At 44.9% G+C, this 72,089-nt stretch overlaps 1 protein-coding gene across 1 annotated transcript; it reads left to right on the top strand.

Annotated features, from left to right (window-relative positions):
• The first annotated feature begins 31,963 nt into the window (after positions 1 to 31,963).
• Positions 31,964 to 36,502, top strand: LOC123097621 (probable inactive receptor kinase At5g10020). The gene is made up of 4 exons (XM_044519411.1): positions 31,964 to 32,154; positions 32,257 to 33,623; positions 33,931 to 35,550; positions 35,639 to 36,502. Exons 2-4 carry the CDS (start codon positions 32,705 to 32,707, stop codon positions 36,229 to 36,231), a joined length of 3,132 nt encoding a protein of 1,043 aa, XP_044375346.1. The 5' UTR covers positions 31,964 to 32,154; positions 32,257 to 32,704; the 3' UTR covers positions 36,232 to 36,502.
• Positions 36,503 to 72,089: the final 35,587 nt, after the last annotated feature.

The following is a 72,089-nucleotide window of genomic DNA, read 5'->3' as shown; positions in this document are numbered from 1 at the left end:
ATGTGATCCGATGCCTGTTACCTTTGAAGACTGTCATTCTTCCAGATGGTTAGGCGTCATGTTCTGAGCACCCAAGAGTCATTGTGGTGTGCTTGTGAACAAGTCTGTGAATGTTTTGGAAGTCTACCTTGAAGACTTACCACGAGTGATTGGGCGAGGTCTAACTGACCTTAGCTCAAGAGGAATACGGTGAGGACTAAGTGTCCTCTGAGTTCATCTTAGCCGCCTCAACCAGATGTACAATTGGTACAGCAACTAGAACTGGTCTACCAAATCGTTGCGTCTTCACCGAGCCTACCTGGTTTCAAATTCCTCACCCTTACCTTTACGTTATCCCGCTGATGAAGAATTTTTTATGTACCTTCTGACGAATTTGAACTGAAGACTTTCATCATGCTGTTTTTAATTTCTTTAGTTCATCTTCCTCACACTTGTCTGATTGCATGTCCTTCACCCGTATGTATCTTGTATGCATGCTTTCTGCTACTGTGTTGAATTAGTTGCCTCACGTTTCTATTTCTTCACTCCGATCTTTGTCAAATTCATCAGAGTTTGATGAATTTCTCAAAATCTCCCATTCACCCCCCTGTGGGAGTTAACCTACGATTTCAAATCTCCTTTCCTTTGTTCCTTCTAATCTACACAATGTTACTTCGATTCAAGATAAGGTTTACACGAAAAAGAAGCACATTGATGTTGTGGTTCCATTCAGGCGATCGGTTCGTGGTTTCGTTCATTGGAAATGCTCAATTTTTTGTTCATGTTTAGAGCTATTTTGGACGAATATTCTTAAAGTCGTCGCGCACGGTCGACCGTTTGAAATTTACGTCGACCGGTAGGTTCATCTCGTAACTTCACACAACTTTCGTGTTGCACTTTTTCTGTTTCAACCATCGTAGACGAGTAGATCTACATCTTTTTCATGGATTGTACATATGCATATGTGTCGTCTATTTCAATAACACTCCTTAATCACTTTCGGCTAGTCCTTTCTCTTTCCTCTCGGCATCCTCGCCCACGTCCTACTACACTGTCGTCGTTGTTCCTTTCGCCCTCCTCTCCCGCGTCCTACTGCACCGACGCCGCCATGACGTGCGTGATACGTCTCCAACATATTTATAATTTATGAAGTATTCATGCTATTATATTATCCATCTTGGATGTTTAATGGGCTTTACTATGCACTTTTATATTATTTTTGGGACTAACCTATTAACCCAGAGCCCAGTGCCAGTTTCTGTTTTTCCCTTGTTTCAGTGTTTCGCAGAAAAGGAATATCAAACAGAGTCCAAACAGAATGAAACCTTCGGGAGAGTTATTTTTGGAACGGAAGCAATCCAGGGGACTTGGAGTGCATGTAAGGGAAGCAACGAGGAAGGCACGAGGTAGGGGGCGCGCCCTCCACCCTCGTGGGGCCCTCGTGGCTCCCCTTACCAACTTCTTTCGCCTATATATCTCCATATACCCTAAAACCATCGGGGAACAGAATAGATCGGGAGTTCCGCCGACGCAAGCCTCTGTAGAAACTTGATGTATGTTTTGGTGATCAACTTGCGGGTTCCGCCCATGAACCTATGCATAGGGGTTGGCACATGTTTTCGTCTTGACTCTCCGGTAGAAAACTTTGGGGCACTGTTTGAAGTTATTTGTGTTGGTTGAATAGATGAATCTGAGATTGTGTGATGCATATCGTATAATCATACCCACGGATACTTGAGGTGACATTGGAGTATCTAGGTGACATTAGGGTTTTGGTTGATTTGTGTCTTAAGGTGTTATTCTAGTACGAACTCTTGGATAGATCGATCAGAAAGAATAACTTTGAGGTGGTTTTGTACCCTACCATAATCTCTTCGTTTGTTCTCCGCTACTAGTGACTTTGGAGTGACTCTTTGTTGCATGTTGAGGGATATTTATATGATCCAATTATGTTATTATTGTTGGGAGAACTTGCACTAGTGAAAGTATGAACCCTAGGCCTTGTTTCAACGCATTGCAATACCGTTTGTGCTCACTTTTATTACTTGTTACCTTGCTGTTTTTTTATTTTCAGATTACAGAAACCTATATCTACCATCCATATTGCACTTGTATCACCATCTCTTCGCCGAACTAGTGCACCTATACAATTTACTATTGTATTGGGTGTGTTGGGGACACAAGAGACTCTTTGCTATTTGGCTGCAGGGTTGTTTGAGAGAGACCATCTTTATCCTACACCTCCCACGAATTGATAAACCTTAGGTCATCCACTTGAGGAAACTTTGCTACAGTCCTACAAACCTCTGCACTTGGAGCCCCAACAACGTCTACAAGGAGAAGGTTGCGTAGTAGACATCAAGCTCTTTTCTGGCGCCGTTGCCGGGGAGGCTAGGTAAGCGGCACTCACATCCCGTCAACTAAGCTCTTTTCTGGCGCCGTTGCCGGGGAGGTGAGTGCTTGAAGGTATATCTTTAGATCTTGCAATCGAATCTTTTTGCTTCTTGTTTTATCACTAGTTTGGTTTATAAAAAAACTACAAAAAATGGAATTAAGGGTGCCTCATATGCTTCATCTTTTTAATGCCTTTCGTGAAAATGATGGGAAGGAAAATTGTGCTCAAGTACTAGAAGAAGAATTACATAGAATGCTTGGCATAAAATATGTGAATGATGAGTATGATTGCAATGTTGTTAGTATGAATTCTTTGAATATTCATGATACTAATGATATGCAAAGCCACAATCATGGGGATGCTATATTTGATGAAGATGATATGTTTAGTCCCCCAAGTTTTGTTGAGGAAATTTATTATGATGAAAGCATGCCTCCTATCTATGATGATTATTGTGATGACATGTATGCAATAAAGAAAAATGATATCCATGAAACTTGTCATCATTATTTGAATGCTCAAATTGATTATGTGAATGAAGTATCATATGATAGTTATTTTGTTGAATTTGCTCCTCCCACTACTATTCATGAGAAGAAATTTGCTTATGTGGAGAGTAACAAAAATTCTATGCTTGTAGATCATGAAAAGAATGCTTTATGTGATGGTTATATTGTTGAATTCATTCATGATGCTACTGAAAATTATTACGAGGGAGGAACATATGCTTGTAGGAATTGCAATAATATCAAGTTTCCTCTCTATGTGGTTAAAGTTTTGAAGTTATGCTTGTTTTACCTTCCTATGCTAGTTGATTATTGTTCCCATAAGTTGTTTGCTCACAAAATCCCTATGCATAGGAAGTGGGTTAGACTTAAATGTGTTAGTCATATTCTTCATGATGCTCTCTTTATGTTTCAATTCTTATCTTTTATGCGAGCATCATTGAAATCATCATGCCTAGCTAGGGGTGTTAAACGTTAGCGCTTGTTGGGAGGCAACCCAACTTTATTTTAGTTTCTTGCTTTTTGGTTATGTTTAGGAATAAATAAATCATCTAGCCTCTGGTTAGATGTGGTTTTATGTTTTAATTAGTGTTTGTGCCAAGTAAGACCTATAGGATCTTCTTGGATGATAATTATTTGATCTTGCTGAAAAAGACAGAAACTTTCTGCTCACGAAAACAATTGTTAAAAATCACCATAAAGTGATAAAATACTGATTCTAATTGCAGTAGATCAATAAACAAATTATCTAGGTCGTCCTATTTTGGTAGATTTTTCTGAGTTCCAGAAGTTTGCGTTTGATGCAGATTACTACAGACTGTTCTGTTTTTGACAGATTCTGTTTTCTATGTGTTGTTTGCTTATTTTGATGAATCTATGGCTAGTAAAATAGTTTATAAACCATAGAGAAGTTGGAATATAGTAGATTTAACACAAATATAAATAAATAATGAGTTCATTACAGTACCTTTAAGTGGTGTTTTGTTTTCTTTCGCTAACGGAGCTTACGAGTTTTCTGTTGAGTTTTGTGTTGTGAAGTTTTCAAGTTTTGGGTGAAGATTCGATGGTCTATGGAATAAGGAGTGGCAAGAGCCTAAGCTTGGGGATGCCCAAGGCACCCCAAGGTAATATTCAAGGACAACCAAAAGCCTAAGCTTGGGGATGCCCCGGATGGCATCCCCTCTTTTGTATTCGTTCATCGGTAACTTTACTTGGAGCTATATTTTTATTCACCACATGATATGTGTTTTGCTTGGAGCGTCATTTTATTTTCTTTGGCTTTACTTGCTGTTTGAATAAAATACCAAGATCTGAAATTCTTAAATGAGAGAGAGTCTTCACATAGCTACGTAATTATTTAATTACTCATTGATCTTCATTTATATCTTTTTGGAGTAGTTTGTCATTTACTCGTGTGCTTCACTTATATCCTATGAGTAAATGGTTGAATGATTTGAATGTCATAAATCTGAAATTATATATGTTTCATATGCCTTTCCCATGGGGAGTAATGACTTCACATATAAGAAGTAGAGGTGGTAAATTTATTGAAGGTTAGCAAACATTGTATTGGTTACTTGAACAATTCATGAAAGAATATTGAAGGAAGAGAGATTTCACATATAATACTATCTTGGACAGCTTCTATGATTGTGAGCCCCATTAATTATTTTCAAACCTGAGCAAATTAGTTGAAGTTGGACAAGGAAGACAACATAATGAGTTATGTTTGGGTATATTTGTATAGGTTATATTGTTATGGATCCTCTAACATGTGGTGCTTGCTATTTAGAATCCTTTGCTAGCCAAAATATCTGTACTAAGCGGGAATACTGCTTGTGCATCCAAATTCCTTGAACCAAGTTTCTTCCATGAGTGTCCACCATATCTACCTATATCCTGTATTTACCTGCCGTTCCAAGTAAATTTGCATGTGCCAAACTCTAAACTTTCAAATAATAATCCGTTTTGTATGCCCGAATCACTCATGTAGTGACTAGGGGCTGTCAGTATCTTCCATGCTAGGTGGGTTATTCTCACGATGACTGGACTCCGCTCATCATTCACGAAAATGGCTGGTAACTGGGATGCCCAGTCCTATGATCAAAATATCAAAAACAAAATCGCAAATAATTTAAACAAAACTCTCCCAGGAATGTTGATAGTTTGACGGCACCCGTTGTTTCGGACAAGCCGTGGAGTGTGAATGTTGGTGGAGGGGGAGTAAAAACTTTACCTTTCTGCGTGGGAACCGCCTATAATGTATGTAGTATGGAAGATATTGGGAACTCTTGGTCGTTATGTTGACAATGAAAGCATACCTCTCAAAATTATTTTCATCTTTGTTTTTGCTTCGAGCTCTGGCACCTCTGCAAATCCCTGCTTCCCTCTGCGAAGGGCCTATCTTTTACTTTTATGCAAGAGTCAGTAGTATTCCTTCTCATTCCAACCTACTCTTTAGTTGGCAAGCATCATGTGATGGAAAGATCTAAGCATATATGGCCATTCAAATATATTTGAGCATGAAATATTATTGTTGACATTACCCTTGAGGTAAAAGGTTGGGAGGCGAAACATTAAGCCCCTATCTTTCTTTGTGTTCGATGACTACTATTTGTTCTAAAAATATGCTTTGAGTGGTAGCAATCATGGAAGACTAAATGATAGTTGAGTATGTGAAGTTTGCTGAATCAAAGCTCTGACATAGACTCTTCCTGAAAATAAGATGAATTGTAATTGTTTGATGACTAATAACACGGTTTGTTAGTTTTCAAGAAAGTTTATGATCTATACTTTAACATGTGAATAGTTTGTTACTTGATCATGCAAAGTTCTATTGGTTGAGCTACTGTTATGACATATAATGATGCTAGAAAAGGTGATTGAAATTATCATTGATCGAACTTATGCACCTGCTAACATTCACACTTCATAAATTCTTTCTTTTATCATTTACCTACTCGAGGACGAGCAGGAATTAAGCTTGGGGATGCTGATACGTCTCCAACGATCTATAATTTATGAAGTATTCATGCTATTATATTATCCATCTTGGATGTTTAATGGGCTTTACTATGCACTTTTATATTATTTTTGGGACTAACCTATTAACCCAGAGCCCAGTGCCAGTTTATGTTTTTCCCATGTTTCAGTGTTTCGCAGAAAAGGAATATGAAATGGAGTCCAAATGGAATGAAACCTTCGGGAGAGTTATTTTTGGAACGGAAGCAATCTAGGGGACTTGGAGTGCACGTAAGGGAAGCAACGAGGAAGGCACGAGGCAGGGGGGCGCGCCCACCCCCCTGGGCGCGCCCTCCACCCTCGTGGGGCCCTCGTGGCTCCCCTTACCGACTTCTTTCGCCTATATATCTCCATACACCCTAAAACCATCCGGGAACAGAATAGATCGGGTGTTCCGCCGCCGCAAGCCTCTGTAGCCACCAAAAACCAATTGGGACCCTGTTCCGGCACCTTGCCGGAGGGGGGATCCCTCACCGGTGGCCATCTTCATCATCCCAGCGCTCTCCATGACGAGGAGGGAGTAGTTCACCCTCAGGGCTGAGGGTATGTACCAGTAGCTATGTGTTTGATCTCTCTCTCATGTTCTTGAGGTGATACGATCTTGATGTATCGCGAGCTTTGCTACTATATTTGGATCTTATGATGTTTCTCCCCCTCTACTCTCTTGTAATGGATTGAGTTGTCCCTTTGAAGTTATCTTATCGGATTGAGTCTTTAAGGATTTGAGAACACTTGATGTATGTCTTGCGTGGGATACCCGTGGTGACAATGGGGTATTCTATTGATTCACTTGATGTATGTTTTGGTGATCAACTTGCGGGTTCCGCCCATGAACCTATGCATAGGGGTTGGCACACGTTTTCGTCTTGACTCTCTGGTAGAAACTTTGGGGCACTCTTTGAAGTTCTTTGTGTTGGTTGAATAGATGAATCTGAGATTGTGTGATGCATATCGTATAATCATACCCACGGATACTTGAGGTGACATTGGAGTATCTAGGTGACATTAGGGTTTTGGTTAATTTGTGTCTTAAGGTGTTATTCTAGTACGAACTCTTGTATAGATCGATCAGAAAGAATAACTTTGAGGTGGTTTCGTACCCTACCATAATCTCTTCGTTTGTTCTCCGCTACTAGTGACTTTGGAGTGACTCTTTGTTGCATGGTTAGGGATATTTATATGATCCAATTATGTTATTATTGTTGAGATAACTTGCACTAGTGAAAGTATGAACCCTAGGCCTTGTTTCAACGCATTGCAATACCGTTTGTGCTCACTTTTATTACTTGTTACCTTGCTGTTTTTTATTTTCAGATTACAGAAACCTATATCTACCATCCATATTGCACTTGTATCACCATCTCTTCGCCGAACTAGTGCACCTATACAATTTACTATTGTATTGGGTGTGTTGGGGACACAAGAGACTCTTTGTTATTTGGTTGTAGGGTTGTTTGAGAGAGACCATCTTCATCCTACACCTCCCACGGATTGATAAACCTTAGGTCATCCACTTGAGGGAAATTTGCTACTGTCCTACAAACCTCTGCACTTGGAGGCCCAACAACGTCTACGAGGAGAAGGTTGCATAGTAGACATCAGCGTGCACTGTATTTCTCCTCCCAGTCTTCTGCCTAAGCACCCTCCTATTCGTGCGTTCCACTAATATCTCTGCGATGTCGACACAAGCAACTGGTTTGCCGCGTCACCGATGGGATCACTCGCCCGTGGCCCCGTGCTCGTCGTGTCGGACGCAAAGCCGTGGCCACCGTCCACCACAGTCACCGAGGCACTCTAGTGTAACGTTGTGTCATGTGTAGTTGTTAACTCTTAATCATGCCCGGTGTATGCAACCAAACACCGTGTACTTGCATCAGCCTAGCCAATGCACACAACCAAACGACAGGCTAAAATTGCTACCACATTGCAGTCAGCCTATGTGCAGGCAACCAAACGATGTGCAGATGATGTTTTTTTGCTATATTTGCTCAGCCATACCCAACTGAGACAAGTATGCAAGGAGGCAAAAAATGATGCAGGTAACCAAACGCGTCCCTAGTGTTATCTATTGAGTGTGACAAAAACTTTAAGGCCAACAGATGAAGCAGAGGTCGCTTCACCTTCAAACCTAACCCATTCCCCCTCGAAACCATGATTCATCCTCAGAGATTGGCCGATTTCTAAGTAGTTTGCATGAGAGATTTTGCAAAAACCTTCTCAAATTTTTAATTGAGGTAGGCCTTGTTCGGTACTTCTCCAGCAACCAACTCTTCCAACTCCATGGACAGAGCCAGGTTGAATGGACTAACTCCACGAGGCGAAAATGAGAAGACGGCGGTGTGCATAGTGTAAAATTACCGTTTCGAGCAACTGTCAACCACAGAATTGTCCCTTAAACGAGCAAAACCTGAAGGTTAGCGAGCCGAACTATCACCAGCTTTGGTCTTTTATCGAGAAGCTAGCTAGTGGTTTTCATTTGAGTAGTTGGAGATTTTGTAACCAAGGAGTGCAATCGAATATGCCCGTCATATGTTCCATGTAGAAAAATTATGTAGCATTCTGGAAAAATATTTTGGCATTTCGAAAAACATAAAGATTTGTAAAACTAATAAAAAATAATCCCTCTGTCCCAAAATAAGTGACTCAATTTTGTACTAACTTTGTACTAAAGCTAATACAAAGTAGAGCACTTATTTTGGGATGGAGGGAGTATATAGTAACCAAACAAAAACCTACTTAAACATAGACCTACTCCTTTATCTCTCTCTCTCTCTCCCTCTCTCTCTCTCCCTCTCTCCTAATCTCCTCTCAACCTCAGTTGCCACCATCCCCTCTTCCCCTCCCGCTATCTTGCTTCTTCCTCTGATCCCCCTCCCGTGCTCTCGGGCATACCCCAGCTCCATGCCCACTCCTCATGTTCTCTCACGTCGCTCCCCGTCTATGGTTGCATGGCAGTGCGGAAGCACCAACAAGCACACAATGATCTTCGGCAAGGACCGGGGCTCCTTATGGGATCCGATCGGTTTAAGTATTTTGGGATCTACTAGATGTGTCTTTGTCCCTCTTATGGGTCTTCTGGTATCCGATCAATTAAACTCTTCGATGGATTTGTCTGGATTCAACTAACTTTCATGGTCTTCGTGGTATATGAAGTTTGTACATGCCCTTATCGTTGGGTTTTTTGCTCCCAGGCGGCAATTTGCTTCGCAGATCATGCTTGTCGGAGTCTCCTGGTCTGCATCGATGACTTTTCGGCTGCTGCTTATATCAGTTGTTGAGTTTTAAGAAGTTTACTCCGTTGAGACGGAGGTGCGGAGGTGACATAAAGCTATGCTCATAGCGCGTCGGATATAAGACAAAGAAGACTTCAGCACCCTCAAGATCTTGAATGTAGTTCTATTTTTCTATAAGGGTGTGTTCATAAGGACCTATGACACTTACTATATAGCAGATGTTAAAAATTTGACATGACATTTTGAGCGTTTGCTAGCAAACGTCCCAATTCGCCATGCGAAAATAGAAAATTTGTCATGTTGTTGTGTACGATTTGGCATGTTCTAAAGTGAAAATTGCCATGTAGTGTAAAATATTATAAAACAATTGCCATGTTGTAGTGACTAATTGCCACGTGTTTGATCAGATTCCGATGTACCTAAGGGTGTCAGATTTTTATCCCTAAAAATCCAACTTCAGATGTATACTCGGGTTCTAATATATGGGAGCTCATATTCCCCGACAAGTGCGGTGGGCAAATGCATATCCTTCCCGCCCCTCACGCACTATGGGTCCGCCCAATTCGGGGCATCCCTTCTTTTCTTCATTTTTTCTGTTTCTCTTGTCCCTTCTTTATTTTTCATGAAATTTAAAGAAATATTCACAAATATGAAAGCATATTCACGAATACAAAAAAATCATGAATTTGAAAAAATGTTTGTGATTTTATAACATGTTCATAATTTTGAAAAGTGTTCATGCATACAAAAAAGTTAGCAGATTTGGAAAATGTTCATGAATTCAAAAAAATGTTTTTGATTTTAAAACATGTTCATGATTTTGAAAAGTGTTTGTGAATTTGAAATAATGTTCCCAAATACAAAAATTGTTAGTAACATTTAAAAATGTCCACAAATTCAAAAAAGTGTCCATGAATTCAAAAATGTTGCAATTTTGAAAAAACAAATGTTCATGATTTTGAAAAATGCCATGAATTTTTTTCCAATTAGAAAAAACTCCGTGAATTCAAAAAATGTCCATGAATTCAGAATATGTCAACGATTTTAAATAATAATCATGATTTTCAAAAACAACTGCGGATTTGAAAAAATGTTTGCGAGTTCAAAAAATATTTGAAAATCTAAAAAATGACCACGACTTTGAAAAATATGTTTGATAATTTAAAATTTTGTTCATAAATTCAAAAAATGGTCTAAATTCAGAAACGTTCCTCAATTTGAAAAAATATTATCAAATTTTAGAAATGTTTACGAATTAAGAAAATGTTCACAAATTCAAAAGGTGCTCATGAATTTGAAAACTTGTTCTCGCATTTTAAAACTTCTCGTATTCAAAAACATTTCAAGAATTTTGAAATCTTTTAAATTTAATAAAATGTTCACATATACAAAAAATCTTGAATATAAAAATATGTTAGCAAATGATTAAAAAAAGATGAAAAAGTATAACGAACGAAGAGAAAAATATAAAAAAAACATAAAAAACAACCGAAAAGAAACACAGAAAATGGACAGGAAAACACTGTTCAAAACGTGAACCTCCTCCGTGCAGAAACCAATAGCACGTAGACGCACAGAGGACCCGAACCGGGTCGGCTCATGAAAGCGCGGTGTAAAAATTGACAGAAAGGACCGAGACGATGGCAGGAATCGAACACGCGACGTTCGGCTCCTGAACCAATGCCACTAGCCGCTGGAGCCCACGGCTAATGGTACATAAGGGAAATGTGTATTCTAAGTTCTCACCTAAGCCCACATTATTAAAATCTTTACACATTTTCAAATGTTTCTTGAAAATTTTAGAAATAAAATTCAAGTGCCGAATATCATTTCAAAAATGAAAGTGATATTTGGAATTCCAAATTTTATTCTTCATGTTTCGGAATTTGAATAAATTTTGAAATCCCGAACATTTTTTAAATTTGTGAATTTTTTCAAAACCAAAACAGGTTTCAAAATTCAAAACGAATTTGAAAACATGAACATTTTTTTTAAATCCTTGAATATTTCTTTATACACAAACATATTTTGAATCTATGATTTTCATAGAAGATATTTTTTTTTGAAAGACGAACAATCTTTGAAAAATTGGAACACATTTTGAAGTTCAAATTTGTTTTGAAAATGAGAACAAAAATTAACATGTCAAACTATTTTTTTAAACATGATTTTTTTTTGAAAACACGAGCAATTGGAACACATTTCGAAATTATATTTAAAAAAATGAGAACAAAAATTAACATTCCAAACAAAATTTTAGAACAAAAAAAGACATTCTGAACAATTTCTGGAAACACGAATGAAATTTGAATATTATAACATTTTTTAAAATTTATGAACAATGTTTGAATTTATGAACAAATTTTAGAAACGCGGACAATTTTTGAAATGCTACAAACAAAATTTGAAAACAATCATATTTTAAATTTCAGAACACTTTTTAAAATGGAAAATAAACTTGAAAAAAAGGAAAAGAACAAAGTGGAAACAGGAAAAAGAAAAGTAATAATAATAAAAGAAAAGGAATAAACAACAGAAAGCCGAAAGAACCAGAAAAGAACCGACACAGGAGAAAAAAGGGTTGAGGGGACCTTTTGGAAGGTAGGTTTCCAAAACCGGTTGTTCGCACTATGTATACCTGGAAGTGGGCCGGCCCATGTTGGTCGCTCGCATCGCTACTCTGTGCGATTGCTCGACAGTTCTCCGCGTTGAGCGGCAAGTAGGGTTTCCCCGTTTCCTTGCTATTATCGGCGATACGCAGGAAATAGGAACGGCCCTAATATATGGCCTTAGGCCTTTTCGCCCAGAAAAAAATAGTAGCACGTCTTCAAAGCATTTTCGTACTAGGAGAGATGCACTTTCAGTCCTTCATCTTAGCTCGAGCTGTCTCTCGCTCCCTACAAACTATACATCCCAACGTAACGTACGGTAGTAGCAGTAGTATGCTAGTATTCTGTTGAAATTTACTAAGCTGATTAGCCATGAGCCGCTACCAATTGAAAGATTAAAAAAAACACAGCTGCGCCCATGCTGGCTCGGCTTAGGCACTGTCTGAACTCTGAACAGTTCTCATGCCGGTAACCCAATAACTCGACCGACTCTTCCGTCGACAACACCGACTAGTACTCCGAGGGAGTAACTAGTAGCGGTAGTGGCACCGGTGCGGCGGTGCCGGAGGTTGCCCATGTTCGTTTTTCTGTTCCATCCCATCGCTGAGAAAGAAAGAAGCGGTGGGGCTACCTGACCTGACCTACTGCTACGGAGTCCTTACCCGTCTGGGTCTGGGGCTCTGGGCCCGTATCGCCGCAGGCATCCATGTGCGATGAAATGAAATGAAACGCCATCGCCCACGCGCGCCGCACATGTACTTCCTCCGGTCCTTTTTTTTTCGCATAACTTTTTTCCATTTTTCCCCATATGGTCTGCGCATTCCTCTCTTCTGGCGATCTTTACCAAATCTGCCCCTAATAACTCGCTTCGCATGCAGTGCATGCAGTTAATTCATCTCCCTAATTTACTCGTCTCCCACGTCTGTATTGGTCTACTTCCCTTCCATGCGCAGAGAGAAAGTTGTTGCATGCAGAAAAACTAGGAAGGTGTGCGCGCATGCAGGGAGGGACATGAGGAGAGCCAATCAGCTGCATGCACGGTTATAACAACCCAGCTTTTAATCCATGCATGTAGCATCTACGCAAGGGCAGTTTTGTCCAGAAAAAAACGAGGGCAGCTATCCTTGGTATGCGCGATTGAAGCGCAGAGAATAGAGGACCGGAGGGAGTATCTTTGTACCGGAATGTACACGTCGTACGGATACGATGTAAAAATGCCACGATCCATCGGCAGTGTGAGTGTGTACCAGCGAACATGCACCGTTTACCTATTCCTTGTTCGTAGTATTACTGCTAGACGTGTGAAAGTGGGCTGTGTTTTCCTTTCGAGACCATGATGAAATCTCACAGTTGGTTCGTTCTACTGAGCTGACACGGCCGGAGATTGACATGACCTTTCCCATGTGCCATAGTATTACTGCTGCATTGTGTACTGACGTGACCTCCTGCGTTGTAATGCGAGTAATGCTGCGTCCATATGAGCTGAATTACGGAGACCGAGAACACGGTAGTAGTAGTACGAGGCTGGTCATAGTGGGGAGTAACTTAGACTAATAGTAACATGCATAGTACTTCCTCTATTCCTAAATATAAGTCTTTTTAAAGATTTCAATGTGGGCTACATACGGAGCAAATGAGTGAATCTACACTCTAAAATATGTCTATATGCATCCGTATGTAGTCCTTATTGAAATCTTTAAAAAGACTTATATTTAGAAACGGAGGGAGTATTATAGATTAGTATTATAGGTGGTCTCATTTATTGTCATGCATGACACATAGTAGCATAACATTAATTATGTTACGGTATCTATCTATGTTACTATAACCATCTCTCTTCTTTAATTGTCTGCCACATAAACATGTTTGCGAGTCCCAAATGCATGATACTACTTATCTTACCCCACTATAGCCAGCCTGAATGTACTCTTATGATGGTACGAGGACACAATGAGCAGAGAGCACAGTGAACACACCTTGCGTGATCTATGGTTCAGATCATGAGCAATCGGCAATTCGGCATCCTCAATCTCTCTCATATCCCTAGGCCCTGGCTGAGGCATAGTAGTAGCAGTAGTAGTGTGCAATGAGTGGCGACTTGATCGCCAAATCCAGAAGGGAAGGGACGGGGGCCGTCTCTACGGGTGCCTTTTATCCTATCCTAGACCGTGGCGCGCGGGCCAAGAAAAGGTAGGTGGCGCTGGAGTGGCGCCATGATTGAGCGTGTGCACGGGCCGATTCCCAGATCCGCGCGCACCAAAATATACCGCGCGCAGCCCAGCCGGCACGGTGGAGCTCCACTCCAGCATCGCATGGCATGGCACCAAGAAAACGGCAAGCGAGCTTGCCAGCGGCCCAGGCGAGATGCCCCCACGAGTGGAGCAATCAGTACTAGTACTCCAGAGCGAGCGGCGGACCGGACTGACCAGACGGTGCTGGCATTACGCGCCGCCCGAGTAATTAAGCCATCATTACTGCCCGCGTGGGCGTCCCAGGGCCGTCTTGTTTAATGCCGTAAAAATGCCGCACCGTGCTGGAACAAGAGTGGCGCGGTAGGTTATGTATTCATGACTACTACAGGCCAAGGTTACTTAATTAACTATCTACGGAAGCCTGCAGCAGCGGCAGTAGCGCTCGAGTCGAGCTCTGCCCGTGCGCGCGACGCGTTGGCGTGCTATGTGACGTGTCCTGCTTGAACATTCTTTTTTCTTTCAAACGGAAAATTGAACACGTTAGAGCAACTCCAACGGGCGACCCAAACGGACGGCGTTTTTATCCGCTTTTTGTCCGTTTGGGACGGCCGCCCATCCGCCGTCCGCGCTTTTTTAGTTTTGGGTCGGCAGTGCGCTCAACGGGCCGACCCATTTCATGACCGCGTGCGTTTAAGATCATGTCGTCGCCCTGGTTTTAGCGCTCCAGCGCGCGGGAAAGGTTCGTGCGGGGAAAACGGCCTAGCGCGCTGGTTTTGGCGCTCCAGCGCGCGCGCCGCGGCCGGCGCTCGCTATAAAGAAGGCGCTCCCTCCGCACTCTGTCCGCCGCCCACTCCCACCGCATCTGCGCCACCATGTCGATCCGCCGCCTGGGCGCTTCGAATTTTCGTGGAGTCCGCGAGCGCCGCTCCGGCGCCTTCTCCGCCGAGATCTGGTTTCGCGAGAAACGTCTCGTCCTCGGCACCTTCGACACCGCAGAGGAGGCGGCCCGCGCGCACGACGCGGCGGCATGGCGCCTCCTAAGGCCTCGTCGGGATATGAATTTTCCCAACGTGTCGAGCCAACAGGCGCAGGAACTGGCGCCTCTCCCGCGGCTTTTCACCGACGAGGATCGTCGTGTCCACCGGAGGCGGCAGCGTCGCGTCGCCATCACAAAGAAGGACATGGAAGCCTTGGTGGTGTGGCGCGGAGGCTTCTCACAGGACATCGTCGACGAGCGCCAGTTCTACAAGCAATTGAGATCGGAGAGGGACGCGAGGAGGAGGGAGCGAGCCGCCTATCGGGAGGACAAGCGTTCGCGGAAGCAGGCAGCTCAATTGAAACTGAAGTTAGGAGAAACGTCGGGTTGGGACTTTGAAGACGAGCAGCTTGCTGACGCCTACCTTGAGACGTCGAAGGAGGACATTACCGAGTCGGAGTCAGAAAGCGACGACTAGTGGTCTTTTTCTTTTATCTGTACGCTAGAACTATGTACGTATCCATTTTAATCTGAAAAAATGGCCGGCGGCGTCGGCGACGTAGCAGGCGGGCGAGCGTGTGAATTCACTGTGCCACCGATCAGCGGGCCCGGTGAGGAAAGATGGCGAGCGCGCGCACGTCCGTCTTGTGTCCGCGCAGACGCAAATCAGACTCAAAAATGGGTCGGGAATGGGTTCGGCAGGCGAACGAAAGCGGACGCGCGTCCGTTTGGGTCGGCGCGTTGGGCCAGCTTTTTTGTCCGCGCCGACCCAAACGGACGCCCGCGGACGAAATGGGTCGCCTCATTGGAGTTGCTCTTATAGCATAAGTATTTGTGGTCGTCATGATGTACTATTATTGCAAAAGGAGAAAAAACAGTTGGTTGTTCTTGCAAGGAGTCGTACCGTACGATTTGTTCATTCCCCATTTTCACTCGGTAACGTTGGATGGCAACCAAGCAGAAGTAGTGAATAATTTTTGTTTGTGCTTTATTGGCAGGCTTGAAACGGTGCACGTCCAAGGGAATCCATCTCCATGGCAGAGGCGGTACGCATCGGGTTCTCTTCCCCGGGGAATCAGAGCGTCCTCCCTGACTTGCCTCGGATCCAAACGCGGCTACAGCCTGCGGCGTCGCGGGGCCTCTGTTCCTGCAGTGTACGGCTCGGAACAGCGCAAGGAAACAAAAGCGCAGCGCACAAGGGAAGAGAAGAGACGATCGCTAACACACAGACACACGCCCCGGATGCCGCCAAACAGACAGAGGCGAAGGAGAGCGCTTTCGACCCTGTCGTTAGTGTAGCCTTCCGATTGAGCAGAGAATCCACATAAACAACAAGGGTAACTCCGGCCAACTCCAACGCACGACCGATTCGTTCCTTTTGGTCTGTTTGGGAGACAAAAACAGACACGGCCGTTCGCTTGCGGTCGTGCTGCCATCGATGCGTTCAACTGGCATGCCTCGTTCCAAACCATCTGGGGTTGTGGACTTTGATTCCTCCCTCCCCCAAAATAATACGAACACATTTTTTTTTCTATAACCTCTAATCTAATAATAAAGCAAATTGGGTTTCTGGTCGTCCGTCATGGCATTTTTCAGAAAAGTCCCTCTATTTCAGAGAATTCAACCCGCAGTCCTGTTTTAAGTTAAAACGAATCGTTTTTTCGTATTTTACATAAAAGTCCCTGTGTTTTCTTAAAATCAACCCGCAGTTTGGATTTAAGTCACACCGAACTGTTATTTTACATTTTTTTGAATTCCCCCTGACGATTTAGGTAATTCATCCGCGGATTATATTTAAGTCAAACAAATTATTATTTTTAAATCATCCATATCTTTTAAACCGTAACTCCAATTTGAACATGTATATATGAAATTTGGTTAAAAAATATGTAGAATATGAATATGAGATTATTTTTACTTGTTAAGTATTTTTAAATGTTATTTTGGAATATATTTAAACCGTAACTTCGATTTCAACATATTATATATGAAATTTTGTTAGAAAAATGTGTGGAATCTAAATATGATGTTAACTTTACCTGTTAAATATTTTTAAAATATTATTTTGGAAGCAAACTTATAATTTATAGCGTAAGATCCGTTTTTCTTTCGTACCGGCGGCAATCTAGATTGCAAATAAACACCCCACTATAACCATATAGGGAAAACAAAAGATCGATAACTACACATGCATACCTCTGAAAAATGTCGCATTGGAAAACAACAGATTTCTCATCGCGAGAGTGAAAGAAAGCGAGAGAGAGAGAAAGGGGGGAGAGGGAGAGAGAGACGCCTTAGGATTAACCATATTCAAACATGTTTTTGTTTTATGTGAACACCGAGGCCATCGCCGGCGAGGGTGAGAAGGAGGATAAGCAGCAACACAAATATGATGCCTCGCAAAAATAAAGGAGATGGACCTATTGTGGTCTTGAGTGATGGTTGTTGGGTTAAGAGCGTGTGTTATATTTTCTCTCCCGTTGCAACGCACGGGGTCTTTTGCTAGTAAATATAAACATCCATACATCCAAAGTACCAAAGTTCAACTCATTTCTTAATTAAACTAAAACTTAATAAAAGACATAAAAAAACTAGATAAAGGCCCGTCGCCGGTGGCCGTCGTCGTCTTCGGGAGTCACCGTCCTACTTGTCGTCGTCGCTGGTGAGGTCAATGTAGGTAGATGGCTGCCAAAAGTGTGTTGGCGGCCCCCGCCAGACCATAGGCGTCGCTGGCGCCTGCACCACCTCCACCCATGGCTCCTGCTCCCGCTCTGGTGACCGCGGCGGCGTGGCTAACCATGGGCCAACACCCACCGAGTCGGCCATCTCCGGCGCCGTGCATGACCAGCTCCACCGCTGGCCCATAAGACGAGGGTTCTACACAGCAACGGGCGGCTCCTCCACGACCTCCTCCTCCCGCACCTCCTCCTTGACGTCGAGATCCAGCTCCAGGATGGCCAAGTCGCCGGCCGCGGAGAGGGCCAGCGCGGTCTCCAGGCCATCCCATTGCCGCTCGTCATGGGTGGCTATGGAGTCCTCCATGACCCGCCTCATGAGGCGGGCCCCCTCCTCCTCGGTCATTGGTGGCGCCGATGGCGGGGACGGGGACAGAGAAGGCGTCAGCGTGATGTCACGTATACGTTAACGGCCCCGCGTTTGGGGAGGGCTGTCAGCAGGAGGAGGACGCGGGCGGCGCAGGCTATGAGGACGATCGGCAAAAAGATTACCGCCGCAGGTCGTGCTCGTCGCGGAGTCACGTATCCCACGACGGCGAATCTTGTTGGAGATCATAGCAGAAATCAAAAAATTTCTATGGATCACCAAGATCCATCTATGGAGTTTACTAGCAACGAGAAGGAAGGAGTGCATCTACATACCCTTGTAGATCGCGAGCGGAAGCGTTCAAGTGAACGGGGTTGATGGAGTCGTACTCGTCGTGATCCAAATCATCGATGACCGAGCGCCGAACGGACGGCACCTCCGCGTTCAACACACGTACGGAGCAGCGACGTCTCTTCCTTATTGATCCAGCAAGGGGGAAGGGGAGGTTGATGGAGATCCAGCAGCACGACGACGTGGTGGTGGAAGTAGCGGGGATCCCGGCAGGGCTTCTCCAAGCGCAAGCGGGAGGGAGAGGTGCCACGGGAGGGAGAGGGAGGCGCCAGGGGCTAGGGTACTGCTGCCCTCCCTCCCCCCAACTATATATAGGGGTCCTGGGGGGCACCGGCCCCCTGGAGATCCCATCTGAGGGGGGGCGGCCAAGGGGGTGGCTTGCCCCCCAAGCCAAGTGGGGCGCCCCCCCCCCCCACCCCCAGGGTTTCCAACCCTAGGCACAGGGGAGGCCCAAGGGGGGCGCACCAGCCCACCAGTGGCTGGTTCCCCTCCCCACTTCAGCCCATGGGGCCCTCCGGGACAGGTGGCCCCACCCGGTGGACCCCCGGGACCCTTCTGGTGGTCTCGGTACAATACCGATAACCCCCGAAACTTTCCCGGTGGCCGAAACTGGACTTCCTACATATAATTCTTCACCTCCGGACCATTCCGGAACTCCTCGTGACGTCCGGGATCTCATCCGGGACTCCGAACAACTTTCGGGTTTCCGCATACTAGTATCTCTACAACCCTAGCGTCACCGAACCTTAAGTGTGTAGACCCTACAGGTTCGGGAGACATGCAGACATGACCGAGACGCCTCTCCGGTCAATAACCAACAGCGGGATCTGGATACCCATGTTGGCTCCCACATGTTCCACGATGATCTCATCGGATGAACCACGATGTCGAAGATTAAATCAATCCCGTATACAATTCCCTTTGTCAATCGGTACGTTACTTGCCCGAGATTCGATCGTCGGTATCCCAATACCTCGTTCAATCTCGTTACCGGCAAGTCACTTTACTCGTACCGTAATGCATGATCCCGTGACCAGACACTTGGTCACATTGAGCTCATTATGATGATGCATTACCGAGTGGGCCCAGAGATACCTCTCCGTCATACGGAGTGACAAATCCCAGTCTCGATCCGTGCCAACTCAACAGACACTTTCGGAGATACCCGTAGTGCACCTTTATAGTCACCTAGTTACGTTGTGACGTTTGGTACACCCAAAGCACTCCTACGGTATCTGGGAGTTGCACGATCTCATGGTCTAAGGAAATGATACTTGACATTGGAAAAGCTCTAGCAAACGAACTACACGATCTTTTGTGCTATGCTTAGGATTGGGTCTTGTCCATCACATCATTCTCCTAATGATGTGATCCCGTTATCAATGACATCCAATGTCCATAGTCAGGAAACCATGACTATCTGTTGATCAACAAGCTAGTCAACTAGAGGCTCACTAGGGACATGTTGTGGTTTATGTGTTCACACATGTATTATGATTTCCGAATAACACAATTATAGCATGAACAATAGACAATTATCATGAACAAAGAAATATAATAATAACCATTTTATTATTGCCTCTAGGGCATATTTCCAACAAATCTATGGCGTACCTCGAGTCCTCCAGCAGATCCGGTGGCAGGCGGGCGCGGCGACGGTTGATCTCCGCGCGGCGGCCGCGGCTGCTCACGGGCACTGGAAGGATCGACACGCGGTCGGCAGAGAGATGCCAGTTGTTAGTTAGGTGGACATCTCCCCATGGCAATGGCGTCACTGTCTCCCAGTAACGCCAGCACACATCGACGTGGACGTACGGCCGGTCGCGATGCCTGGCCGGCGGCGCGATCTCGAAAGCTAGCGGAGCAGGTGGTGCGGGCGGCGCGAACTTGTTGGAGCGGTGTCGGCCAGAGGAGGAGTCGGCCTCGTGGTCGTGCTTCCCTTGCCGATCCAATGCCAGCCCATGGCACCGGCGGGGAGGTGGGCGAGTGGGGTGCGACGGCGGTGGCTAGAGTTTGCTCATGTCGGGGCTCGAGGAGGCAGGACGGCCAGGAAGTGGAAGCTGTGGGCTGGCCGGTCCACGGCTTCCACATTAAGAAGGACGACGTGTTGGGGAACGTAGCATGCAATTTCAAAAAAATTCCTACGATCACGCAAGATCTATCTAGGAGATGCATAACAACGAGAGGGGGAGAGTGTATCCACGTACCTACGTAGACCGGAAGCGGAAGCGTTAGTTTAACGCGGTTGATGTAGTCGAACGTCTTCGCGATCCAACCGATCAAGTATCGAACGTACGGCACCTCCGAGTTCAGCACATGTTCAGCTCGATGACGTCCCTCGAACTCTTGATCTAGCAAAGTGTCGAGGGAGAGTTTCGTCGACGGCGTGGTGACGGTGATGGTGATATGATGCGCGCAGGGCTTCGCCTAAGCACTACGTGAATATGACCGAAGGAGTAAACCGTGGAGGGAGACACCACACACGGCTTGGAACAATTGGTGTGTCTCCAAGGGGTGCCCTGCCCACGTATATAAAGGAGGGAGAGGGAGGAGGCCGGCCATAGGGGGCGCGCCAAGGGGGGGAAGTCCTACTAGGACTCCCAGTCCTAGTAGGATTCGCCCCCCCTCTTATTCCTTCTCATGGAGGGGGAAAGGGAGAAGGAGAGGGAAGAGGAGAAGGAAAGGGGGGCCTGCCCCCTTCCCTAGTCCAACTCGGACTCCCCATGGGAAGGGGGCGCGGCCACCCCTTGTGGGCTACCTCCCATCTCCCCTATGGCCCATGAAGGCCCGTTATTTCCCCGGGGGGTCCCGGTAACCCCTCGGTACTCCGATAAATACCCGAACCTCTCCGAAACCATTCCAGTGTCCGAATACCATCTTCCAATATATCAATCTTTACCTCTCGACCATTTCGAGACTCCTCGTCATGTCCGTGATCTCAGTCGGGACTTCGAACAATCTTCGATCACCAAAAACACATAACTCATAATACAAATCATCATCGAACGTTAAGCGTGCGGACCCTACGGGTTCGAGAACTATGTAGACATGACCGAGATACATCTCCGCTCAATAACCAACAGCGAAACCTGGATGCTCATATTGGTTCCTACATATTCTACGAAGATCTTTATCGGTCAAACCGCAATGACAACATACGTCATTCCCTTTGTCATTGATATGTTACTTGCCCGAGATTCGATCGTCGGTATCCTCATACCTAGTTTAATCTCGCTACCGGCAAGTCTCTTTACTCGTTCCATAATGCATCATCCCGTAACTAACTCATTAGTCACATTGCTTGCAAGGCTTATAGTGATGTGCATTACCGAGAGGGCCTAGAGATACCTCTTCGATACTCGCAGTGACAAATTCTAATCTCGATCTATGCCAACCCAACAAACACCTTCAGAGACACCTGTAGAGCATCTTTATAATCACCCAATTATGTTGTGACGTTTGATGGCACACAAGGTGTTCCTCGAGTATTCGTGAGTTGCATAATCTCATAGTCAAAAGAATATGTATAAGTCATGAAGAAAGCAATAGCAATAAAACTTAACGATCATTATGCTAAGCTAACGGATGGGTCTTGTCCATCACATCATTCTCCTAATGATGTGATCCCGTTCATCAAATGACAACACATGTCTATGGTTAGGAAACTTAATCATCTTTGATTAACGAGCTAGTTTAGTACTCCCTCCGTTTTTATTTACTCCGCATATTAGTTTTGGTCAAAATCAAGCTTTACAAACTTTGACAAAGTTTATAGACAAAAATATTAATATATACAATAACAAATCAATACCATTGGATTCGTTGTTGAATGTACTTCCACATCATATAGATTTGTTATGCTAAATATTTATATTCATTTCTATAAATTTGTACTTCCACATCATATAGATTTGTTATGCTAAATATTTATATTCATTTCTATAAATTTGGTCAAACTTTGCAAAGTTTGACTTTAGTCAACTCTAATATGCGGAGTAAATAAAAACGGAGGAAGTAGAGGCTTACTAGGTACATAGTGTTTTGTCTATGTATCCACACATGTATCAAATTTCTGTTAATACAATTCTAGCATTAATAATAAACATTTATCGTGATATAAAAAATATAAACCAAAAACTTTATTATTGCCTTTAGGGCATATTTCCTTCACGACGACCCTCTGCCCCTGTGAAGGACAGCCGGGTCCCGCCGCGCGTGCACATTAATTTTGGGCGATGGAGATAAGTGGACGGCCGCCAAGCGTCCCCGAGATGAGCGAGGAGCAACCGCGTGCCTGTCCACTCGGCGTCCGTGTGGACGCAAATCGGGCACATGTTTGCGCCGAATTGGGGCGGGCCGGACACCAAACGGACATAAAATGTGGATGCTGCCGCGTGTTGGGCTGAGCCATCCATCTGTTCTGGCCCAAACGAACAAACATAGATAGGATAAGGTCGTGTGTTGGAGTTGCCCTCACAACCAGAGAAGATGGACCTCCTTGAGAATGCTTCTCTTGGTCTATGCTGGCTGGTAATTACTACGTGGTCAAAGCTTTGTTGAGCTCATTCGGAAAAGAAAAGCTTTGTTGAGCTGTAGGAGGCTGTAGATAATTAAGTAGCGCCCCAAAGTCGGTTGATTTGCTACGGCGGCAATAGTCCCGTGTGTTTCCCGCTGGTACTCCCCGTATTTATTCACGAAGACTGACTACAGTGGAAATTAAGTATACTCTATTGCTCATTGCTACCCTTTTACTCCTAGTGCTACACGAGAATTTATCGCAGAGTAGTTCAATATTCCTCTATTCTAAATCAGCACCCTACCTCAGTCATATTTATAATTTCCGTGCTTGATTGTGAGTAGGATGACGACGCGGTCATGTCATGTCCCGACATCTATCAGGTTAGAGCATCTCTAGCAGACCCTGAAGCTCGTCAACCCTTCAAATTCCGGTTAATTTATAAGATTCATGAAAAATTCGGCTAGAGCAGATTATGTAAAAAAAGGCCCGGCCCGTAAAAAAAATATCGGCGACTGTAAAACTCCGGCGTCTCCGCTATATTTACCGGATCCCGGCCGATTTAGGATTCCTATCCGATAAATCCCGAACACTCCTCCGCCGCAATCTCTCTATCTCCAGCGTCAAATCCCTCTTTCTTCGGTCAGTGTTTTTCGCGTGCACAACCACTCTTCGACCCCCTCGATGTCGAGCGGGGGACGCAAGCGTGGTAACTGAGGGGGCCGGGGACAAATGAGTCAGCCACGACAACGAGGCCGGGAGCTCCGCCATCCGCCCTCCAGTGGAGGAATGGCGTCGCGTACAGGCGACGGAGCGCGGTGCCCTCTCCTGCAGCGGCGGCCAAAGAGCGTGGATGGATTTTGACCGCCTCCACGACATCCTTTGGCCGACCACCAAGCACTTCCGCGAGGCGGAGCATGAGTTCGTCGAGGCGAAGGAGGTAGTCACCGCCGAGGAAGAAGGCGCCGCCGCGTGGCTCAAGGCGGCCAAGGAGGAGTACGACCTCGCCTTCGTCCTCTCCAGCTCCGCGATGGAGTGTCATCTCCATGTCAAGATGGATGAGTAGTTAAGATTAGGTTTGTGCGATGAACCATCTTTAAATTCCGGCGAAGTATGGTGACAAGAACTATGTTCATCTAGTAGTATGTTTAAATTATGCAGCATGCTTTGAAGGTTCTGCTCCGCATCGTTTTACAATATCCTAAAAACGAAATTTGCGGTATGGCAGTTTACATGGTCTGCTAGAGATGCTCTTAGCTATGCTTTGCGCTTCTGGCAATAAAAAAAGAAAAGAAAAGATGTGCTTTGCGCTGGATCCTGAAAAGGGAGAAACAAAAGTCACACCAGCTGAGCTGTAGGGTGCGGCAGGAGAGGAAATGGCAGGAGGAGACCGCGACCGCTGGCTGGACGTTTCCTTTTGTGCACCGGTTACAAGGGTGGGTGTCCCCTCTTCCTCTTCTATCCAAGCACCCGAAGCCGAGGCGAGCATATCTGGCGCTGCACGTTGCACTGCAGGGAGATTAGCACTCGTCATTCATCATGGTTTCGTCTTAGCGCTAATGATGCTCAAATAATGCTGCAGCTTTCTCAGATTTTTCTCTGAGAGTGTCCCAGATTATATGCTCATCCTAGTATCCGATCTCGGATGACTCAATTATTATTGCTTTTTTTTGGAACATAAACGCTAACAGCGTCCGGCTTTAACTTAATAAAGCCACCAGGCAGAATCTTCACGTACAGTCTTACAAACCAGAAATAACAAGTCCAGCGAGCCCATGGCTCAAGATAAAACTAAGTAGCATACAACCACAAGCTCGAAACACAAAAGCGGAGTATCAAGGCCATAGCTAGCAGCACGAGTAGGATCATGGGGCAGCCCTCGTCCCGTGCCGCGCCTTCATCATGGATGACTTGATCAGCTCCATGGCCTCGTTCATGCGCTCGATGTCACGCTTCTTCCCCAGTGGAGCCCAGACCTGAAGGAAAATGTGGCATTTGAAGATAATATCAGCGGGGTGGGTCTTACATTCTATTTAGGATTAGGAATAGGTGTAATCAGACCTGCGGGAATTTGTGTTCAATCGTAATTTTGTTACGAACCGTCCAAAGGGACCGAAGAAGCGCCCCAACGCATCTCCAAACTATCCTAGCATTGGCCCCTCTTGCGTCGTTAAGATAGACAGCAGTTCGTGGCCAGACTGAGGGTTCCAATTTTGATTGAATGCGTCTCTCACTGCACTCCACGCAAATCTAGCAAGCACACAACCAAAGAAGACGTGGTTCGCGTTTTCCCCTAAACCGCAGGTGGTGCAAGTGTCGTCCGCCGGCCCATTTCGTTTGGCAACGTTGTCCGACGTAGGTAAGCGGTTGCGAAACATTTGCCAAAAGAAGATCTTGATCTTGAGAGGAATGGCAGCTTTCCATAGCCCCCTAGCTATATCTAAAGTAGGTCCCGGAGATAGCTTGTCATATAAGGACTTGACCGAAAATCGCTTAGAAGCGGTCAACTTCCACGATATCGTGTCCGCCCCAGTGCTACGGTTCAGACCACCCAAGTCAACCGTCAAAGCGTCCCAGCTTGCAGCCTCCCTGGGCTCTAGATTCCTGATGAACGAAATGGCTGGAGGGTGGACGCGTAAAGCATCGGCCACGAAAATGTTAGTGTCCGTTGCCAGTTGGTACAGTTCCGGATGGGATTGCCATAACGGCTCCTGACCCCACCAATGGTCGAGCCAGAACCGTGTGGACTTGCCGTTGTTTACCCGGAACTGTGCACCAACTGAAAAAGCCGGTCGTACCGCTTGGATCCCGTTCCAAAAGGTCGAACCGTTGGTTTTAGCCTTAAACAGATTCCCCTCCGGGAAATATTTGGCTCGAAGGATGTCTGCCCAGAGCCCTGACTCGTTTTGGGCTAGACGCCACCACCACTTAGTTAGCAACGCCACGTTCATGAGTTTAGAATTCGTGATACCTAGGCCGCCAAATTTTTTTGGCCTACACGTTGCTGCCCATTTCACTAAGTGATACTTGCGCTTGGTCCCGGCTCCTTCCCAAAAGAACCGGGAGCGAGGGGTATCGAGTCTTGTGTGAACCCCGTCCGCTAGTAGGAACATCCCCATAGTGAAAATAGGGAGGGAAGATAAACTCGAGTTGGTTAGGATTAGCCTCGCCGCCGAGGACATAAACCTACCCCTCCAAGGGCTCACTCGGTAAGCGACCTTCCCATAAAGCGGTTCCCATTCCGCTATGGTAGGTTTCTTGGTCGAAATCGGGAGGCCCAAGTATTTAATTGGAAAGCTCCCTAGCTTGCAATTAAGGAGATTCGCAACCCGCGAGCTAGCTAGATCATCCATCCCAATGGTGATCACTTCGCTTTTCAGAAAGTTGATCTTAAGCCCTGATAAGATCTCGAACGCAAACAAGAGTAGCTTGGTAGTTGCTAAGCTGTGGTCGTCGGGTTCGAGTAAGAGCATCGTATCGTCAGCGTATTGCAAATGCGTGACCCCACCCGGAATCAGATGCGCAACGAGCCCTTTAATGTGACCCGCTGCCCTTGCTTTATTAATCATGGCCGCCAAGGCATCCGCAACAAAGTTGAAGATAAGCGGGGAACTTGGGTCTCCCTGACGGAGACCACGCTTGTTGCGAAAGAACTTGCCCATTGTGCCGTTGATATTGACCGCCGTGTGCCCACCACACACAAGGTGCATGATACGATGTACGAATCCTGCCTCAAACCCCTTTTTGAGGAGGACTTCTCGCACGAACTCCCAGTTCACGCGATCGTACGCTTTCTCAAAATCTAATTTGAGGAGCACTCCCTGTGCCTTGGTCCTTTTCAACTCGTGAACGATCTCTTGTAACGCAATTGGTCCCTCGAGAATGTTACGGTGTTTGAGGAAACCCGTTTGACTAGAACTAATCACTCGTTGAGCGACCGGAGCCAAGCGCGATGCATACACTTTCGCACAAAGTTTGAACGGGACGTTGATCAAGGTAATGGGTCTAAAAAGTTTGATATTATCCGCCCCCTTGACCTTAGGAATAAGGCAAATGGCACCATAGTTCAGCCGGGAGAGATCCACCTTGCCTAAGGCGAAGCCATTGACAATATCGTAAAACAAGTGCTTAAGGTAGGGCCAAAAAGTCTTAAAGAACTCCACCGGCCAACCGTCCGGCCCAGGCGCCGTGCTCGATTTCATGCCGTGTAAGGCCTGGTCTATTTCCTCAGGAAGGAATGAAAGGGCTAACCTATCGTTCTCTTCCTGCGAGACCCGTTCCGCGGTATCCCACAAATCACCGCGAAGGCGTAATGGTTTTTCAGCGACCGTCCCCAAAAGGTCTATAAAAAACTCGTAGATATGGGCCACGATTTGGTCATGCGCCAACAGAACACCCTGTTCTGTTTGGAGACGCAAGATGGTGCATTTCCTTTTCCGCCCGTTCGCGTAGGCGTGGAAATATCCAGTGTTTGCGTCTCGTTTCGTGACCCATTTGACTCCGCCCCTGCGTCGCCAATATTCCTCTTCCGCGCGTAAAATCGCTATCACTTGATCCTCTAAAGCGTACCTATGCGCCCACTCAGCCTCCGAGAAAGGTCGGCGATCAGCCTCCAAATCTAACAGCGAGATCGCCTCAACGATGCGCGCACGCTCTTTCTTGGACTCGCTACCATGATTAGCCCCCCACCCACGCAGGTAGGCGCACAGCTTGCTAGCAGCCGCGACCCAGCCCTCTGCTGGGCCGCGTTGAGGTCCCAGATGAGCACAAATCACGCCCCAACGCTCGACCACCATCTGGGCAAATCCCTCTGCTTCAAACCACGCCGTTTCGAAGTAGAACCGAGGACTACGACGAATGAGCTCCTCCCCTGAGGAGAAAATTAGCGGGACGTGGTCTGATCCGATGCGCGTCTCCGCCACGAGGGAGCACATGGGAAACAAGACCTCCCATTCGGGAGTAAAAAAAACCCTATCTAGCACGCTACGGACCGGCTGCATTTGCTTGTTAGTCCAGGTATATCTGGCACCAGTCCGTGCGGCCTCCCGCAATGCCGCTGCCGCAATGGCATTATTGAATAAGGACACCCTTGTCCAGTCAATACGGCCATTATTCTTATCCGCCCCCGAGCGAATTAAGTTAAAGTCTCCCCCTACCACCACAGGGAGGTTGATATCCCTTTTGGCCCCGACCAGGGTGGTAAGTTCTAGTAGGAACGCTGGCGATCTGGAGTGGTCAGCCGGCCCGTAGACACACACAACCACCCACGACAAGCCAGAAACACGGTGCTTAATAGTAGCAGATAAAAGGAACACACCCACATCCCACTGCAGAACATCGCAAACATCTTTATTACAACCCAAAAGAATGCCACCAGAGTGACCGACAGAGGGAACCCACTGCCACTCAAAACGTTGAAGAGGATCAAAAGCAAGCAAATCCCTGAAGGTAAAATCAGTTTTAATCGTCTCTTGTAACGCAACCACGTCTATATGTTCTTTGATCATGAATTCTCTGAGCTGCGTGCGTCGACCATCGTGGCCACAACCACGGATATTCCAGAACATGTAATGCATCTAAATCACCCTGTTACATAGGCGCACACCTCTAGAGGTCACCGCCTTCGCCACTCTCTTCCTAGCCGTCGCTCGGCCATTAGAAGGAAGGGCACCAGCTTCCCTAGCTAGTGACACCTCGTCGGGCACTCTCTCAGCAACAGCCTCTACTGGCACAATGGCTAACTCGCAGTTGTTAGCGCAGCGCACAGCAGCGGCCGCCAGCGCCGCCTGCGCCTCTTCCCTAGCGCGCACAAGAGAAACGATCTCGGGCTGTGCCCCACGAGTTTCCACCCCGCAGTCATCTAGAATGCTCACTAGCTGCTCATCCGAGAAGGCATTAAGAATGCGAAAAGAGGGCAAGGGTTACCTGCGGCGTCCATGTTCTTGTCAGCAGTGCGAAGTTTGGCGCTTTCCAAGGAGGAGAGGTCGCCGAGCTTGGCCTTGGCCCGAACGCTCGGGGCGCGCTGCGCCACCGGGATCGCCTTGGTGCGCCTGGCCTTGTTGATAGTTCCCGTCGTCCCCAGCGCTGCGCCCAACTCACCACCAAGGTCAGAGCTCTCCGCCTCCGCCACCACCAACGCCTGCTTGTTCGCCGGTTTCCTCCCCGCCGTCTTCTTCGGTTGCCTGCCCCCACTGTTGGAGCCCCGGCGCGGAGCAGGCGTATTGTCAGCTGGCTCGCTAACCACGCCACCGAAGTCCGCCCCCACAGCCACTCGTGAGGAGGTTGGCAGAGAAGGAGGGACATCAGAGGAAACCCCACCCGCGCCAGTCAAAGTCGCCGCCACCTGGGATGGGCCAAGGTTGGACCCGTACTCGTTGAAGGTAAGTTCCAGCGACCTGGCTAGCGGGGGCCCGCTGACCGCGGTGTCCTGTGTCGCCACCCCCATGGCACCAATCTCGGCCGACAACGCACCCAGCTTGTCCCAAGTTTCCGTGTCAATGGATGTGTCCTGAATGCTGTCGTCTTGGTCCTTTCCCTTGTCTGTCATCTTGGTATCCTGGTACTCCGCACCACGAGGGCCGTCCTCGCACCCTTGCGCCTCCTTGCCTGGTTCGGCCCTGCCGTGCTTTTCGGTGCCCAGCGCCCTAGCGCCCGGATTCACGACCTTGTCAGGGCGGTTGGCAGGGCCCGCTCCCAGCACGGCCCGCGCACCACCCCTTTTGGGCAGGGTCTCGCGCTCCACCTTGATTTGGTATCCCTCATGGTTGAACCAAACCTCGACAACTCCATTGAGCTTCTCCGGGGCTTTGCACGCAAGCTTCATCCGAACAGGCCCCAACCTGATCAGAGAAAGTTCATCGACCACAATTGGCCTGCCCAGCATCCGAAACCCTTCCCTGATGCGATCTTCACGCCTATGTTTCTTTGGGATGCCATGGAGACGCACCCAAGTCTCCGGCATCACCATGGGTTGGACCTCCTCGTGTAACATGTCGTGCACCCGCGCAGTGATGTCATTGATGGACAGAAACAATTTACCACTAGACTTCGCCATGTGTAACAGGTCTGCAGAAGGAAAGACCACCACGAAATCATCATCCCCCACTTGAGATACCTGCCAGTCCCAGTCGCCTGTCACCATGTGCTTCAATTCTTGCTTGAGAATCCTTAGGTTCAGTTTCCCCGGCTCCGCAGATAAGATGGCCGCGTTCTTGATGCGAGCATCTATGGGTGCTTCGGCCTCGTCCGCGTCCTCGAACTCTAGGCAGAAAAAGCCTTCCCCAGAAATGGCGCTACCCATGATTTGGAGGTGAAGTTGCCGGCCCCTTGTTGGGCAGTGAGCAGACGCATGCCCTTCTTCCTTGCAGAGAACACAGAGGGGCAAGAACTTGCACTGGGACTGGAAGTGGCCGGGGCGCCCGCACTTGAAGCACTCCACGTCCGCCGCCACTTCCACTGGGATGGGTTCCTCCGCCGTACCCTTGGGCGCAGAGGGCAGTGCCACCGCCATTGAAGCTGCCCTCGGCTTCATGGCCTTTGGGTCCCCGTGGCCCCCACCACCGCTGGGGAACGGCTCGGGCTTCCTCTCAAGCTCTCGACGCCGCTGCTGAACCTTCTTTTTCTTCTTGTGCTCCTGCTGCTGGATCCACCACGGGGGAGGAGGACCCCAATCCCCCTCGAGCCCGCCCTGGTCGCGGGATCCGCCTCGCTCTTCTCTGGCCTCGCGTCCACCCGAGCGCTCGCGCATCACACGCTTCGCCTTGTCACGAAGTTCCCGCTCCCTACGCCGCTCCGCCTCCGGATCTGAGACCTCCATCGGCCGCTTGTCCGCACGCCTGTCTCCCATCACCACCGCCGCGAAGGACTGGAGAAGGGGGGGGAGGAGGGGGGCAGATCTGGATCGAGCGAGCGGAGTGGGCAAAGCGCCGCACCTCGCGAGTGGTGGCTGGAAACCCTAAACGGGGATCCAGGCAGCCCCGCCTCACCCATATATATCCAGAGATCGGGCCAGAGTCGGGCCGCGGCGCGTTGGGCCGTTGTGAAGCATGAGACTGCGGTGCCGCGGCCGACTCCAGACCTAGTCCACTCGGCCCAGGCCCAGAAGCCGCTGCCAGCTCCACGCACGTCGCCGACCCCGCAGGGGCCCCCACCAACGGCCCACCCGGCCCAACCCTAGGGCCTGGTGCCGAGCGCATCGGCTCGGGGCCGCACGACGCCCCCGCCGCCGCCACCGCCGTCGCCAACGGGGGCGCCGGCAGGCGCGGCCAGTCCTCCCTGGACAGCTCCATCTGCGACTCCGTCAGGCTCGCCGCCGCCTTGGCTCGGATGCTCGCCGCCGCCCCCAACGAACCGCCAGCACCTGAGCCCGAGACGAGCTCCCGCGGCGGCTGCCATATGCGAGAAGCAATGGATCTGGAGCCACGGCCGCCCGGCGCGAAGCGACTCCCGCGCCCCGAGCGCGAGGCCACCCCGCCGTGCTTCGCAGCCACGGCCACGAAGTCACCGAGCGACGGCCCTGCCGGCGCCGCGCACAGCCCTCGCGCCGGATCCAGCTCCCCGCCTTCGTCTTCCTCTTCCGAGTCCTCCGCCGCCAACGCCCAGAAGCGGTTGTGGCAACCTGCGGCCCCCACTGCCGGTGAGCCGGCACGGCCCTCCCCGCCGCTCACCTGAAGCAAGCTCGTGGTGCGCCGGACCCCGGTCCAGCCCGTCTTCCCCACCACGGCTGGCTGCCACACCGCGGTCGCGTCGCCCAAGCTGTCGCCCACGCTGTCGCCCATCGCGCCACTACACTTCTCTCTCAATTATTATTGCTAGTAGCATCTTCTTTTGAATGTAGTAAGAACTACTCCTAGTAGTGTAACACTGATAAGATTTCTGGGATAATCCCGGCGGATAAGAATTGGCTTTTCTTCCCTCCTCCTCTGCTGCTGCTGGTGCTCCTGGTAACTTTGTGATTTGTCAGGGAAAGCCTCGCCTTGTTTTGCTTCCGCTTTACAGATCACTTTTCCTTAAAAGTAAATCCAGACCCTTTTCTTTTTTTTTTGGCACGGACACACTTTAGAGTTGACAATCTCACTGTGAAATGTGCCCCCAGTCCTGCAGTGTCACCGGACCCTTTTAATTCTCTTTTCACCTGCTCCCCTCTCTCTCTCTTTCTCTCTCTCGGCAGTAGTACCAGCAGTGTGCACGCCGAGAACGGGCAAGGCCATGAGCTCTCCGTTTGCCCGGTCTCCCCTTGCTGCCCCAAAAGGTGGACGCTGCATTCTGTAGCCATCAGACCAAATTCCTTCAAGATTCCAATCAGAGAGAGGAGCAACGACCCGGGCGAGTCTAGGTGTGCAGCTTACCCTCCCTCCCTCCTTGAGCTCGCTCCACTTTGTTTGTGTCTACTAATCTGGCATCTTGAGCTGAGTGTTTGGTTCGGTTCGGATTGCAGGGTTCGACTTACTCGGCTTGGACAGCAGCCATTGCTCCAATCTCTCCTGCCCAGCTCACGCTTGGATGGATTTTGTTTCTTGACGCAGCGTCGCCGCGTGTCTCTGTGTTTGCCCTTGTTCTTGGCCACACTGCCGAGTTCTTGCTCTCAGTTTGGCGCCTGGATGTGTTTGCCTGGCAGCTGGAGCCCCAGCACCAAATTGCCCAGTTCACATCAGCGGTGATTTTGGTTTGGAATTTCCCCGCACCGCAGCTTCTTGTGCTCATTCATTTGCCGCAATTTCCCCTTCTTCTTGGCCCCATCCCTGCCCCGAGTTCGGTGCCGAGAAAAATCCCCCAAAATTTTCATCCTTAATCTTTCATCTCAAGTCCAAGTGCCTTAAACCCTACCCACCTACCAACCGCCACCCACATTATCGCTTCGTCTGGCTTCAAGGTTGGATCTTGCAATGCGGCTCGTCATCCTGTGTTTCTGGATTTGGGCTGCGTCCGCCGCCGCCGCCGCAGTGGCTGGCTCGGACATGGAGGCGCTGCTGGAGTTCGGCAGAGGCATCCGGCAAGACCCGTCCCGCCGCCAGGCCGCTCCCTGGAACCCGACCAGCTCGTCGGATTCCGACGGCTGCCCCGTCGATTGGCATGGCGTGCAGTGCAACGGCGGCCAGATTCTTTCCATAGCGTTCGATGGCATTGGGCTTGTGGGCAACGCCAGTTTGTCGGCGCTCGCAAGGATGACGATGCTTCAGAACCTGTCCCTGTCAGGCAACAAATTGGAAGGGGTCTTGCCCCGTGCGCTGGGGTCTCTTGCTTCCTTGCAGCACCTGGATCTGTCCAACAACAGGTTCGCCGGCTCCATTCCGGCCGAATTGACCAAACTGAGTAACCTGGGACATCTCAATCTCTCCTCCAATGGCTTCGGTGGTGCATTGCCGGTGGGCTTCAGAAGCCTGAGGAAACTGAAGTACTTAGATCTCCGCGGCAACGGCTTCGTCGGCAAATTGGATGATATATTTGCACAGCTGCAGAGCCCGGTCCATGTTGATTTCAGCTGCAACCAGTTCTCGGGGTCCCTGGCATCAATCTCTGATAACTCATCTGTGGCTAGCACTCTGCAGTACCTGAATGTTAGCCATAATGTGCTGTCAGGGCCAGTCTTTGCGAGCGATCCGACGCCTTTGTTCGACAGCCTCGAGGTGTTCGATGCAAGTTACAATGCGCTTACCGGCAACGTCCCGTCGTTTAACTTCATGATCTCCCTCAAGGTGTTGCTTCTGCAGAACAATAAGTTCTCGGGGTCCATTCCAGAAGCGCTATTTCGGGAGACCTCCATGGTGTTGACTCAACTTGACCTTAGCTGGAACCAGCTCACAGGTAGATTTTTTTTCTACTCTTCATCGCACAGGATTGTGTTAAAAAGAAGTCGTTTTAAGCTTTCCCTTATTAAACTCGTCGTTCGTACTAGTAGTACCACTTTTGCCTTATGCTTGAACAATTAATATGTTGCAGTGTAATAACCCATGCAAACAATGCATGTATTGCACTCGTTTTTTTGTTGTTGCCATAATAACCTCTATAACACTGAATCAATCCATACTATGTTTGTAAATGATGATGTGTTGCGATTACTAATCATGATGTCGATTGCCTCTAATTTTATCTAAACCCTTGTATTACACAGGTCCAATTAGGCGTGTTACATCAGTGAATCTGAAGTACCTGAATCTGTCATGTAACAGCCTTCAGGGAACTTTACCAATCACATTTGGGAGCTGTTCAGTGGTTGATTTGAGTAGAAACATGCTTTCAGGGAACATATCAGTTGTCCATACATGGGGAGATTATGTTGAGATGATTGATTTGAGCTCAAATAGGTTAACAGGAACCTGGCCCGATCAGACTACCCAATTTTTGAGGCTGACTTCATTGAGGATTTCTAATAACTTGCTAGCAGGAGAATTGCCGACTGTTCTCGGAAGCTATCCCGAGTTGATTGCCATAGATCTTAGTCTCAATCAGCTGCATGGAGCTTTACCGAAAAATCTCTTTACAGCAGCTAAGCTGACCTATCTTAATCTTTCAGGAAACAATTTCGCAGGAACCCTGCCTCTTCCCAGTTCTGAAACCAACAATTCAACTACTATAGACTTGTCAGTTCTTCCTGTACAGACTTCAAACCTTTCATTTCTTGATCTTTCAAACAATTCTTTTGGCGGTCCACTGCCTTCGGGCATCGGTCGTTTGAGTGGATTGGTGTTGTTGGATCTCTGCCTGAACAACTTTACTGGGCAAATCCCAACATCAATCACCAAGCTAAAGCATTTGCTGCACATTGACTTGTCAAGCAACCATTTTGATGGTAGCATACCTGATGGCCTCCCAGACGATCTTGTAGAGTTCAATGTATCATACAACAATTTTTCTGGCCCCGTTCCAAGCAGTTTGCTGAAATTTCCTGATTCATCTTTCCATCCAGGGAATGAACTACTTGTTCTTCCCCGCTCTGCGTCACCAAATAGTCCTGAAGGATCAGGTGGGAGGAAACATGGTATGAAGCGTGGAATTCTGTATGCATTGATTGCATGTGTTATTGTCTTTGTTACCGGGATCATTGTCCTTTTACTTGTCCACTGGAAGATCTCTAACTGGAAGAGTAGCGAAAAAGGCAAGGGCCAAAATAAGAATTCTGCAACTCAAGGACAGGATGCTCCTCAGAGACGTGCAGAAATTCCAAGTTCTGAAATGCACGATGTGTCGCTAGGATCATCACCGTCTGCAGAGTATGGAGGCGTTTCCGTGCCTCGCGGCGGCATGGAAGGACAGCATGAAGCACAATGTGTGGATCAGCCAACTGGTAGCATTTCCAGCCTTAAAGATAGCTCAGCGTCTTCGATGCCTTCATTGATATCATCACCTTCTGATGTGCGCTCGCACCACCATCAGTCCATCTTGAGAGTGCACTCTCCTGACAAACTGGTCGGGGACTTGCATCTTTTCGACAATTCTGTGTTGTTTACGGCTGAAGAGCTCTCTCGTGCTCCGGCAGAGATCATCGGCAGGAGCTGTCACGGGACATCCTACAAGGCTACTCTTGACAATGGGTATGTTCTGACAGTGAAGTGGCTGAAGGAGGGGTTTGCTAAGAGCAAGAAAGAGTTTTCCCGTGAGATAAAGAAGCTCGGCAGCGTCAAACATCCCAGTCTTGTCTCACTTCGAGGCTACTACTGGGGCCCCAAAGAGCACGAGAGGATCATCATATCAGACTATGTAGATGCCACATCTCTGTCTACCTACCTGTCTGGTAATGGTTCTCAGCTCTCTCTCCATCAGATTCTAGCGTCGGCTGATTTGTATGTATTCTGATGCATTTCTTTTCTCTCATCTTTCAGAGATTGAAGAGCGGGATCTTGCACCTCTCTCCGTGGGCCAGCGGCTTGATATCGCCGTCAGCATTGCCCACTGTCTAGATTACCTGCACAATGAGCGGGTGATCCCACATGGCAACCTCAAGTCGTCCAACGTCCTGCTTCAGGACTCGAGCCCGTCTGCTCTGGTAACTGACTACAGCCTTCACAGGCTGATGACTCCGGTGGGCATGGCCGAGCAGGTCCTGAATGCAGGAGCTCTTGGGTACTCCCCTCCAGAGTTTGCGAGCACCAGCAAGCCATGTCCGTCTCTCAAGAGCGACGTGTATGCCTTCGGCGTCATCCTGCTTGAGCTTCTGACAGGGAGGATCGCGGGGGAGATCATTTGTGTGAGCGATGGCGCGGTCGACCTGACGGACTGGGTGAGGATGCTGGCAAGGGAGGAGCGAGCTTCGCAGTGCTTCGACGAGCGCATTGTTGAAACTGAAAGCTCAGGGGGCGCATCCAACAAGTTGGAGGACATGCTGCACATCGCCATCCGGTGTATCCGGTCTGCATCGGAGAGGCCGGAGATAAGGACGGTGTTCGAGGACCTCTCGTCCCTGTCGTCGTCGTGACGGGGAGCGGGAGTGGCGTACATCTCGTACTCACATCAGGTTGTCGAGACTCTGGAGAGAGCAGGGTATACTAACAGGTGTTAGGTTTTTGTGGCTATGTGTGTAGGTCTCTTTTGAGCATTTCATTGGTTGGGTTCCTCTTCCTGGAAAGCGTTCATACATTTTATTTTTAGTTATTAGTTCACAATTGTAGCACTAGATGACTTGTGTGAGAATGTGTTTGTGCATTGCGATTCTGGACATGTGATAGGAAATAAGAAGGTTGCATTGATTCGTTGTTCTTTTTCATGGTTTACATGATTATTATACAATCAAATAACCAAATGTGTACAGCTATATGCTCTGCGCTTAGATCTTTGCCAGAAGCTAAAGGATCTGCCAAACAAGAAGAAAGGAAACTAGACCAATTGGGACGTTCTACAACCTAAAACGGCAGTTTGGCTGCGCCATGGACCAGTTGAGATTGGCACACTTTGCCAACTGGATTGTAGTAATCCTCCTTGATTAATATACATTCCTCTTATTCGCAAAAAAAAAAAGGAAACTAGACAGAGAAAATATGCTCCACATATTCAAGAGGTGTGTACAAAAGGAATGGTTGGGTGCATCAACAGAGGCTAGGAGATCCCCTGTTAAAAAAAGTGTACAAAAGCAATATAAATTTTGATCTCCCCTACCACTTGCAGCTCTAACATGCTCTCCGATATGAACCGAGGCGATCATAGGCTGCGTAGCTCAGTCATGAACTTGTAATATGTGGTCTTTGGATTCATGGCTTGGACCTAATCCTTGTGATGATTTTAAATGTCCTATATTAGTTTATAGAGGAATACGTTGCATCAAATACAGAGAAACTTTAACAGAGTGGATAAATAGTCACTTGACTTAAGCTTCAAGTTTTATTTGATTTTCCTGATGTTGCCTAGAGCTGGAATTGGGTAGTTTTTTTTTTTTGCTTCATGTGAACTTGTTTGTACATATTTTACTTTCTCTATATATATGAAAATACCGTAGAACTATTGTTCTACGGTTAAAAAAAAGAATACGTTGCAACGGGAGACCCTCTAATCTAGGTATAGCGTATCTTTTTTACATCGATGAGACGGAAATACCCAAAAGCGAATTGCATAAAATGCCCATGTAATCAACGAGCGAGATCCTTATTGCATGCAGTCGTTAGGGCATCTCTACAACGGACCCTCAAACCTCCACTATATTTTCCTACCACTTTTGTTATCGAATGGGAACCTGTATATATTCGCTTAGCTGAATGTACGGATTTCGATATCCTAGCGACAAACGTGGGGTGCTTTATCGGAGTCCGGACATCTACTTGACCGGACCATAACAGTTTGGTTGGTTCGTCGGAAACTACAATGAGCGACGGAAGAAACCGCATTATTGTTCACCATTCCGTATCTGATTCATGGAGAAAAATTGTACGCTTCTTACACCATAAGCAATGCTGTCGTGATAGAGGGCTTCGAGCAAGAACATATGCTTTTGTAAGAACCTCAGCAAGAACCTATGCTTTGTCGAGGGAAGAGGCAAAGACAACCAGGCAAGGCAAGGCCATAAAATTCCCTTGTGGCTCACATGCCACAACTTTGATATGCTTGTTCGCATGTCACAAGTTTAATGCAAATCCAACCTGCAAAAGTTACAAAATACAACTCAACTAGAAAGTCTCGGAATAGAGGCGGAGCTAGCAGCGTGCAGAGAAGGCTTGGAGCTGGCCTTGCACCGATCTAACCTACCTATTCTGGTTGAGTTGGATAGCGCGGAGGCGGTGTCGATGAGTACAGCGCGCGAGATGGATAGATCGTCACATCGTGCACTTATAGAGGAGATTCGTAGGTTGGCTGGAAGCGATTCTAGGGAGATCTTCTTTACTCTTTGTAGCCGTCTGCAGAACAAGATTAGTCATGAGCTGGCCGCCTATGGCCGTAGCACTCCGTGCACAACAGTCCGGCTTACTGCCGGGATGGACTTTGTTGTAAACCCGGCTCTCGCTGAGCAGCCTCCTTGAGCAATGAGAATTCCTTTTTCCCCGCAAAAAAAAGAAGAAAGTCTCGGAATACATTACGCAGAGATCTAAGCATAAAACTTCATGGGTATTTATACTTACAATTTTATCAATTTTGTTAATCTATAAGCGAACGAGTCACACTATGGAAGTTGTACTTCCTTCAATCCATATCACATATTAGATCTAGAAATTGATAGTTGTCGAGTTGCAAATCTTCGACTAGTCCCTCTGGGTACCCAAGTTTGAAGACCCCCCCTCCCACTACTAGAAGATCACGGACGGCAAACTTCTTTGCCGTCCGCCAGCAGACGGCAAACTGTCCGTCTGAACACGACCAGCAAAGGCCTTCTTTGCCGTCCGCTTCTTAGAAACGGACGGCAAAGGATTGTGCCGTCCGCCATCCGAGGCCAGCAGACGGCAAAGATAACGGACGACAGTGGGGTGGGGTGAGAGTCGTTAGGAGGTTAACGGAGCTCTTTGCCGTCCGCCGACAGACGACAAAGAGCTTAGCTAGGCCAGCACTGGGAAGCTGCCACGTGGCCAGCTATACCGTCTGCCAGCAGACGGCATAGATGATCCTGTTTGCCAGTCCTATTTGGTCACTTTGCCGTCTGCTAGCGGACGGCAAAATGACCAAATAGGCAGCCAGTGTTCCCAGTTTGCACAGGTGACTGCCACGTGTCCTCTTTGCCGTCCGCTAACAGACGGCAAAGAGGCTATATATCCCCTGTTTTTATTTAAATCCAATTAATTAGACATGGTTTCAAACACAAATATACATGCATACATATCCAACAGCATGTCTAACAACATATTTCATCAAATCCAGCAACATAGTTCAACAAAGTCCAACATATCCATATATACATAACCAGAAACAAGTTTCCAACAACATATCCATATAGAAATACATATCCAAACAAGTTTTCATAAACAACAAGGAAGCACCAGAAGAATAGTACACTCCATGAATCCAAGCTTCCTCATGTAAAGCAAATCTGCAAATTGGGAAAGATGAAAGTTAGAAGAAGAAGAAGAAGACTAGTTAGAAGAAGAAGAAGAAGAAGAAGATTTTTTTTCTTCTCTTTCTTTTTCTCCTCTCCTCTTCTTTATCTTCTTCTTCTTCTAACTAAGGTAGGTAAAAATACCATTTTATTGCTAAGCTAGGTAAAAATGCTAAGTGTAGGTCATTTTAGAGCTAAGCTAGGTAAATAGGTCATTTTGGAGCTTAGTAAGGTTATTATGTCATTTTCGAGGAAAATAAGCTAAGTCTATATCATTTAGTCTATATCATTTTCGAGGTAACAAAGATTATCATGCCATTTTTGACCTAAGTATGCTAAGTATGTCATAAATGAACTGAATAAACTAAGTATAGCTCATTTTTTATCTAACTTACGTAATTATGCCATTTAGGAGGAAAATAAGCTAAGTATCCATTTGTAAAGCAAAACACTAGAGAAAACTTACGCTCATCACTACAAATATGATGAAGATCGCAACTAAGGTAACAATTGATCCAACGACATAATGATACCAAGCCTCATTATCAATGGCATATTTTCTAATCTTCTTAAGCTTCAGGCGCATTGCATCCATCTTCAAGCGCATTGCATTCATCTTCATCTTGTGATCATCGATGACATCGGCAACATACAACTCTAATGTCATCTTCTCTTCTTCAATTCTTTTAATTTTTTCTTTCAAATACTCATTTTCTTTTTCAACTAAATTTAACTTCTCGACAAGAGGGTCGGTTTCAAATTCCGGTTCACATACCTCCTAGATTAAAATATCTCTATGTCAACTTGATGGCAATAATTGTCATAAATGCGAAATGCAACAAATAGTTATGAAAGAGAATTTACCACATCCGAATCATAAAGCGGGCGAGGGCCGACGGGGACGGACATCAAGACCATGGCACTATGTATAAGAAACAATCATACAAAGTAAGAAAATTATACATACCAACTATATAAATCATACAATCATACAAATAACTATATAAATCAAGTACAACATAAAATTTGAATACCTAATAATCACTATCGGTAATGACGTGCTCATCATCATCATTAATAAATGCATCATCATCATCACTATCGGTAATGACGTGCTCATCATCATCATTAATAAATGCATCATCATGTGGAAGGCCACCTTTACGTAATCGTTCAAGCATTGATAGGTCATCTGAAGCAGTAACTTCTTCTTCTTCCGGCTCTTCTTGTTCCGGCTCAGGGGTGAAGTCGGATTCACTATCATTGTCTACTTCAATGTTCTGGGGTGGAGTAGAGCGGTTCTTGAAACGTTTTTTTGGAAAGACGTATTTCTTGGAAGAATTCTCCTTCGTCATATGTGTCTTGGTTAATGTGAGGTTCATAATCCTCTTCATTGGGGGGAGGTGGTCTAACACGTGGCGACACTTCATAAACGACATCCCAACCACTGAGATTTGAATCACTTTGAGAGGCCCACGGTAGATAAAAAACTTGGGTTGCCTGTTGAGCCGTAATATAGACATCGGAAGCATCCAAATGGGTGCTTTGTTTGATTTCGACTAGCCCTATATGTTCATGAGTCCTTCTAGTCTCCCTCGGCTGGAACCAATAACATATGAAGACTACGACGTTTGGTGGGTTTTCACCATAGAATTGAAGTTCATAAATTGCTTCAACTCTTCCATAATACTCGATACCTCCTTCGCCGATAGCAGAGACACAATAATTTGTAGACTTTCGGTCGGCCATAGATAACTCTTTGCCATAGGTACGAAAGCGATACCCGTTGATGTCGTATTTGTCAAATGAACGGACCTTATAGTCAAATCCATTAGCTACTTGTCTCAATTCGGCATCCATAATCTCTGAATTAGCCTACAAGTTTAATACGAAAGGATTGTTGCATTAGTCGCAAATTAGCCAAAGAAATGAAGGGGTCTAATGGAAATTACCGTTTTTTCGAACCAAGAGATGAAACCGGGATATTCGGCTCCTTGCTTTGCCAGAAGCTCATACTCTTCGACGGAATCCTTTTGGATCACCGCTGCATACGAGAATATGGCGACGTATCGACTGCATCAAATATCCAGGAATAAGAGCAGTTCAAAGGAATTAGAAGTTGAGAAACAATGTACCGAGATGTTACTCGATGTACGGCCGCACTTCTGTTAGGTTGTTGAAGAGATACAGCGAAATGGTCCGCCATTCTTCAACATCCAATGATATTGGTTTCCAACCACTGGCTGGTGCGAGATTCCCTTTGAATAGGCTGAGGTTGGATTGACCCTTTTTAGGGTCGTCAGCATTGTACCGAGGCTTCGGATTATGCAAATGACGATTTTTGGCATCGTAGTGTGCTGTCACGAAGTTTGCCGCCTCCTCAGTGATGAATGCCTCGGCCATCGATGCTTCTATTCTACGTTTATTTTTACATTTTGCTCAAAGCGTCTTCTGCATCCTCTCAGTTGAGTAGCACCAACGATTTTGCACGGCCCCCCAATCGTGTCTCGGTCGGGAGATGCAAAATCAAGTGTTGCATTAGATTAAAGAAGCTTGGCGGAAAGATCATCTCTAACTTGCAGATCAACTCCGGCGCCAACTGTTCCATTTCTTCTAGGAGGCCACGCGATAGTTCTTTCGCACAAATAACACGGAAGAAATAGCTCAGCTCTGCCAGTACTAGCCATTCGTCCTCAGGGATGAAGCCACGCAACATCACCGGCATTATCCGCTCAATCCATATGTGCCAATCATGACTTTTTAGACCAAATATTTTCAATTTTTGAAGACTTGCTCCCCTCTTTAGATTTGCTGCATACCCATCGGGGAACATCAACTGCATTTTCACCCACAAAATAATTTCCTTCATAACTGGTGATACGCCTCCAACGTATCTATAATTTTTTATTGCTTCATGCTATATTATATTCTGTTTTGGATGATTAATGGGCTTTGTTATACACTTTTATATTATTTTTGGGACTAACCTATTAACCGGAGGCCCATCCCAAATTGCTGTTTTTTTGCCTATTTCAGAGTTTCGCAGAAAAAGAATATCAAACGGAGTCCAAACGGAATGAAACCTTCGGGAACGTGATTTTCAGAACAAACGTGATCCAGAGGACTTGGAGTCTACGCCAAGAAATCAACCAGGAGAGCACGAGGCAGGGGGCGCGCCTACCCCCCTTGGCGCGCCCTCCACCCTCGTGGGGCCCACGTTGCTCCACCGACGTACTTCTTCCTCCTATATATACCTACGTACCCCCAAACCAACAGAAGCATCCACGAAAACCTAATTCCACCGCCGCAACCTTCTGTACCCGCGAGATCCCATCTTGGGGCCTTTTCCGGCGTCCTGCCGGAGGGGGCATTGATCACGGAGGGCTTCTACTGTTGGGAATCGTAGCATAATTTAAAATTTTCCTACGCTCACCAAGATGCATCTATGGAGTCTACTAGCAACGAGGGGAAAGGAGTGGATCTACATACCCTTGTAGATCGCGAGCGGAAGCGTTCCAATGAACGTGGATGACGGAGTCGTACTCGCCGTGATCCAAATCACCGATGACCGAGTGCCGAACGGACGGCACCTCCGCGTTCAACACACGTACGGTGCAGCGACGTCTCCTCCTTCTTGATCCAGCAAGGGGGAAGGAGAGGTTGATGGAGATCCAACAGCACGACGGCGTGGTGGTGGATGTAGCGGGTCTCCGGCAGGGCTTCGCCGAGCTTCTGCGAGAGAGAGAGAGAGGTGCTGCAGGGGAGGAGGGAGGCGCCCAAGGCTTAGATGTTGCTGCCCTCCATTCCCCCCACTATATATAGGGCCAAGGGAGAGGGGGGGCGCAGCCTTGCCCCTTCCTTCAAGGAAGGGTGCGGCCAGGGGGGAGTCCTTCCCCCCCAAGGCACCTCGGAGGTGCCTTCCCCCTTTAGGACTCTCCCTTCTTTCTTATCTCTTGCGCATGGGCCTCTTGGGGCTGGTGCCCTTGGCCCATATAGGCCAAGGCGCACCCCTTACAGCCCATGTGGCCCCCCGGGGCTGGTGGACCCCCGGACCCCTTTCGGCACTCCCGGTACAATACCGATAAAGCGCGAAACTTTTCCGGCGACCAAAATAAGACTTCCCATATATAAATCTTTACCTCCGGACCATTCCGGAACCTCTCGTGACGTCCGGGATCTCATCCGGGACTCCGAACAACTTTCGGGTTTCCGCATACATATATCTCTACAACCCTAGCGTCACCGGACCTTAAGTGTGTAGACCCTACGGGTTCGGGAGACATGCAGACATGACCGAGACGCCTCTCCGGTCAATAACCAACAGCGGGATCTGGATACCCATGTTGGCTCCCACATGTTCCACGATGATATCATCGGATGAACCACGGTGTCGAGGATTCAATCAATCCGTATGCAATTCCCTTTGTCAATCGGTATGTTACTTGCCCGAGATTCGATCGTCGGTATCCCAATACCTTGTTCAATCTCGTTACCGGCAAGTCTCTTTACTCGTACCGCAATGCATGATCCCGTGACTAACGCCTTAGTCATATTGAGCTCATTATGATGATGCATTACCGAGTGGGCCCAGAGATACCTCTCCGTCACACGGAGTGACAAATCCCAGTCTCGATCCGTGCCAACCCAGCAGACACTTTCGGAGATACCCGTAATGCACCTTTATAGTCACCCAGTTACGTTGTGACGTTTGGCACATCCAAAGCACTCCTACGGTATCCGGGAGTTGCACGATCTCATGGTCCAAGGAAAAGATACTTGACATTGGAAAAGCTCTAGCAAACAAAACTACACGATCTTTTATGCTATGCTTAGGATTGGGTCTTGTCCATCACATCATTCTCCTAATGATGTGATCCCGTTATCAATGACATCCAATGTCCATAGTCAGGAAACCATGACTATCTGTTGATCAACGAGCTAGTCAACTAGAGGCTTACTAGGGACAGGTTGTGGTCTATGTATTCACACATGTATCACGATTTCCGGACAATACAATTATAGCATGAATAATAGACAATTACCATGAACAAAGAAATATAATAATAACCATTTATTATTGCCTCTAGGGCATATTTCCAACAGTCTCCCACTTGCACTAGAGTCAATAATCTAGTTACATTGTGATGAATCGAACACCCATTGCGTCCTGGTGTCGATCATGTTTTGCCCTAGGGAGAGGTTTAGTCAACGGATCTGCTACATTCAGGTCCGTGTGCACTTTACAAATATCTATGTCTCCATTTTGAACACTTTCACGAATGGAGTTGAAGCGACGCTTGATATGTCTGGTCTTCCTGTGAAACCTGGGCTCCTTCGCAAGGGCAATAGCTCCAGTGTTGTCACAAAAGAGAGTCATTGGGCCCGACGCATTGGGAATCACCCCTAGGTCGGTAATGAACTCCTTCATCCAGACTGCTTCCTGTGCTGCCTCCGAGGCTGCCATGTACTCCGCTTCACATGTAGATCCCGCCACGACGCTTTGCTTGCAACTGCACCAGCTTACTGCTCCTCTATTGAATATATACACGTATCCGGTCTGTGACTTCGAGTCATCCAGATCTGTGTCGAAGCTAGCGTCGACGTAACCCTTTACGACGAGCTCTTCGTCACCTCCATAAACGAGAAACATATCCTTAGTCCTCTTCAGGTACTTCAGGATATTCTTGACCGCTGTCCAGTGTTCCTTGCCGGGATTACTTTGGTACCTTCCTACCAAACTTACGGCAAGGTTTACATCAGGTCTGGTACACAGCATGGCATACATAATAGACCCTATGGCCGAGGCATAGGGGATGACACTCATCTGTTCTATATCTTCTGCCGTGGTCGGGCATTGAGCCGTGCTCAATTGCACACCTTGCAATACAGGCAAGAACCCCTTCTTGGACTGATCCATACTGAACTTCTTCAATATCTTGTCAAGGTATGTACTCTGTGAAAGACCAATGAGGCGTCTTGATCTATCTCTATAGATTTTGATGCCTAATATATAAGCAGCTTCTCCAAGGTCCTTCATTGAAAAACACTTATTCAAATAGGCCTTTATACTTTCCAATAATTCTACATCATTTCCCATCAATAATATGTCATCCACATATAATATGAGAAATGCTACAGAGCTCCCACTCACTTTCTTGTAAACACAGGCTTCTCCATAAGTCTGTGTAAACCCAAACGCTTTGATCATCTCATCAAAGCGAATGTTCCAACTCCGAGATGCTTGCACCAGCCCATAGATTGAGCGTTGGAGCTTGCATACTTTGTTAGCATTCTTAGGATCGACAAAACCTTCCGGCTGCATCATATACAACTCTTCCTTAAGGAAGCCGTTAAGGAATGCCGTTTTGACGTCCATCTGCCATATCTCATAATCATAGTATGCGGCAATTGCTAACATGATTCGGACGGACTTCAGCTTCGCTACGGGTGAGAAAGTCTCATCGTAGTCAACCCCTTGAACTTGTCGATAACCCTTAGCGACAAGTCGAGCTTTGTAGATGGTCACATTACCATCTGCGTCCGTCTTCTTCTTAAAGATCCATTTGTTTTCTATGGCTCGCCGCTCATCGGGCAAGTCAGTCAAAGTCCATACTTTGTTTTCATACATGGATTCTATCTCGGATTTCATGGCTTCTAGCCATTTGTCGGAATCCGGGCCCGCCATCGCTTCTTCATAGTTCGAAGGTTCACCGTTGTCTAACAACATGATTTCCAGGACAGGGTTGCCGTACCACTCTGGTGCGGAACGTGTCCTTGTGGACCTACGAAGTTCAGCAACTTGATCTGAAGCTTCATGATCATCATCATTAACTTCCTCCCCAGTCGGTGTAGGCACCACAGGAACATTTTCCCGCGCTGCGCTACTTTCCGGTTCGGAAGGGGTGACTATCACCTCATCAAGTTCCACTTTCCTCCCACTCAATTCTTTCGAGAGAAACTCCTTCTCTAGAAAGGACCCGTTCTTTGCAACGAAGATCTTGCCTTCGGATCTGAGGTAGAAGGTATACCCAATAGTTTCCTTAGGGTATCCTATGAAGATGCATTTTTCCGATTTGGGTTCGAGCTTTTCAGGTTGAAGTTTCTTGACATAAGCATCGCATCCCCAAACTTTTAGAAACGACAGCTTAGGTTTCTTCCCAAACCATAATTCATACGGTGTCGTCTCAACGGATTTAGACGGTGCCCTATTTAAAGTGAATGCGGCAGTCTCTAAAGCATAACCCCAAAGTGAGAGCGGTAAATCGGTAAGAGACATCATAGATCGCACCATATCCAATAGAGTGCGATTACGACGTTCGGACACACCATTTCTCTGAGGTGTTCCAGGCGGCGTGAGTTGTGAAACTATTCCACATTTCCTTAAGTGTGTACCAAATTCGTGACTTAAATATTCTCCACCACGATCTGATCGTAAGAATTTTATTTTCTGTCACGTTGATTCTCGACTTCACTCTGAAATTCCTTGAACTTTTCAAAGGTTTCAGACTTGTGTTTCATTAGGTAGACATACCCATATCTACTTAAGTCATCAGTGAGAGTGAGAACATAATGATATCCTCCGCGAGCCTCAACACTCATTGGACCACACACATCGGTATGTATGATTTCCAATAAGTTGGTTGCTCGCTCCATTGTTCCGGAGAACGGAGTCTTGGTCATCTTACCCATGAGGCATGGTTCGCACGTGTCAAATGATTCGTAATCAAGAGACTCCAAAAGTCCATCTGCATGGAGCTTCTTCATGCGCTTGACACCAATGTGACCAAGGCGGCAGTGCCACAAGTATGTGGGACTATCGTTATCAACTTTACATCTTTTGGTATTCACACTATGAACATGTGTAACATCACGTTCGAGATTCATCAAAAATAAACCATTGACCAGCGGGGCATGACCATAAAACATATCTCTCAAATAAATAGAACAACCATTATTCTCAGATTTAAATGAGTAGCCATCTCGAATTAAACGAGATCCAGATACAATGTTCATGCTCAAAGCTGGCACTAAATAACAATTATTGAGGTTTAAAACTAATCCCGTGGGTAGATGCAGAGGTAGCGTGCCGACGGCGATCACATCGACCTTGGAACCATTCCCGACGCGCATCGTCACCTCGTCCTTTGCCAGTCTCCGTTTATTCCGTAGTTCCTGCTTTGAGTTACAAATATGAGCAACTGCACCGGTATCAAATACCCAGGAGCTACTACGAGTACTGGTAAGGTACACATCAATTACTTGTATATCACATATACCTTGGGTGTTGCCGGCCTTCTTCTTGTCCGCTAAATATTTGGGGCAGTTCCGCTTCCAGTGACCACTTCCCTTGCAATAAAAGCACTCAGTCTCGGGCTTGGGTCCATTCTTTGACTTCTTCCCGGTAACTGGCTTACCGGGCGCGGCAACTCCCTTGCCGTCCTTCTTGAAGTTCTTCTTACCCTTGCCCTTCTTGAACTTAGTGGTTTTATTCACCATCAACACTTGATGTTCTTTTCTGATCTCTACCTCAGCTGATTTCAGCATTGAATATACCTCGGGAATGGTCTTTTCCATCCCCTGCATATTGTAGTTCATCACAAAGCTCTTGTAGCTTGGTGGAAGCGACTGGAGGATTCTGTCAATGACCGCGTCATCCGGGAGATTAACTCCCAGCTGAGACAAGCGGTTGTGCAACCCAGACATTCTGAGTATGTGCTCACTAACAGAACTGTTCTCCTCCATTTTACAGCTGAAGAACTTGTCGGAGACATCATATCTCTCGACCCGGGCATGAGCTTGAAAAACCAGTTTCAGCTCCTCGAACATCTCATATGCTCCATGTTTCTCAAAACGCTTTTGGAGACCCGGTTCTAAGCTGTAAAGCATGCCGCACTGAACGAGGGAGTAATCATCAGCACGCTGCTGCCAAGCGTTCATAACGTCTTGGTTCTCAGGGATTGGTGCTTCACCTAGCGGTGCTTCTAAGACATAATCTTTCTTGGCTGCTATGAGGATGATCCTCAGGTTCCGGACCCAGTCCGTATAGTTGCTGCCATCATCTTTCAGCTTGGTTTTCTCTAGGAACGCGTTGAAATTGAGGACAACGTGGGCCATTTGATCTACAATACATAGTGTAAAGATTTTAGACTAAGTTCATGATAATTAAGTTCATATAATCAAATTATTTAATGAACTCCCACTCAGATAGACATCCCTCTAGTCATCTAAGTGAAACATGATCCGAATTCAACTAGGCCGTGTCCGATCATCACGTGAGACGGACTAGTCAAGATCGGTGAACATCTCCATGTTGATCGTATCTTCTATACGACTCATGCTCGACCTTTCGGTCCTCCGTGTTCCGAGGCCATGTCTGTACATGCTAGGCTCGTCAAGTCAACCTAAGTGTATTGCGTGTGTTCCGAGGCCATGTCTGTACATGCTAGGCTCGTCAACACCCGTTGTATTCGAACGTTAGGAATCTATCACACCCGATCATCACGTGGTGCTTCGAAACAACGAACCTTCGCAACGGTGCACAGTTAGGGTGAACACTTTCTTGAAATTATTATAAGGGATCATCTTACTTACTACCGTCGTTCTAAGCAAATAAGATGCAAAAACATGATAAACATCACATGCAATCATATAGTGACATGATATGGCCAATATCATCATGCTCCTTTGATCTCCATCTTCGGGGCACCATGATCATCTTCTTCACCGGCATGACACCATGATCTCCATCATCATGATCTCCATCATTGTGTCTTCATGAAGTCGTCACGCCAATGATTACTTCTACTTGTATGGCTAACGCGTTTAGCAACAAAGTAAAGTAAATTACATGGCGTTATTCAATGACACGCAGGTCATGCAAAATAATAAAGACAACTCCTATGGCTCCTGCCGGTTGTCATACTCATCGACATGCAAGTCGTGATTCCTATTACAAGAATATGATCAATCTCATACATCACATATATCATTCATCACATCTTCTGGCCATATCATATCACATATATCACTTGCTGCAAAAACAAGTTAGACGTCCTCTAATTGTTGTTGCAAGTTTTACGTGGTTTGTAGGTTTCTAACAAGAACGTTTTCTTACCTACGTATGACCACAACGTGATTTGCCAATTTCTATTTACCCTTCATAAGGACCCTTTTCATCGAATCCGTTCCGACTAAAGTAGGAGAGACAGACACCCGCTAGCCACCTTATGCAACTAGTGCATGTCAATCGGTGGAACCTGTCTCACGTAAGCGTACGTGTAAGGTCGGTCCGGGCCGCTTCATCCTACAATGCCGCCGAAACAAGAAACGACTAGTAGCGGCAAGAAGAATTGGCAACATCAACGCCCACAACTTCTTTGTGTTCTACTCATGCATAGTAACTACGCATAGGCCTGGCTCATGATGCCACTGTTGGGAATCGTAGCATAATTTAAAATTTTCCTACGCTCACCAAGATGCATCTATGGAGTCTACTAGCAACGAGGGGAAAGGAGTGGATCTACATACCCTTGTAGATCGCGAGCGGAAGCGTTCCAATGAACGTGGATGACGGAGTCGTACTCGCCGTGATCCAAATCACCGATGACCGAGTGCCGAACGGACGGCACCTCCGCGTTCAACACACGTACGGTGCAGCGACGTCTCCTCCTTATTGATCCAGCAAGGGGGAAGGAGAGGTTGATGGAGATCCAACAGCACGACGGCGTGGTGGTGGATGTAGCGGGTCTCCGGCAGGGCTTCGCCGAGCTTCTGCGAGAGAGAGAGGTGTTGCAGGGGAGGAGGGAGGCGCCCAAGGCTTAGATGTTGCTGCCCTCCCTTCCCCCCACTATATATAGGGCCAAGGGAGAGGGGGGGGCGCAGCCTTGCCCCTTCCTTCAAGGAAGGGTGCGGCCAGGGGGGAGTCCTTCCCCCCCAAGGCACCTCGGAGGTGCCTTCCCCCTTTAGGACTCTCCCTTCTTTCTTATCTCTTGCGCATGGGCCTCTTGGGGCTGGTGCCCTTGGCCCATATAGGCCAAGGCGCACCCCTTACAGCCCATGTGCCCCCCCGGGGCTGGTGGACCCCCTTGGTGGACCCCCGGACCCCTTTCGGCACTCCCGGTACAATACCGATAAAGCGCGAAACTTTTCCGGCGACCAAAATAAGACTTCCCATATATAAATCTTTACCTCCGGACCATTCCGGAACCTCTCGCGACGTCCGGGATCTCATCCGGAACTCCGAAAAACTTTCGGGTTTCCGCATACATATATCTCTACAACCCTAGCGTCACCGGACCTTAAGTGTGTAGACCCTACGGGTTCGGGAGACATGCAGACATGACCGAGACGCCTCTCCGGTCAATAACCAACAGCGGGATCTGGATACCCATGTTGGCTCCCACATGTTCCACGATGATATCATCGGATGAACCACGGTGTCGAGGATTCAATCAATCCGTATGCAATTCCCTTTGTCAATCGGTATGTTACTTGCCCGAGATTCGATCGTCGGTATCCCAATACCTTGTTCAATCTCGTTACCGGCAAGTCTCTTTACTCGTACCGCAATGCATGATCCCGTGACTAACGCCTTAGTCATATTGAGCTCATTATGATGATGCATTACCGAGTGGGCCCAGAGATACCTCTCCGTCACACGGAGTGACAAATCCCAGTCTCGATCCGTGCCAACCCAACAGACACTTTCGGAGATACCCGTAATGCACCTTTATAGTCACCCAGTTACGTTGTGACGTTTGGCACATCCAAAGCACTCCTACGGTATCCGGGAGTTGCACGATCTCATGGTCCAAGGAAAAGATACTTGACATTGGAAAAGCTCTAGCAAACAAAACTACACGATCTTTTATGCTATGCTTAGGATTGGGTCTTGTCCATCACATCATTCTCCTAATGATGTGATCCCGTTATCAATGACATCCAATGTCCATAGTCAGGAAACCATGACTATCTGTTGATCAACGAGCTAGTCAACTAGAGGCTTACTAGGGACAGGTTGTGGTCTATGTATTCACACATGTATCACGATTTCCGGACAATACAATTATAGCATGAATAATAGACAATTACCATGAACAAAGAAATATAATAATAACCATTTATTATTGCCTCTAGGGCATATTTCCAACATCTTGGAACGCTCGACCTCTGACATTACGGGCATGGAATCAACGCAAGTCTTGCTGGTAGATGGTCGACCTGATCAGAGCCATCTCATGTTCTTCCTCCAAGAGATCTACTACATCTTGGCGTGCCTGTTCAGCTTCAGCTTCTGAGAACAGTTCCACTCGGGGAGCGTTGTGCAATAAGTCGCTCGGAAGCACAACTTCAGCGCCATACACCATGAAGAAAGGGGTTTAGTCAGTCGACCGGTTCGGAGTCATTCTCAGTCCCCATAAGACAGACGGCAATTCAGTCACCCAAGCTCCAACAGCATGGTTGAGATCGCGCATTAGTCGGGGTTTCAGTCCTTGAAGTATCAAACCATTCGCCCTTTCTGCCTGCCCATTAGACCGCGGATGTGCAACGGATGCGTAGTCGACCCGGGTGCCTTGGGAAGCACAAAACACTCTGAACTCATCAGAATCAAAGTTGGAGCCATTATCTGTGATGATACTGTGAGGAAGTCCATATCTGAAAATCAGCTCTTTGATGAAACTGATGGTAGTGCTTGAATCAAGATTCTTGATAGGCTTGGCTTCGATCCATTTAGTGAACTTGTCGACTACTACAAGCAAATGAGTGAAACCACTTCTGCCAGTCTTGAAGGGTCCAACCATATCCAACCCCCAACGGCAAACGGCCAGATGAGTAGAATAGTCTTCAAGGCAGATGCAAGCTTTGTGGGACATGTTTGAGTAGAACTGACAGCCTTCGCACTGATGCGTCTCCAACGTATCTATAATTTTTTATTGTTCCATGCTATATTATATTCTGTTTTGGACATTAATGGGCTTTATTATACACTTTTATATTGTTTTTGGGACTAACCTATTAACCGAAGGCCCAGCCTAGAATTGCTGTTTTTTGCCTATTTCAGAGTTTCGCAGAAAAAGAATATCAAACGGAGTCCAAATGGAATGAAACCTTCGGGAACGTGATTTTCGGAACGAACATGATCCAGAGGACTTGGACCCTACGTCAAGACATCAACCAGGAGGGCACGAGGTAGGGGGCGCGCCTACCCCCTGGGTGCGCCCTCCACCCTCGTGGGCCCCACGTTGCTCCACCGACGTACTTCTTCCTCCTATATATACCTACGTACCCCCAAACTACCAGATACGGAGCCAAAAACCTAATTCCACCGCCGCAACCTTCTGTACCCGTGAGATCCCATCTTGGGGCCTTTTCCGGAGCTCCGCCGGAGGGGGCCTCATTCACGGAGGGCTTCTACATCAACACCATAGCCTCTCCGATGATGTGTGAGTAGTTTACCTCAGACCTTCGGGTCCATAGTTATTAGCTAGATGGCTTCTTCTCTCTTTTTGGATCTCAATACAATGTTCTCCCCCTCTCTTGTGGAGATCTATTCGATGTAATCTTCTTTTGCGGTGTGTTTGTTGAGACCGATGAATTGTGGATTTATGATCAAGTTTATCTATGAACAATATTTGAATCTTCTCTGAATTCTTTTATGTATGATTGGTTATCTTTGCAAGTCTCTTCGAATTGTCAGTTTGGTTTGGCCTACTAGATTGATCTTTCTTGCAATGGGAGAAGTGCTTAGCTTTGGGTTCAATCTTGCGGTGTCCTTTCCCAGTGACAGTAGGGGCAGCAAGGCACGTATTGTATTGTTGCCATCGAGGATAACAAGATGGGGTTTATATCATATTGCATGAGTTTATCCATCTACATCATGTCATCTTACTTAAAGCGTTACTATGTTCTTATGAACTTAATACCCTAGATGCATGCTGGATAGCGGTCGATGTGTGGAGTAATAGTAGTAGATGCAGGCAGGAGTCGGTCTACTTGCCTCGGACGTGATGCCTATATACATGATCATACCTAGATATTCTCATAACTATGCTCAATTCTGTCAATTGCTCAACAGTAATTTGTTCACCCACCGTAATACTTATGCTCTTGAGAGAAGCCACTAGTGAAACCTATGGCCCCCAGGTCTATTTTCCATCATATTAATCTCCCATCAACAAGTTATTTCTAGCGTCGTCTTTATTTTGCTTTCTTTACTTTGCATCTTTATCATAAAAATACCAAAAATATTATATTATCATATCTATCAGATCTCACTCTCGTAAGTGACCGTGAAGGGATTGACAACCTCTTTATTGCGTTGGTTGCGAGGATTTATTTGTTTGTGTAGGTGCGAGGGACTTGTGTGTGGCCTCCTACTGGATTGATACCTTGGTTCTCAAAAACTGAGGGAAATACTTACGCTACTTTGCTGCATCACCCTTTCCTCTTCAAGGGAAAACCAACGCGGTGCTCAAGAGGTAGCAAGAAGGATTTCTGGCACCGTTGCCGGGGAGGCTTACACAAAGTCAAGTCAAGATTTGATTTCCCGTCAACGAGCCATTTCTGGCTCCGTTGCCGGGGAGTCTACGCAAAAGTCAACATACCAAGTACCCATCACAAACCCTTATCTCCCGCATTACATTATTTGCCATTTGCCTCTCGTTTTCCTCTCCCCCACTTCACCCTTGCTGTTTTATTCGCCCTCTCTTTTCCGTTCGTTTTTTTCTTCGCTTGCTTCTTGTTTGCTCGTGTGTTGGATTGCTTGCTTGTCACGATGGCTCAAGATATTACTAAGTTGTGTGACTTTACCAATACCAACAATAATGATTTTCTTAGCACTCCGATTGCTCCTTTTACCGATACTGAATTTTGTGAAATCAATGCTGCTTTGTTAAATCTTGTCATGAAATATCAATTCGCCGGCCTTCCTAGTGAAGAAGCCGCTACCCATCTAAATAGCTTCGTTGATTTGTGTGATATGCAAAAGAAGAAAGATGTGGATAATGATATTGTTAAATTGAAGTTATTTCCTTTTTCGCTTAGAGATCGTGCTAAAGCTTGGTTTTCATCTTTGCCTAAAAATAGTATTGATTCGTGGAATAAGTGCAAAGATGCTTTTATCTCTAAGTATTTTCCTCCCGCTAAGATCATCACTCTTAGAAACGATATTATGAATTTTAAGCAACTTGATCATGAACATGTTGCACAAGCTTGGGAGAGGATGAAATTAATGATACGTAATTGTCCTACACATGGTTTGAATTTGTGGATGATCATACAATTTTTTTATGCTGGATTGAATTTTGCTTCTAGAAATCTTTTAGATTCGGCCGCGGGAGGCACTTTTATGGAAATCACTTTAGGAGAAGCTACTAAACTCCTAGATAATATTATGGTTAATTATTCTCAATGGCACACTGAAAGATCTACTAGTAAAAAGGTGCATGCGATAGAAGAAATTAATGTTTGAGTGGAAAGATGGATGAACTTATGAAATTATTTGCCAATAAAAGTGTTTCTTCTGATCCTAATGATATGCCTTTGTCTACTTTGATTGAAAATAATAATGAATCTATGGATGTGAATTTTGTTGGTAGGAATAATTTTGGTAATAACGCGTATAGAGGAAACTTTAATCCTAGGCCGTATCCTAGTAATTCCTCTAATAATTATGGTAATCCCTACAACAACTCTTATGGAAATTTCAATAAGATGCCCTCTGAATTTGTGACTAGTGTTAAGGAGTTTATGAATTCACAAAAGAATTTCAATGCTTTGCTTGAAGAAAAATTGCTTAAAATTGATGAATTGGCTAGGAAAGTTGATAGAATTTCTCTTGATGTTGATTCTTTGAAACTTAGATCTATTCCACCTAAGCATGATATCAATGAGTCTCTCAAAGCCGTGAGAATTTCCATTGATGAGTGCAAAGAAAGAACCGCTAGGATGCGTGCTAAGAAAGATTGCTTTGTAAAAGCGTGTTCTTCTAGTTTCTATGAAAATAAAGATGAAGATCTAAAAGTTATTGATGTGTCCCCTATTAAATCTTTGTTTTCCAATATGAATCTTAATAATGATGGGACTGAATATGAGCCACCCTTACCTAGAAGGCGTTCCAAAAATTCGGAGTTTTTAGATCTTGATGCAAAAATTGGTAAAAGTGGATTGAAGAGATCAAAACTCTAGATATTAATGAATCCACTATTTTGGATTTCAAGGAATTTAATTATGATAATTGCTCTTTGATATATTGTATTTCCTTGTTGCAATCCATGTTAAATTCTCCACATGCTTATAGTCAACATAAAGCTTTTACTAAACATATCATTGATGCTTTGATGCAATCTTATGAAGAAAAACTTGAGTTGGAAGTTTCTATCCCTAGAAAACTTTATGATGAGTGGGAACCTACTATTAAAATTAAAATTAAAGATCATGAATGCTATGCTTTGTGTGATTTGGGTGCTAGTGTTTCCACGATTCCAAAAACTTTGTGTGATTTGCTAGGTTTCCGTGAATTTGATGATTGTTCTTTGAACTTGCACCTTGCAGATTCCACCATTAAGAAACCTATGGGAAGAATTAATGATGTTCTTATTGTTGCAAATAGGAACTATGTGCCCGTAGATTTTATTGTTCTTGACATAGATTGCAATCCTTCATGTCCTACTATTCTTGGTAGACCTTTCCTTAGAACGATTGGTGCAATTATTGATATGAAGGAAGAAAATATTAGATTCCAATTTCCGTTAAAGAAAGGCATGGAACACTTTCCTAGAAAGAAAATTAAACTACCATATGAATCTATTATGAGAGCCACTTATGGATTGCCTACCAAAGATGGCAATACCTAGATCTATCCATGTTTTTATGCCTAGCTAGGGGCGTTAAACGATAGCGCTTGTTGGGAGGCAACCCAATTTTATTTTTAGTTTTTTTTGCTTTTTGCTTCTGTTTAGGAATAAATATTTGATCTAGCCTCTGCTTAGATTTTTTTATGTTTTAATTAGTGTTTGTGCCAAGTTAAACCTATAGGATCTTCTTGGATGATAGTTATTTGATCTTGCTGAAAATTCCAGAAACTTTCTGTTCACGAAAACAATTATTAAAAATCACCAGAACGTGATAAAATATTGATTCCAATTGCTGCTGAAAAAATAAACAAATATCTAGGTCCTCCTATTTTGGTATATTTTTTGGAGTTCCAGAAGTTTGCGTTAGTTACAGATTACTACAGACTGTTCTGTTTTTGACAGATTCTATTTTTCGTCTGTTGTTTGCTTATTTTGATGAATCTATGGCTAGTAAAATAGTTTATAAACCATAGAGAAGTTGGAATACAGTAGGCTTAACACCAATATAAATAAATAATGATTTCATTACAGTACCTTGAAGTGGTGTTTTGTTTTCTTTCGCTAACGGAGCTCACGAGATTTTCTGTTAAGTTTTGTGTTGTGAAGTTTTCAAGTTTTGGGTAAATTTTTTGATGGATTATGGAACAAGGAGTGGCAAGAGCCTAAGCTTGGGGATGCCCATGGCACCCCAAGATAATATTTATAAAGAAGGAGTAGATAGTGTCATTAGATGTTGTGTACCTGAGTATGAACAGGAACAGATCCTACGCAAGTGTCACTCCGAGACTTATGGAGGACACCACGCTGGAGATAGAACTGCACATAAGGTATTGCAATCCGGTTTTTATTGGCCTACTCTCTTCAAGGATGCCCGTAAATTTGTCTTATCTTGTGATGAATGTCAAAGAATTGGTAATATTAGTAGACGTCAGAAAATGCCTATGCATTATTCACTTGTTATTGAACCATTTGATGTTTGGGGCTTTGATTATATGGGACCGTTTCCTGCCTCTAATGGATATACACATATTTTAGTTGCTGTTGATTACGTTACTAAGTGGGTAGAAGCTATTCCAACTAGTAGTGCTGATCATAACACTTCTATTAAGATGCTTAAAGAAGTTATTTTTCCGAGGTTTGGAGTCCCTAGATATTTATTGACTGATGGTGGTTCACATTTTATTCATGGTGCCTTTCGTAAAATGCTTGCCAAGTATGATGTTAATCATAGAATTGCATCTCCTTATCACCCACAGTCTAGTGGTCAAGTAGAATTGAGTAATAGAGAACTCAAATTAATTTTGCAAAAGACTGTTAATAGATCTAGAAAGAATTGGTCCAAAAAACTTGATGATGAATTATGGGCCTATAGAACTGCATATAAAAATCCTATGGGTATGTCTCCTTATAAAATGGTTTATGGAAAGGCATGTCACTTACCTCTCGAACTAGAACATAAGGCATATGGGTCTATTAAAGAGCTCAACTATGATTTCAAACTTGCCGGTGAGAAGAGGTTATTTGACATTAGCTCACTTGATGAATGGAGAACCCAAGCCTATGAGAATGCCAAACTGTTTAAAGAAAAAGTTAAAAGATGGCATGACAAAAGAATACAAAAGCGTGAGTTTAATGTAGGTGATTATGTATTATTATACAACTCTCGTTTAAGATTTTTTGCAGGAAAACTTCTCTCTAAATGGGAAGGTCCTTACGTTATCGAGGAGGTCTATCGTTCCGGTGCCATAAAAATCAACAACTTCGAAGGCACAAATCCGAAGGTGGTGAACGGTCAAAGAATCAAACATTATATCTCAGGTAATCCTATAAATGTTGAAACTAATGTTATTGAAACCGTAACCCCGGAGGAATACATAAGGGACACTTTTCAGAACGCTCCAGACTCTGAAAAGGAATAGGTACGTGATACGGTAAGTAAACTGACTCCAAAACAGTTCTAATGGCAATTTTTCTCCGTTTTGGAATATTTAGAAAAATAGAAAAATAAGAAGCAGTCCGGGAAGGACACGAGGCCTCCACGAGGGTGGAGGGCGCGCCCTACCCCCTGGGCGCGCCGCCCTACCTCGTGGGCACCTCGTGCGCTCTCCGGACTCCGTTTTCTTGCACGATACGTATTTTGGTCGGTAAAAATTCATTATATAATCTCCCGAAGGTTTTGACTCCTGTATCACACAAATATCCTCTGTTTTTGTTTCAAGCTGTTTCTGCCGCAGATTAGAGCAAGATGTCTTCTCAAGAGTCGGTCGGGGAGAGTCGGGTGTCTCATCCGGCACCAAGTCCAAGAACAAACAGCAATGCTGACCACTTTGGGCCAGCAACGGAGGAAGAGATGGAGGCCGATTTGAAAAGGATATATGCCATGGAGGAGGATCAAGAAGTCACTTCTCGCTACCGGGCCGGATTCACGATGGGGGAACTACAGAGCTCGGCTATTCCAAACTCAGTTATCCCTTCCGATGTTAGATTTCTTTCTTATGAAAATATGAAGAAGAGTGTTACTTGTTCTCCCGCAGCTATGCAGCATCCATGGGTGCAAGGAGCTTTAACTGTCACGGGTAAGCTCCGTAAGCAAATAATGGATCTTAAGCGGCAAGTCAACAAGCTCGAGGAAGAGAATCGTATCCTGAGGGGTATCATAGCCAAGAATATCACATCACCACCTCCGAAGAAAGAGATATAATCACCTGGGTATGGGCACTCCCCTTGGCAACTGCCAAGCTTGGGGGAGGTGCCCCGGTATCGTATCACCATCACACTCCTATCTTTACCGTTTTTCTTAGTTCGATCCTTTTAGTAATATCTTGATCTAGTAGAATAAAGTTTTTGGTATGATCTAGTTTTGAGTTTTGCTTTATGATCCCTTTATGTAATCGAGTCCGTGAGCTATATAATAAAGATTAGTGTTGAGTCAAGGGCTTGATTATTTTGCTATGATCTTGAGGGAATAAAAGAAAAAATAAAGAATAAAAGGAAATAGAGAGATCATATTAATCTTATTGATAGTAATGACTTCACATAGAAAGAGTATGATGATTAAAAGTTGTTGAGAGTTGACAAACATAGCTTTGTTCATCGTTGCAATTAATAGGAAGTAATAAAGAAAGAGAGGTTTCACATATAAATATACTATCTTGGACATTTTTTATGATTGTGAGCACTCATTAAAGTATGACATGCCAAAGAGTTGATGTTGGACAAGGAAGACAACGCAATGGGTTATGTTTTCTTATATCTGAAACAAAGTATATTGTCATGGATCATCCAACATGTTGAGCTTGCCTTTACCCCTCATGCTAGCCAAATTCTTTACACCAAGTAGAGATACTACTTGTGCTTCCAAATACCCTTCAACCCAGTTTTGCCATAAGAGTCCACCATATCTACCTATGGATTGAGTAAGATCCTTCAAGTAAGTTGTCATCGGTGCAAGAATAAAAAATTGCTCTGTAAATATGTATGACTTATTAGTGTGGGAGAAAATAAGCTTTATACGATCTTGTGATGTGGAAGAAATAAAAGCGACGGACTGCATAATAAAGGTCCAAATCACAAGTGGCAATATAAAGTGACGTTCTTTCGCATTAAGATTTCGTGCATCTAACCATGAAAGCGCATGACAACCTCTGCTTCCCTCTGCGAAGGGCCTATCTTTTACCTTTATCTCTTACCCTTATGCAAGAGTCATGGTGATCTTCACCTTTCCTCTTTTTCATTTTATCCTTTGGCAAGCACAGTGTGTTGGGAAGATCCTGATATATATATATATATCCAATTGGATGTAAGTTAGCATGAACTATTATTGTTGACATTACCCTTGAGGTAAAAGGTTGGGAGGCGAAACTATAAGCCCCTATCTTTCTCTGTGTCCGATTAAAACTCTGTAACCACAAGTATTGCGTGAGTGTTAGAAATTGTGAAAGACTAAATGATAGTTGAGTATGTGAACTTGCTGAAAAGCTCTTACATAGACTCTTTCTGATGTTATGATAAATTGCAATTGCCTCAATGGCTGAGACTATAGTTTGTTAGTTCTCTATAAAGTTTCTGATTCATACTTGACATTGTGAATAGATTATTACTTGAGCATAAGAAATCATATGACAATATCCATATATGTTGCTGTTATAAGAATGATCATGATGCCCTCATGTTCGTATTTTATTTTATCGACACCTCTACCTCTAAACATGTGGTCATATTTATCGTTATCGGCTTCCGCTTGAGGACAAGCGAGGTCTAAGCTTGGGGGAGTTGATACGTCCATTTTGCATCATGCTTTTATATCAATATTTATTGCATTATGGGCTGTTATTACACATTATGTCACAATACTTATGCCTCTCTCTTATTTTATAAGGTTTACATGAAGAGGGAGAATGCCGGCAGCTGGAATTCTAGGCTAGAAAAGGAGCAAATATTAGAGACCTATTCTGCACAACTCCAAAAGTCCTGAAACTCCACGGAAGTTATTTTTGGAAATAATAAAAAATATTGAGCGGATGAAATACCAGAGGGGACCCACACCCTGGGCACGAGGGTGGGGGGCGCGCCCCCTGCCTCGTGGGCCCCCCTGGTGGCCCTCCGGTGCCCATCTTCTGCTATATGAAGTCTTTCGTCTGAAGAAAAATCATAAGCAAGCTTTCAGGACGAGACTCCGCTGCCACGAGGCGGAACCTTGGCGGAACCAATCTAGGGCTCTGGCGGAGTTGTTCTGCCGGGGACACTTCCCTCCGGGAGGGGGAAATCATCGCCATCGTCATCACCAACGCTCCTCTCATCGGGAGGGGGCCTATTTCCATCAACATCTTCACCAGCACCATCTCCTCCCAAACCCTAGTTCATCTCTTGTATCCAATTCTTGTCTCTAAGTCTGCGATTGGTATCTGTAGGTTGCTAGTAGTGTTGATTACTCCTTGTAGTTGATGCTAGTTGGTTTATCTGGCGGAAGATCATATGTTCAGATCCTTTATGCATATTAATACTCCTATAATTATGAACATGAATATGCTTTGTGAGTAGTTACGTTTGTTCCTGAGGATATGGGAGAAGTCTTGCTATTAGTAGTCATGTGAATTTGGTATTCGTTCGATATTTTGAAGAGATGTATGTTGTCTCTCCTCTAGTGGTGTCATGTGAACGTCGACTACATGACACTTCACCATTATTTGGGCCTAGAGGAAGGCATTGGGAAGTAATAAGTAGATGATGGGTTGCTAGAGTGACAGAAGCTTAAACCCTAGTTTATGCGTTGCTTTGTAAGGGGCTGATTTGGATCCATATGTTTCATGCTATGGTTAGGTTTACCTTAATACTTCTTTTGTAGTTGAGGATGCTTGCTATAGGAGTTAATCATAAGTGGGATGCTTGTCCAAGTAAAGACAGCACCCAAGCACCGGTCCACCCACATATCAAATTATCAAAGTACCGAACGCGAATCATATGAACGTGATGAAAACTAGCTTGACGATAATTCCCATCTGTCCTCGGGAGCGCTTTTCTCTATATAAGAGTTTGTCCAGGCTTGTCCTTTGCTACAAAAAGGATTGGGCCATGTTGTTGCACTTTATTTACTTTTGTTACTTTTTGCTTGTTACAAATTATCTTATCACAAAACTATTTGTTACCTATAATTTCAGTGCTTGCAGAGAATACCTTGCTGAAAACTGCTTATCATTTCCTTCTACTCCTCGTTGGGTTCGACACTCTTACTTATCGAAAGGACTACGATAGATCCCCTATACTTGTGGGTCATCAAGACTCTTTTCTGGCGCCGTTGCCGGGGAGTGAAGCGCCTTTGGTAGGTGGAATTTGGTAAGGAAAAAATTTATATAATGTGCTAAAATTTACTGTCACTTGTTACTATGGAAAGTAATCCTCTGAGGGGCTTGTTCGGGGTATCTTCACCCCGACCAGTAGAGCAAAGACTTGCTCCTCAACCTACTGAACCTACCGAAAATGAAAATGTCTACTTTGAAATTCCTTCGGGTATGATAGAAAAACTGCTAGCTAATCCTTTTGCAGGAGACGGAACATTACATCCTGATGAGCACCTAATCTATGTGGACGAAGTTTGTGGATTATTTAAGCTTGCAGGTATGCCCGATGATGTTATAAGGAAGAAGGTCTTCCCTTTATCTTTGAAGGGAGATGCATTGACATGGTATAGGCTATGTGATGATATGGGATCATGGAACTACAAGCGACTGAAATTGGAATTTCATCAGAAGTTTTATCCTATGCATCTTGTTCATCGTGATCGTAATTATATATATAATTTTTGGCCTCGCGAAGGAGAAAGCATCGCTCAAGCTTGGGGGAGGCTTAAGTCAATGTTATATTCATTCCCCAATCATGAGCTCTCAAGAGAAATGATTATTCAAAAATTTTATGCTCGGCTTTCTGACAACAATCGCACCATGCTCGATACTTCCTGTGCTGGTTCTTTTATGATGAAGACTATTGAATTCAAATGGGATTTATTGGAAAGAATTAAACGCAACTCTGAAGACTGGGACCTCGACGAAGGTAAGGAGCCATGTATAACACCTAAGTTTGATTGTGTTAAATCTTTTATGGATACCGATGTTTTCCGTAAATTTAGCACTAAATATGGACTTGACTCTGAGATAGTAGCTTCTTTTTGTGAATCTTTTGCTGCTCACGTTGATCTCCCTAAGGAGAAGTGGTTTAAATATCATCCTCCCATAGAAGTAAAAGTAGTTGCACCTATTAAAGTTGAAGAAAAGACTATCACTTATAATGATCCTATTGTTCCTACCTGCTTATGTTGAGAAACCACCTTTCCCTGTTAGAATAAAGGATCATGCTAAAGCTTCAACTGTGGTTCGTAAAAGCAATATTAGAACCTATACACCTCCTGAGAAAGTTAAAGTTTAACCTAATGTTGCTATTGTTAAAGATCTCTTGGCTGACAATATTGATGGGCATGTTATTTATTTCTGTGAGGAAACAGCTAGAATTGCTAAACCTAGTACTAAAGATAAACATAGACCTATGGTAGGCATGCCTGTTATTTCTGTTAAAATAGGAGATCATTGTTATCATGGCTTATGTGACATGGGTGCTAGTGCTAGTGCAATACCTATTGACTTATACAAAGAAATTATGAATGATATTGCACCTACTGAGTTAGAAGAAATTGATGTCACAATTAAGCTTGCCAATAGAGATACTATTTCACCAACTGGGATTGTTAGAGATGTGAAGTCTTGTGTGGGAAAACTAAATATCCTGCTGATTTTCTTGTTCTTGGTTCCCCACAAGATAGCTTTTGTCCCATTATATTTGGTAGACCCTTCTTGAACACTGTTAATGCTAAGATAGACTGTGAAAAGGATGTTGTTACTATTGGTTTAGTTGATATGTCTCATGATTTTAACTTTTCTAAATTTCGTAGACAACACCGTGAAGAGGAATTGCCTAGTAAGGATGAAATTATAGGTCTTGCTTCTATTGCCGTGCCTCCTAATGATCCTTTAGACCAATATTTGCTAGACCATGAAAATGATATGTTTATGAATGAAAGAAGGGAAATAGATGAAGTATTCTTTAAACAAGGACCTATTCTGAAACACAACTTGCCTGTTGAAATCCTAGGGGATCCTCCTCCACCCAAGGGTGATCCCGTGTTTGAGCTTAAACCATTACCTGATACTCTTAAATATGCTTATCTTGATGAAAAGAAGATATATCATGTTATTATTAGTGTTAACCTTTCAGAGAAGGAGGAAGAAAAATTATTGAAAACTCTGAAGAAGCACCGTGCTGCTATTGGATATACTCTTGATGATCTTAAGGGCATTAGTCCCACTCTATGTCAACATAAAATAAATTTGGAGAAAGATGCCAAACCAGTTATTGATCACCAACGACGGCTGAATCCTAAGATGAAAGAAGTGGTAAGAAAGGAAATACTAAAGCTCCTTGAGGCAAGTATAATTTATCCCGTTGCTGATAGCCAGTGGGTAAGTCATGTCCACTGTGTCCCTAAGAAGGGAGGTATTACTGTCGTTCCTAATGATAAAGATGAATTAATTCCGCAAAGAATTATTACAGGTTATAGGATGGTAATTGACTTCCGTAAATTAAATAAGGCTACTAAAAAGGATCATTACCCCTTACCTGTCATTGATCAAATGCTAGAAAGATTATCCAAACACACACATTTTTCCTTTCTAGATGGTTATTCTGGTTTCTCTCAAATACCCGTGTCAGCTGATGATCAAGCTAAGGCCACTTTTACTTGCCCTTTTGGTACTTTTGCCTATAGACGTATGCCTTTCGGATTATGTAATGCACCTGCTACCTTTCAAAGATGCATGATGGCTATATTCTCTGACTTTTGTGAAAAGATTTGTGAGGTTTTCATGGATTATTTCTCCGTCTATGGATCCTCTTTTGATGATTGCTTGAGCAACCTTGATAGAGTTTTGCAGAGATGTGAAGACACTAACCTTGTCTTGAATTGGGAGAAGTGCCACTTTATGGTTAATGAAGGTATTGTCTTGGGGCACAAAATTTCTGAAAGAGGTATTGAATTTTTTAAAGCTAAAGTTGATGCTATTGAAAAGATGCCATGTCCCAAGGACATCAAAGGTATAAGAAGTTTCCTTGGTCATGCCGGTTTTTATAGGAGGTTCATTAAGGACTTCTCAAAAATTTCTCGGCCTCTGACTAATTTATTACAAAAAGATATACCTTTCGTTTTTGATGATGATTGTGTAGAAGCATTTGAAATACTTAAGAAAACATTGATTTCTGCACCTATTGTTCAGCCACCTGATTGGAATTTACCCTTTGAAATTATGTGTGATGCTAGTGATTATGCTGTAGGTGCTGTTCTAGGACAAAGAGTTGATAAGAAATTAAATGTTATTCAATATGCTAGTAAAACTCTAGACAGTGCTCAGAGAAATTATGCTACTACTAAAAAAGAATTCTTAGCAGTTGTATTTGCTTGTGATAAGTTCAGACCTTATATTGTTGATTCTAAAGTAACTATTCACGCTGATCATGCTGCTATTAAATATCTTATGGAAAAGAAAGATGCTAAACCTAGACTTATTAGATGGGTTCTCTTGCTACAAGAATTTGATTTGCATATTATTGATAGAAAGGGAGTGGAGAACCCCGTTGCACACAACTTGTCTAGGTTAGAAAATGTTCTTGATGACCCACTACCTATTGATGATAGCTTTCCTGATGAACAATTAAATGTCATAAATGCTTCTCGTACTGCTCCATGGTATGCTAATTATGCTAATTACATTGTTGCTAAATTCATACCACCTAGTTTCACATACCAGCAAAAGAAAAAGTTTTTCTATGATTTGAGACATTACTTTTGGGATGACCCACATCTTTATAAAGGAGTAGATGGTGTCAATAGACGTTGTGTACCTGAGTATGAACAGGAACATATCCTACGCAAGTGTCACTCCGAGACTTATGGAGGACACCATGCTGGAGATAGAACTTCACATAAGGTATTGCAATCCGGTTTTTATTGGCCTACTCTCTTCAAGGATGCCCGTAAATTTGTATTATCTTGTGATGAATGTCAAAGAATTGGTAATATTAGTAGACGTCAGGAAATGTCTATGAATTATTCACTTGTTATTGAACTATTTGATGTTTGGGGCTTTGATTATATGGGACCGTTTCCTGCCTCTAATGGATATACACATATTTTAGTTGCTATTGATTATGTTACTAAGTGGGTAGAAGCTATTCCAACTAGTAGTGCTGATCATAACACTTCTATTAAGATGCTTAAAGAAGTTATTTTTCCGAGGTTTGGAGTCCCTAGATATTTAATGACTGATGGTGGTTCACATTTTATTCATGGTGCCTTTCGTAAAATGCTTGCCAAGTATGATGTTAATCATAGAATTGCATCTCCTTATCACCCACAGTCTAGTGGTCAAGTAGAATTGAGTAATAGAGAACTCAAATTAATTTTGCAAAAGACTGTTAATAGATCTAGAAAGAATTGGTCCAAGAAACTTGATGATGAATTATGGGCCTATAGAACTGCATATAAAAATCCTATGGGTATGTCTCCTTATAAAATGGTTTATGGAAAGGCATGTCACTTACCTCTCGAACTAGAACATAAGGCATACGGGGCTATTAAAGAGCTCAACTATGATTTCAAACTTGCCGGTGAGAAGAGGTTATTTGACATTAGCTCACTTGATGAATGGAGAACCCAAGCCTATGAGAATGCCAAACTGTTTAAAGAAAAAGTTAAAAGATGGCATGACAAAAGAATACAAAAGCGGGAGTTTAATGTAGGTGATTATGTATTATTATACAACTCTCGTTTAAGATTTTTTGCAGGAAAACTTCTCTCTAAATGGGAAGGTCCTTACGTTATCGAGGAGGTCTATCGTTCCGGTGCCATAAAAATCAACAACTTCGAAGGCACAAATCCGAAGGTGGTGAACGGTCAAAGAATCAAACATTATATCTCAGGTAATCCTATAAATGTTGAAACTAATGTTATTGAAACCGTAACCCCGGAGGAATACATAAGGGACACTTTCCAGAACGCTCCAGACTCTGAAAAGGAATAGGTACGTGATACGGTAAGTAAACTGACTCCAAAACAGTTCTAATGGCAATTTTTCTCCGTTTTGGAATATTTAGAAAAATAGAAAAATAAGAAGCAGTCCGGGAAGGACACGAGGCCTCCACGAGGGTGGAGGGCGCGCCCTACCCCCTGGGCGCGCCGCCCTACCTCGTGGGCACCTCGTGCGCTCTCCGGACTCCGTTTTCTTGCACGATACGTATTTTGGTCGGTAAAAATTCATTATATAATCTCCCGAAGGTTTTGACTCCTGTATCACACAAATATCCTCTGTTTTTGTTTCGAGCTGTTTCTGCCGCAGATTAGAGCAAGATGTCTTCTCAAGAGTCGGTCGGGGAGAGTCGGGTGTCTCATCCGGCACCAAGTCCAAGAACAAACAGCAATGCTGACCACTTTGGGCCAGCAACGGAGGAAGAGATGGAGGCCGATTTGAAAAGGATATATGCCATGGAGGAGGATCAAGAAGTCACTTCTCGCTACCGGGCCGGATTCACGATGGGGGAACTACAGAGCTCGGCTATTCCAAACTCAGTTATCCCTTCCGATGTTAGATTTCTTTCTTATGAAAATATGAAGAAGAGTGTTACTTGTTCTCCCGCAGCTATGCAGCATCCATGGGTGCAAGGAGCTTTAACTGTCACGGGTAAGCTCCATAAGGAAATAATGGATCTTAAGCGGCAAGTCAACAAGCTCGAGGAAGAGAATCGTATCCTGAGGGGTATCATAGCCAAGAATATCACATCACCACCTCCGAAGAAAGAGATATAATCACCTGGGTATGGGCACTCCCCTTGGCAACTGCCAAGCTTGGGGGAGGTGCCCCGGTATCGTATCACCATCACACTCCTATCTTTACCGTTTTTCTTAGTTCGATCCTTTTAGTAATATCTTGATCTAGTAGAATAAAGTTTTTGGTATGATCTAGTTTTGAGTTTTGCTTTATGATCCCTTTATGTAATCTGAGTCCGTGAGCTATATAATAAAGATTAGTGTTGAGTCAAGGGCTTGATTATTTTGCTATGATCTTGGGGGAATAAAAGAAAAAGAAAGAATAAAAAGAAATAAAGAGATCATATTGATCTTATTGATAGTAATGACTTCACATAGAAAGAGTATGATGATTAAAAGTTGTTGAGAGTTGACAAACATAGCTTTGGTCATCGTTGCAATTAATAGGAAGTAATAAAGAAAGAGAGGTTTCACATGTAAATATACTATCTTGGACATCTTTATGATTGTGAGCACTCATTAAAGTATGACATGCTAAAGAGTTGATGTTGGACAAGGAAGACAACATAATGGGTTATGTTTTCTTATATCTGAAATTAAGTATATTGTCATGGATCATCCAACATGTTGAGCTTGCCTTTCCCCCTCATGCTAGCCAAATTCTTTGCACCAAGTAGAGATACTACTTGTGCTTCCAAATACCCTTAAACCCAGTTTTGCCATAAGAGTCCACCATATCTACCTATGGATTGAGTAAGATCCTTCAAGTAAGTTGTCATCGGTGCAAGCAATAAAAATTGCTCTCTAAATATGTATGACTTATTAGTGTGGGAGAAAATAAGCTTTATACGATCTTGTGATGTGGAAGAAATAAAAGCGACGGACTGCATAATAAAGGTCCATATCACAAGTGCCAATATAAAGTGACGTTCTTTCGCATTAAGATTTCGTGCATCCAACCATGAAAGCGCATGACAACCTCTGCTTCCCTCTGTGAAGGGCCTATCTTTTACTTTTATCTCTTACCCTTATGCAAGAGTCATGGTGATCTTCACCTTTCCTCTTTTTCATTTTATCCTTTGGCAAGCACAGTGTGTTGGGAAGATCCTGATATATATATATCCAATTGGATGTAAGTTAGCATGAACTATTATTGTTGACATTACCCTTGAGGTAAAAGGTTGGGAGGCGAAACTATAAGCCCCTATCTTTCTCTATGTCCGATTAAACTCCGTAACCACAAGTATTGCGTGAGTGTTAGCAATTGTGAAAGACTAAATGATAGTTGAGTATGTGAACTTGCTGAAAAGCTCTTATATAGACTCTTTCTGATGTTATGATAAATTGCAATTGCCTCAATGACTGAGACTATAGTTTGTTAGTTCTCAATAAAGTTTCCGATTCATACTTGACATTGTGAATACATTATTACATGAGCATAAGAAATCATATGACAATATCCATATATGTTGCTGTTATAAGAATGATCATGATGCCCTCATGTCCGTATTTTATTTTATCGACACCTCTACCTCTAAACATGTGGTCATATTTATCGTTACCGGCTTCCGCTTGAGGAAAAGCGAGGTCTAAGCTTGGGGGAGTTGATACGTCCATTTTGCATCATGCTTTTATATCGATATTTATTGCATTATGGGCTGTTATTATACATTATGTCACAATACTTATGCCTATTCTCTCTTATTTTATAAGGTTTACATGAAGAGGGAGAATGCCGGCAGCTGGAATTCTGGGCTGGAAAAGGAGCAAATATTAGAGACCTATTCTGCACAACTCCAAAAGTCTTGAAACTCCACGGAAGTTATTTTTGGAAATAATAAAAAATATTGAGCGGAAGAAATACCAGAGGGGACCCACACCCTGGGCACGAGGGTGGGGGCGCGCCCTACCCCCCTAGGCGCGCCCCTGCCTCGTGGGCCCCCTGGTGTCCCTCCGGTGCCCATCTTCTGCTATATGAAGTCTTTCGTCCGAAGAAAAATCATAAGCAAGCTTTCGGGACGAGACTCCGCCGCCATCAGGCGGAACCAATCTAGGGCTCTGGCGGAGCTGTTCTGCCGGGGAAACTTCCCTCTGGGAGGGGGAAATCATCGCCATCGTCATCACCAACGCTCCTCTCATCAGGAGGGGCCCAATCTCCATCAACATCTTCACCAGCACCATCTCCTCTCAAACCCTAGTTCATCTCTTGTATCCAATTCTTGTCTCTAAGTCTGGGATTGGTACCTGTGGGTTGCTAGTAGTGTTGATTACTCCTTGTAGTTGATGCTAGTTGGTTTATCTGGTGGAATCTCATATGTTCATAGCTTTATGAGTAGTTATGTTTGTTCCTGAGGACATGGGAGAAGTCTTGCTATTAGTAGTCATATGAATTTGGTATTCATTCGATATTTTGATGAGATGTATGTTGTCTCTCCTCTAGTGGTGTCATGTGAACGTCGACTACATGACACTTCACCATTATTTGGGCCTAGAGGAAGGCATTGGGAAGTAATAAGTAGATGATGGGTTGCTAGAGTGACAGAAGCTTAAACCCTAGTTTATGCGTTGCTTCGTAAGGGGCTGATTTGGATCCATATGTTTCATGCTATGGTTAGGTTTACCTTAATACTTCTTTTGTATTAGCGGATGCTTGCAAGAGGAGTTAATCATAAGTGGGATGTTTGTCCAAGTAAGGACAGCACCCAAGCACCGGTCCACCCACATATCAAATTATCGAAGTACCGAACGCGAATCATATGAACGCGATGAAAACTAGCTTGAAGATAATTCCCATGTGTCCTCGGGAGCGCTTTTCTCTATATAAGAGTTTGTCCAGGCTTGTCCTTTGCTACAAAAAGGATTGGGCCAGCTTGCTGCACTTTATTTACTTTTGTTACTTGTCGCTCGTTACAAATTATCTTATCACAAAACTATCTGTTACCTATAATTTCAGTGCTTGCAGAGAATACCTTGCTAAAAACTGCTTATCATTTCCTTCTGCTCCTTGTTGGGTTAGACACTCTTACTTATCGAAAGGACTATGATAGATCCCCTATACTTGTGGGTCATCACATGGTAATTTGCTTAAATTGGGAAATTAGTCCTAATATGTTAGGTATTCAAGACTAGTAAAAACTTTCTTATGAGTGTGCTGAATACTAAGAGAAGTTTGATGCTTGATGATTGTTTTGAGATATGGAGTAGTGATATTAAAGTTGTGCTAGTTGGGTAGTTGTGAAATTGAGAAATACTTGTGTTGAAGTTTGCAAGTCCCGTAGCATGCACGTATGGTAAACGTTATGTAACAAATTTGAAACATGAGGTGTTCTTTGATTGTCTTCCTTATGAGTGGCGGTCGGGGATGAGCGATGGTCTTTTCCTACCAATCTATCCCCCTAGGAGCATGCGCGTAGTGCTTGGTTTTTGATGACTTGTAGATTTTTGCAATAAGTATGTGAGTTCTTTATGACTAATGTTGAGTCCATGGATTATACGCACTCTTACCCTTCCATCATTGCTAACCACTTCAGTACCATGCATTGCCCTTTCTCACATTGAGAGTTGGTGCAAACTTCGCCGGTGCATCCAAACCCCGTGATATGATACGCTCTGTCACACATAAACCTCCTTATATCTTCCTCAAAACAGCCACCATACCTACCTATTATGGCATTTCCATAGCCATTCCGAGATATATTGCCATGCAACTTTCCACCGTTCCATTTATCATGACACGTTCATCATTGTCATATTGCTTTGCATGATCATGTAGTTGACATCGTATTTGTGGCAAAGCCACCGTTCATAATTTTTCATACATGTCACTCTTGATTCATTACCTATCCCGGTATACCGCTGGAGGCATTCATATAGAGTCATACCTTGTTCTAGTATCGAGTTGTAATCATTGAGTGGTAAATAAATAGAAGTGTGATGATCATCATTCATAGAGCATTGTCCCAATTAAAAAAAGGCCAAATAAAAAAAGGGAGGCCCAAAAAAATAAAAAGGGACAATGCTACTATCCTTTTTTCCACACTTGTGCTTCAAAGTAGCACCATGATCTTCATGATAGAGAGTCTCTTGTTTTGTCACTTTCATATACTAGTGGGAATTTTTCATTATAGAACTTGGCTTGTATATTCCAATAATGGGCTTCCTCAAATGCCCTAGGTCTTCATGAGCAAGCAAGTTGGATGCACACCCACTTAGTTTCTTTTGTTGAGCTTTCATGCATTTATAGCTCTAGTGCATCCGTTGCACGGCAATCCCTACTCCTTGCATTAACATCAATCGATGGGCATCTCCATAGCCCGTTCATTAGCCGCGTTTATGTGAGACTTTCTCCCTTTTTGTCTTCTCCACATAACCCCCATCATTATATTCTATTCCACCCATAGTGCTATATCCATGGCTCACGCTCATGTATTGCGTGAAGGTTGAAAAGGTTTGAGATTACTAAAGTATGAAACAATTGCTTGGCTTGTCATCGGGGTTGTGCATGATGAGAGCATTCTTGTGTGACGAAAATGGAGCATGACTAAACTATATGATTTTGTAGGGATGAACTTTCTTTGGCCATGTTATTTTGAGAAGACATAATTGCTTAG

Source organism: Triticum aestivum, chromosome 4D (assembly GCF_018294505.1).
Source record: "Triticum aestivum cultivar Chinese Spring chromosome 4D, IWGSC CS RefSeq v2.1, whole genome shotgun sequence".
Lineage (NCBI taxonomy): Eukaryota > Viridiplantae > Streptophyta > Magnoliopsida > Poales > Poaceae > Triticum > Triticum aestivum.
This window is presented reverse-complemented; position numbering and strand designations above follow the sequence as displayed.

What these genes read in the sequence shown, in the direction of transcription:
- LOC123097621 (XM_044519411.1), top strand. Translation starts at nt 32,705, where the DNA reads ATGCGGCTCGTCATCCTGTGTTTCTGGATTTGGGCTGCGTCCGCCGCC. An exon ending in TAGCTGGAACCAGCTCACAG is followed by an intron (nt 33,624 to 33,930) that starts GTAGATTTTTTT and finishes TGTATTACACAG; the next exon opens with GTCCAATTAGGCGTGTTACA. An exon ending in TCTGTCTACCTACCTGTCTG is followed by an intron (nt 35,551 to 35,638) that starts GTAATGGTTCTC and finishes CTCATCTTTCAG; the next exon opens with AGATTGAAGAGCGGGATCTT.